General features: G+C 37.5%; 1 protein-coding gene across 1 annotated transcript; it reads left to right on the forward strand.

The window, feature by feature from the left end:
* Positions 1–23,096: 23,096 nt before the first annotated feature.
* atp12a.S (ATPase, H+/K+ transporting, nongastric, alpha polypeptide S homeolog) lies at positions 23,097–50,212 on the forward strand. Its single transcript, NM_001087349.2, is given in 23 exon segments — positions 23,097–23,313; positions 24,182–24,346; positions 25,437–25,496; positions 25,778–25,981; positions 27,367–27,480; positions 28,533–28,667; positions 31,807–31,924; positions 33,221–33,489; positions 33,791–33,989; positions 35,040–35,149; positions 35,241–35,375; positions 35,473–35,665; positions 36,524–36,699; positions 37,702–37,838; positions 41,389–41,539; positions 43,457–43,625; positions 44,608–44,762; positions 45,662–45,785; positions 45,867–46,012; positions 46,189–46,322; positions 46,926–47,027; positions 47,910–48,001; positions 50,085–50,212. Coding segments are annotated over 23 exon segments (3,129 nt in total). The 5' UTR covers positions 23,097–23,301; the 3' UTR covers positions 50,114–50,212.
* Positions 50,213–72,089: the final 21,877 nt, after the last annotated feature.

The raw sequence follows: 72,089 nt of genomic DNA on the forward strand, positions 1-72,089 counted from the left end.
ATAGCTCCTCTAGAGTAGCATGAAAATTTTTTTGGTGGGATTGCATTCCTGCCAAAGATCCCGAAACCCTGAGGTTTGTGCCCAGTCTCTCAAGCCACCTGTGTCAGCCCTACCTAAGTTAGATAGGGATAAACGGTCCTATTCCCCATTCATCACTGCATTAAAATCCCCCAGTATCAGAGTCGGGCCAGGGGGCAGGTCTGCAATGTGTTGGAGCAGCTCATATAGGAGCGTGTCTTGGAAGGGGGGAGGGATATACAGTATATACTAACTATAATGTATGGTATACCAGCTAAGGAGACTTGTATTAGGGTAAATCTTCCCTCCGGGTCATTTTTAAGATGTAGAAGTTGGAAGGGACTTATTTATCAGTATGGAGGTCCCTCTAGAATAGTTAGAATATACCGCATTGTGGGCTTGTGCGATCCAGGGTTTTCTAAGCAAGTTAGGGTTAGTGGCTTTAGATATGTGAGTCTCCTGGAGACATATAATATGAGGGTTGCGTTTACGTAGAAAGCTGAATACCAAGGATCGTTTTAATGGAGAGCTTACCCCCCTAACATTCCAAGATAAAGCAGTTATCTCCGTCATTGTGATAACATAAAGCAATATACCATTTCCCCCCCAAAGAGAGATATAGATTATGAGAGAGATAATAGGGAGAAAGGAAGGTGAAAAAAAGGTATAGTGAAAAGGGACAGCAAAGACATGATATAACCATTAGGGATGGGCGAATTTGACCTGTTTCGTTTCGCCAAAAAATTGGGCGTAATGTAGCCGACGCCCATTAAAGTCTAGGGGCGTCAAGAAAATTTTGTCATGCTGCGAAATTTTTTTGATGCGCATCTTTTTTTTTTGGCGCCCGACGGCATACAAGTCTATGGGCGTCATTTTTGCGGAGAAAAAATTCGCCCATCCCTAACAACCAACATTAACCACGCTACTTCTCCTGCAAGTGGAGAAGTTTTGTACCCTTAACATATTGTAAGCAATGAGAAACAAGTTTGATCAACCAGCAAATCAACAGCAAATTGTATAAGTATGCAACAATGCTATTTAACTTTTTGAAACAGTGAAAGTTGTGCTATGGCACTATGGACTTAACAAGGCTTTTAATCCCTTGTAACTCTGTGGACCCATTTAAGCCAGAAGTTTTTGAGTGGCAAACTATGTGGGTATTTCCATAAGATTTGTGTAGTAAATGGAGCAGATACGTTACCAAACCAAAACTTTGTGCAGGGCTGCTATATTGATCGACCATGAGGGCTTTAAGGCTGTCTGCGAGGCTGTGGTTTTTGATCTAGCCATTTGGATACCTCAGTGGGGGTAGTGAAGAAGTGGCTGCGTCCATCTGCTGAAATCCTGAGTTTGGCTGGGTACAACATGGCGTACTGTAGGCCTGATTCTCTTATGCGCCTTTTAACAGCTGGGAATTATTGTCATTGCTTGCATAGGTCGTTAGAGAAATTAGGGTATAGAGAGATGATTGCATTCTCAAACCTTATTTCCCCTTTGCGACGGGCGGCTGCAAGTGCAACATCTATGTCTCTGAAATTCAGGAACCGTGCAATGATAGGCCGTGGAGGGGCCCCAGGAGGTGGTGGTTTACCTGGGATGCGATGTGCCCGTTCAATGATAAAGGTATTGGAGAAGGCTTCCGATCCAAACTCCTCCTTGAGCCATGTTTCCAGAAACATAGTAGCCTTCAGCTCTTTCCACAGACCCCACTATCCTGATATTGTTTCTCCGGAGTCGATTCTCCAGATCATCAGATTTGGCTTCCGCAACGTCGAGTCTGTGATGCAGTTGTTCAATGCGGTCTGGCACAGGGTTGCAGAGATCCTCCAGTTCGCTTACCATTCTCTCAGTTTCGGTGATGCGCTCTCTCACTTTTTGTAAGTCTTGCCGAAGTATCGCAAAGTCCACCCTCAGTTCCTCAACCTTTGCCATTGTGGCCATATGGCAGGCCTGTATAGTAGATTTGAGGACTGTTACTACCTCCGCCAGAGTAAGATCATCAGGTTGAGGTTGTTCTGTTGCACTCAGGGGGTCTGCTACTTGTGACAAATTAAGGTTCGAGGATGATGTAGCCCCCGACTCTGTGTCATCAGTAGTCGAGTGTCCAGGGGCGTAACTATAGAGGAAGCAGACCCTGCGCCTGCAGGGGGGCCCAGGAGGTATAGGGCCCCACGAGGACCTAATTCATATACAGTTTCAATAAATATTGGTAAAACAAGTCAACTGCTAAAAATTTTGGGGGCCTGAAAAATAATTTGCTGTGGGGCCCGGTAATATCTAGTTACGCCACTGCGAGTGTCCCCTTGAAGCACCATCGGGTGGCTGTAAGGAAGCAGAGTGTTGTTCCCTCAGGGCAGCAGCGCTGCATAGTTCCGCCATCTTGGCGGGCCTCGCAGAGGTGCGGAGATGTGTTCTGATATCTGAAGATTCAGTGGCTACTTGCCCATCTGCTGAATTCCGTAGTGTTAGTTGAGTCGAACAGTGGGTTTCATGCCACACAAGTCAGGATATCTTGCCGGATTTAGTGGGCTGTCAGCGGAGCTAAGTTAGAAGACGTCTGCTCACATTGCTAGCTAACCATGACCCCAGTGAATATAAACTTGATTATTTCAGAAACAATGCAGAATTTTTAATTGATTGTATTTAGAAAGTATCTTACTTTAGTATGAGGAAGCTTATATTAAATTTCCATTTTCGCGATAGTTCCCCTTTAAGTATATTATAGTTTGGCCAATTCTCAGTAACTTTTCCATTGATCTCCTTTATTTTTTTTTTTTTTTTCTTAATTATTCAACCTTATTCTTCTCCTAGCTCTTTCCAGCTTTCAAATGGGGTCACTGACCCCATCTTAAAAACAAATACTCCAGTCTTTTATTCAACTCAATGCATGGTTGCTTGAGTACATTTTGACCCTAGCAACCAGATTGCTGAAACTGCAAACTGCAGAGTAAAATGAAAAGCTAAATAACTCAAAAACCACAGATGATAAAAAAAATCAAAACCAATTACAAATTGTCTCAGAAAATCCTCTCTCTACATCATCCTAAAAGTTAACTCAAAGGTGAACAAGTCGTTTAACATGAAATAAGTTTCTAAGGAAAAAAAAATATATAAACAAAAGTTTCTGGTCAGAAAAACTCAAATATCTATTCATAGTTGTTTAAAATTGAAGTCAACTTAAATATAGTTTTTTTTAATAATGAAACAAAATTTTAAAGCAATATACATAAAAAATGTCCAGCAGTTTTAAAGTGATTTGCATTGCAATTGTAAGCAGTACTTTTTTTTATCCATTTTTGTTTTCTGCACTCATTCCTTGTTTTGCAAACAACCAGGCAATTATTGCTTTCAGTAGAAATTACTTTTAAAACTAACTTTAAAACCACTGACAATGTTTTATCAATGAAAATTGTACAAAAATATGTGTGTATGTCATAGCATTTTGATTCGCTTTAGTAATCCAGATATTATTCTGGGTGTTTTCATTTCTGCACAATTCACAGAGACTACAGTCTTGAAGGAAGTGAAACAACATTTCCATGTAATTGGTTTACCTTTAAGGTACCATCCTAAATCAGTTGTTTCTAGCCACACCTGTTACCAAAGCAGCTTTGTTCACTGTCTTTATGACTCTGGTTTAAACCTGCTATATTTGTGTTCCATCCCTATTCATTATGACTAATTATCATTTCTATCATACCATTTGTAGACTTCATTGAATAATATTTAAATGAAAACAATATAAAAAGTCCTTTCAACCATAAAATTCACAGTTATATTTCACCCAGTTTTGTTACCCACATATCTATGGTGCATCCTAAGGAAAATTACTTTAGACTCAAACAGATTCATATGTTCTTTACATTCAGTCTTCTAAGCTTAGATCACTAAGCAGAATGTATTTGTAGAAGTTATCATCTGTGTTGACATCATGAACAAGTTAGATGTTAATGCATGTGCACGTAATTGTGAGAATAACAGTTGAACTCTTTGTAGAGTGGGCTTTGTATAATGTATGAGATGACACTTAAGCCCTCAATTTTAAATTCTTCATCACCTTTTAGGGCTCTTACTGACGAGCAGTTGAAGCTGCGCTCCCCTGCGTTCCGTTTTTCTGCGTTCAGCCGCAGGGGACCGCAGGAATAGATGCATTTAGCTTTTTTCAATGGGGCTGTACTCATACAGGCACGTGTAGGCGCTGAACGCAGGTTGAGACGCAACATGCTGCATTTTTCCAGCCCCATTGAAAAAAGCTAAATGCATCTATTCCTGCGCTCCCCTGCGTTTGAATGCAGAAAAATGGAACGCAGGGGAACGCAGCTTCAACCGCTCGTCAGTAAGAGCCCTAAGGGCTCTTACAGACAAGCGTTTATACCTGCGCTCCCCTGCGTTCCGTTTCTCTGCGTTCAGCCGCAGGGGAGCGCAGGGGTAGACGCATTACATTTTTTCCAATGGGGCTGTACTCACACAGGCGCGTGTAGGCGCCGAACGCAGGTTGAGACGCAACATGCTGCATTTTTCCTGCGTTCGGTGAGAGCTTGAGAAAGAAGGTTGGCTTGATTAGTCTGAAGGGTTGTAAAGGTGCAATTAGATAGAACTCTCACTACTTGTGGAGGTGCAGGTTTGACTTGTAAGTACTAAAACTCTTTGACTTTACTAAGAATGGCATTTGTGTATTAGTTGAAAATCTCTACATAGCTGAACATGTATTTTTATTAAAAATGCTTTTGTTGAAAGCTTGATGACTTCCCCTGAAATACCTGTGTGTCATTTAGCCAGATCTGATGCTGTGGGATGCACAGTACAGGTGTGAGCTGCATTTTCTACTTACAACAATGTACAGGGACTTTGGTAATCAGGGTGCTATGAAAATAAAGTATTTTGAAAAAGAAGCAATTTACATTTTTTCTGTATACATTGATAGCCAGCGAGAAGAGTTTAATTTGACACTACATCATTTGAAATTCACAAATTCATTGTACATATTCATTAAGAAACAGAAAGCTAATTTGTAGTGATGGGCGAATTTATTCGCCAGGTGCGAATTGCGGCGAATTTGCATGATTCGCCGCCAGCGAATAAATTCGCTAAACGCACATGAAAATTCGCCCGAAAAAATTTGCCGGCGTCAAAAACGAGCCAAACTTCGATCTCCTAAACTCCCCCAATTGCCTCCATACAGGTTCTTGGAGGTCCCCCATAGGCTAAAACAGCACTTCGGAAGCTTTTAGGTGGCGAATGGTCAAAGTTTTAAAGAGACAGTACTTTTTTTCAAATTCTAATCAAAGTTGGACTATTCTCTAGTCGAAGTACCCAAAAATTATTTCACAGTTCAAAGTTTTTTACTTCGAAAATAGAGTAGAGTAGTAGAGAGTAGTGGTGTAACAGAGACTCACCCTGGTGGTCTAGTGGTGCGGCGGGGACGCCCGGCGCGCCGCTCCTCTTCCCTGGTGCCGGCTCCTTCCTAGTGTGCGCCGCGTGTGCACTTCCGGGTTTTGTACGCGCATGCGCGCTGGCGTGGCACAAATTTAAAGGTATAAAGGGACATTTTTACTATACATCATTGCCCGTGATAGGATCGTGTTTCTTGGTGCTCCTGAGCCTTGTGCTATTTGTTTGCTATATCCTGAGACTATTCTGACTTCTGGATCCTGACCCTTGCCTGATTACCGACTACCTCTTCTAATTAACCCTCTGATTGACTTCCTGGTTTGACCCTTGCCTGCCTGACTACGTTTATTCTCTGCCTGCCTCGACCCGGCCTGATTTGACTACTCTATTGCCTAACGCCTTGTACTACGATCTTCTGCCCAAAGACTTTGCTTTACAGTCGTGCCCCTCTGTCTATCCAGAACTCTCATCTTGCACCTCTCTTTTAAGTCCAGGTGGCATCCAAGTAAGCCGAGGGCTCCTCCCAAGGCCCAAAGGCAGTCACACTACTGGTGAAGCACAAGCTGAGACCGGGGTGCCTGGTGTTTGTTCTGGTGTTGGGTGCCGACTGTGACATTATCACGGGCCCAAAATGGACGAAGAAGGTCACTCCACTGCTGCCGTAGCAGCACTAGAATCTGACCTTTCCTCCTTTTTGTCCCCTGTACAATCATCTGCTCCGGTAGATACTCCCTCTGGGAGGTTGTTCGTTCCACAGGAGTTAAGGGAACAAGTGTTGACGATTCTAAGATGGCGGGGCATCCGGGCATTACTAAAACGGTGTCTCTGTTATCCCGCTATGTCTGGTGGTCTTCTTTCAAACAGGATGCAAAGGCCTTTGTTAACTCCTGTCCAATCTGCCAAATCATCTCATAACTCTTCCCAGGGTCTGTTAATTCCTTTACCAATTCCAGAGAAACCTTGATCCCATCTTTCGATGGACTTCATTGTGGATTTGCCCCCTATAATGTTTGCAAAATCTCTATATTATGATTTTTATATATGATTTTGCAAACGTTATGTAACTAACAACAAACATTGTATATTAAATATATATATATATAGTAGTAATTTGTAACATTCCACAACTATGTAAAAAAAACTCTTTTGAATGTTTAAATGGGTTTGTACAATGCACAATGCGATTGGTACTAATCTATCATTGTATAAATCCTGATCGGGGTTAATGTTTTTATGGGTGTGGTTTGTGAGGTTTTTGTGGTGCTATATTAACTGGTGTGGGGGTTGGCATACCTTATGCTTCTGAGGAATTGGTGAGACGTCACGAAACGCGTCAAGCGTAGGGGTACATGTCACTGCTATGATATTTATGTTTTTAACCATTTCCAATAAATGAAGATTTTATGATTCAGCTGCCGATATGCTCCGCAACTTCTGTTCTGTTTCTATGTGATATTGGCCTGGACCAGGGGGCATGCTGCGTGCAAGCACACAGGTTTACTGAATCACACGTGCAGGTGAGAGAGGGGGTCGATCTGCCAAAGGTCAAAATCATCTCATAACTCTTCCCAGGGTCTGTTAATTCCTTTACCAATTCCAGAGAAACCTTGGTCTCATCTTTCGATGGACTTCATTGTGGATTTGCCCCCTTCCCCTTCCACACCTCCCTTCTGCTAAAACCTTGGCTGATCTATTCATTACTCACATTTTTAAGTTACATGGTTTTCCTGAAAATATTGTTTCTGACATGGGGGTTCAGATTGTCTTGAAGTTTTGGCGTGCTTTCTGTTCTTTAGTAGGGATTGAGTTATCCTTTTCCACTGCGTCTCACCCCCAAACCAACGGTCAAACTGAAAGGGTGAACCAATCTCTTGAGCAGTATCTCAGGTGTTATGTGTCTGATAATCAGTCTTCCTGGTCTGAACTGTTACCCTGGACAGAATTTGCATACAATAATGCTACCCATTCTTCCTCTGGGGAGTCCCCTTTCTTTATTGTCAATGGGTTACATCCTAAAGCTTTTTCTTTTTCCGGTTCTGGTTCCTCTGTACCTACTGCTAACTCTTCTGTAGAATGATTTTCTAAGGTTTGGTCTCAGGTGCATGACTGGCTTGCTGCAGCTACTTCTGCTCAAAAGAAAGCTGCTGATAAATCCCACCTCGCACGAGGTAAGCTTCAATATCTCACTAAGTGGAAGGGCTTTTGGTCCTAAGGAGAACTCTTGGGTCTCAGTGGAAGACATCAAAGCTGACCGCCTCAGGAAGCAATTTCACACCAAATTTCCTGTTAAGCCTGGGGGTCCAGTGGCCCCCCTATAGAGGGGGGTAATGTAACAGAGACTCACCCTGGTGGTCCCCTTCCCTGGTGCCGGCTCCTTCCTAGAGCACGCCCCACGCACTTCCTGGTTTTGTACGCGCATGCGCATTGGCGTGATGACATCAGCGCGCAATGGCGCAAAATTTACAGGTATAAAGGGACATTTTTACTATACATCATTGCCCGTGATAGGATCGTGTTTCCTGGTGCTCCTGAGCCTTGTGCTATTTGTTTGCTATATCCTGGACCTGTTTGATTCCTGTTGTGACCCCCTGCCTGGCTATTTTGACTATTCTGACTTATGGATTCTGACCCCTGCCTGATTACCGACTACCTCTTCTGATTAACCCTCTGATTGACCTGGTTTGACCCTTGCCTGCCTGACTACGTTTATTCTCTGCCTGCCTCGACCCGGCCTGATCTGACTACTCTATTGCCTAACGCCTTGTACTACGACCTTCTGCCCAAAGACTTTGCTTTTTCAGTCGTGCCCCTCTGCCTATCCAGAACGCTCATCTTGCACCTCTCGTTTAAGCTGAGGGCTCCTCCCAAGGCCCAAAGGCAGTCACACTACTGGTGAAATGCATAGACAAGGGATGTTGCATAATTTATTATAAATTGTTCACTGCTGTTATTTTTGAAAAAAATTGCATTTTAAAGGTTAATGTCAGTATAAATAAGCTCACATTGTCAATCTCCTCCTTTAGCCATTTCATGTGAAATGTATAGACAAGGGATCCTGCATAATTTTATTAAATTGTTGACCTCCTAGATAATATTATAAATGGCACAGGTTAATAGGCTTGTGAATTGTAACTGGCTACTTAGAAGTAAGAATACTTACTTAGAGCAAATAGAATAGATTTAAATTTCTTCTATTTGGCAAGTAACATTGCCTATATGGTGTAACTCAATTCACCTCCTGTTAAACTAGTCAGACAAAAGCTGTTTATGTGGCAATGTCTTAAAGGGATAGTAGTATGTACCAGGGTTTAAAATGTTATTAAAACATCACTAATCTTTTTGTTCTGTAAGTGCCTCCCTACCCCAAGCTTCTAGCTATTAACTTGTGTGGATCCCATGACAGGGCAAATTCCTGGGTGAACTTTTGCTTGAATCTGGAAACTGGAGGACAAATATTAACAGTGCCCTAGCCAATCAGAAGATAGGCCTTTAAGAACGACTGTCACTCAGAAAGTTGCTCTCCTTTATGATGTGCAGAAGTAATTTAACAAGGCGCTGAGGAAGGCAAGAGGAATACCAATACAATGGTTTATATACTGTATGCATAGTGACACATTCCTGTCAAAAATGGAACATACCACTATTAGTGGTAAGCGAATCTGTGACATTTGCTCTGTGTAAATGTTCACAAAAACACAGACAATTTTACAAACCAGCAAAATGTTTATGAAATGAATTGGACTCAATAGAAGAAAACATTTTTTTTTCACATTTGCTCAGGGCAGAAATTCCCAATGCCTCTTATTTTGAAGGTGGCGCAGGCCTTCAAGCATCATCATCTGCCAGGTTGGCAATGTAGTCCTGTTGTTCACTTGAGCCTCTTGGGCTAGCAAGTACATAATTTAAGTCAGCATACATATAGCATTTGCTTACAACAAATTATACAGGTGTAGCGCTATAGTAAATTGTGTGTGCTGTATACCACTATTGAGCTCCACTCTCAATAAATGTGCTCCAGATGAGACCTATAATCTTAGGGAGTAAGCCCTTGCAACGGTGTGGAGGCAGGGTGTAGTGCAACTGTAACTGTATACAGGGTATAATAATTGGGCGCCAGTGCTTCTTATAACTTAACCATGAACTTATTTATTGAACATACTCAATCCTCAGTGGAGTACACAATAGAGCAGACAGGATTTTGGCATCACATTGAATAGGCAATACTCACAGCACCATTTGGTCAGTATTAGTCCCCACAGGCAAGAGGACGTGCTCAGCAGCAATAAAGGTACACCCAGCTTTCAGCCTTTTCCCTAAGTGGAACCTGAGGGCAATCTATCTACCCTGTTCCTATACAGTCCCTACTTCTGGGCTATTAGTGCCCAGGATCTTAATCCCTCTGACTCTCCTCGTCGGAGCCTTGAGCTGCTTAGCTAAATAACATGTCTATCTATCACTCCTAGAGTGACCTATAAGGGTCAGTAGCCTATTCTGACTAGACCTGACCTGTCTAGGTTCCACAGAGCGCTACCTTCCTGTTCAGGTCAGAGCCAGCACAAAATGGACACTGAAAGCATGGCTTCAGAGCCTTTTAAATCCTAGCACAGTGCCATCTGCTGGTCACTGTGAGAAACAGCAAGGGGCATAGCTTAGAGCAGGAAGAGCAAACAGCATCCCTCCCAACTGTATTTCAGGACCCAGTTAGGTGTCTATAACACTTAGGGACTGCCTGACAATGATACTAGGGGTGGCTATTTTACACATTCCTACACAGGTATGTTATGTAATATCTGGAAAATCATCATCTATAAGGATGTGAAGTGTGGGAAGGACAACTTGAAAAAAATAAGTACTATTTATATTGATATTGATAGCTGATTTCCTTGTTCTCTGCATTAAAAGGAGCAAGAAAGAGCAACATGAATAGGGCTTATGTTGAAAATGCATTCTGTTAGCTAAATATGGTTGGGGATCATATATTTCTACTAATGCAATGGCCAAGATGCTTGCATCCCTGTTGTACTGCATTATTATTGCATTAAAATTTAGGCCAAACCACATTTGCAGTAAAGGCATTTTCTTATTTCTTGTGTATGCATATGTAAGTTTATTTTACTGTTCTGTGTATATTTGTACACTGCCCTTTGCGCTGAAGGATGTCTGTTTTTCTGTATATATTTATATATTTGAAATCACAATAAACACACTTCATACAGCATCATAAATGGCACCCACACCCAGCAAACTGGCCTCGCTATTAAGACACTCGAGTGGACATCCCCTACCACTGATGTTCTGAGGCGTACCACATCTTCCTCCTCAGACTGTAATGTCACTATGCCCATCTAAACCTCAAAAAGCCTTGGTGTCTGAATTCAGGTCCACCTTGTGCTCCAGAACTAGGAAAGTTTGCTCTGACTCTTGTTCAAAAAGTGACAGGGACTCCGAGGAGTCCTCCAACACTGAGGTGGCAGTAGGGACAGCAAAGGCAGAGGTGGCATTGGTGACCCATCCACTAACTTGTTTACTGAAGCAGAGAAGGTTGCCTGGGTCAACCAGTCCTTTGCTGTTACTGTTACACCCGTGTGTTGATACAAAATACTGTTCCCACATGACAAATTTACTATTAGCGGGGAATATGTGCGACTTGTCAACAGCCAAAAGAGAACATGATAAAAACCAGACAGAAACAAGCAGGTGGCTATTGAGCATTGCTGACAATGAGCACATGATGTGGACTGGACAGTTCAAGATGAAAAAGAAATGGGATTCAGAAAAAGGTGAGCAGTCTTTGTATTAGAAAGTGAAAGGGGCATAGGTAGGGTAAATGAACTTGACCAGCACAAATTAGATCCTAAAATAATAAATTAAAAATAAAATTAAGCAGAACAAAATCAGTTAGTAGTCTACAGTCACAAGGAATGTTCACACACAGACACCACAAAAATTCCTCCACTATACTCACAATGACTGTCCGGACAACTCCAAATAGGGAGTTGGAGATTTCCAACCCCACTTGCTGACGTGGAAGGCAAAGGACGAATAATATTTTTTTACAGCTCAACAAACTATGTTGTTGTTTTTTTTTGTAAAATGGACCACATGTGAAATTCCAGTACTGATTCCTTAACATTTTTAATGAAAATTGATTAGGCCAATTAACCACAGAATGCAGAGTTATATTTTCAAATTTTTCTATATAATTGTGTACTATGCAGCTGAATTAGTCAACAATCAACCATGCAGTGTATAGGTGTATCGTTTAAAGGTGCCAAGCTGGCTTTGGTCCTTTTAAAACACAACACTTTTAAAACCCAGTTGCAAAATGGTTAGTAATTTATTTCTGCTTGCAAACCAGTGTAGTCTGTTTCAGACTGGATTAGAAATCACGTAGGGTTAACAGCCACCTCATTGGTTTAAAATGGGACACATATACATAAAAATAAATATTGCATGGTTGCACTCTACAGTCTGCAGTATGCATCATAAATAATTGCTAATTAGTCATTTAGCACATGGAAGTTATAGAAGTCCTGTATCTAATGGGGTGACATAACAGATATGTGTGGGTTTTAAAATAGTTTCAAAACTGTTTGTACATCTATTAGATGCAGACACAGAAAATGAATTCTCCAACCAATGGCTAAAACATTTTTTTCTGTACTTATTTTTTTCAAAACTGTATTTGACACATACAGTATTCCATAACCTCTGCTTCCGCTCATATTTAGAGGTTGATGACCTCTAAAAGTAGCTTAGCTACTGCACTTTTTTTCATATAATGGTGTTTATCATTCTAAGAAAATACAGTATATCTTGCTAACATTTTTTACATGCTCCCCACTGTTTCACAGTAATTAGTGTTAGAGAAATTAACAATGAGCATAACTACCATACAGCAAACCCTTCCAGTGGATGGGTTTTAAGAGCATACAAGGTACACCACTTGTGTTTTGCTGAGTCAGTTCTCAGCCTCAGGCTGGGTTCTGGGCTGAAAAAGGGTTGTTTAGGGCAGGTGCAGGGAAATTTTCAGCCTGTGCATTACTACATTTAAGTTTCAAAAAAGGGAAAGTTGTGCTCATGACTTCATTTTAAACCCCCTGCTATTAAAAATCGCTACCCCATACCCTACATAGCTCACCCCTCCCTGCCCCCCCCCCCAGCCAAGGTGTTTACTCCTGTAATTGACCCAATTATTTACTAAACTCTCCTTATAGAGTCAGCGCAGCAGAGCTCACAGGCTCCATCATGCGATCTTCGGTCTTCTTCTTGAAGTGAGCAGTGTATCGGTGCATGCACAGTTGGGGCAGTCTTCCGGTTCGTGACAACTGTGCATATGACGAAAGCTATGTTTAGAAGCTCAGCTTCTAAACAGCTGCTCAGAGCCCACTGATGTGAGTGTTGCAGACACTTTCCAAGATGGTGAACCCTTGTGACAAATTTGAAGTTCTGGATCATTGCTGCTACTGAGAAGTTGAAACTGAAGGCTGGTGCAATAGGTTCAGTATATAAACTATGATATTTTCAGTCATATTATTTTTTAGGGTTTAGTTCTCCTTAAATATATTAATAATCGATTGAATGCAGAGGACTTCTTGTCTTTGGCTGTATAGGGTTAAGTTTTATATGTGAAAAAAATGAATGAATTATAATATAAACTACCATATAAATACATAAATAAAGACAACCTGCAAAGTTGATTATCTCATTTCAAATTATAAAGTATTAAAGGGATTCAAAGCTATTTTTTCAGTTCAGTTGTTTTCAGATTTTATTTTTTAAGATTTTTACATAATTAAAGTTTAAAGATTAATATTCATTTTTCTGGTGTTTGAGTCTGGCAGCTCAGTGATCCGGTTCAGATTCTGAACTGTTACAATTTGCTACATTAGTTGATACATTTGTCAGCAGAATTTTTTAGACTACTGTGTATCAACTATTGAATAAAATATAACAGCTGCGTTTAATGAAAATCAGGAAAACTGCTCAGTAAGGCTAAAGATAAGAAATGTATCAACTAATATATCAGTTTAGAACTGTCAGAGACACCGGCTTCTTCAGAAAGACATACCGTAAGTCGATGAAAATAGAGAATAATTATAAAAAATACTTTATTTCTAGTGAACTAAATTGAAAAAAAGTGTTGAAAGGTGAACAACTCCTTTAATAACTTAGTGAGAAGAAAATCAGCTATTTCTCTGATTCAATAAGGAAAAGTGTCTCAGTTTGTTTAGAATGTAAGGCTCAACAAAATGTCTGGCATAAGGTAAATGTGAAATGTACAGCAATTATGCTAACTTTACAGTATTGGGGCAATGTCCCTTAGTACTTTGTTGTCTGTGCTTACAGGAGAACGGAACCCTACATAAAAAAAACCCTCAACTGCCCTCCCTCAACTCTTCCTCTTCACATAAAAATGCAGAGAAGTGCAGCCAGTGGAGGAACTACCGGGGGAGCTGGGGGTACGAGTGGGCCAGGGCCCGCAACCCCTCAGGACCCCCGGCAGCCCATGCTCCACTGAAATGCGGGCCGTACAGAGGGGGGCGTGGGACCGGCTGCGCGTCACACACCAGGGCCTGTCCCCCTCTAGTTACGTTACTGAGTGCAGCAGAGTTTACAAGCGCCATCTTCTGTCCATAATGATCTTCTTCATGTCTAACGCAGACCTTATTGGAACATGCGCAGTTCAAGCTAATCTCGGATTAGCTCCAGCTGTGCAAGTGTGCATGCTCTGGCAGGCTCTGTGTCAGCAAAGGTGACATGAAGAGGCTAGTAAAGATAGATGATGGCACCTGTGAACTCTGCTGCTCTACTCAGCATTTTTATCTCAGGTTTTTAAATAGAAGCACTTTTCAATGTTATAGACTTTGTAGTGAAGGAGCTGTGAGGGGGCCTATGGAGGACAGTTGAGGGGGTATTTTATACATAGGGGGTTTAGATCTCCTCTAGCAGGATACAAAAGATAAGATGGCAGAAACAACGGCATCAACCATCTGGTAGAGCAGGAGCTGAACTGGCAGCGGCTTTGCCAGGTTCCTATTGACGTGGGGCAGAGGTCTTAGGAGATGAGGAGATGGGAGATGAGAACTTAGGAGAGGGAAGGCGATAAAGGGGCTGCAGAAGAGGCAAATCAAAGCCACCTCCAACTGTGAGACTCTAAAACGCTCTTCCCTTTCTCCAACATTTTCCTTCTTTTTCTGTAACCTGTTAGAACTTATACAGCTCTATCCTTAAATTGCCTTAAATAACAAGTAACTATGATTAACAGTATAACCTCTAGATACTGATAGCTAAGGGTAAATAATTAAAGGAGAACAAAACCCTCCACGGTAATAAGCCCCACTTGCCACCTTCGCTGGCCCCCTCCCTGCTTCCCACATCTTCGGTAATCTTAATGTCTTCTTCCTCCCCTTCTGCAGTTTCCATCTCTTTTGGCACATGCGCAGTTGTTGCGAATTAGAAGATTGCATGCGCCAATACGCCGCTCACTTCATGAACATTACCAAAGAGAAGAAGATGGCTTCTGTGAGCTCCACTGCACTCATTCTTCATGTGCGGTCGCTATTTCTACAGTGGACACATTTCAGGGGTAATACTGTGCAGGGGGAGACAGGGAGGGGGGCCAGCAGAGGGGGACTAGTGGGGACTTATCACCATGGGGGTTTAGTTCTCCTTTAAATATAACACTGTGTCAAACATCCTCGAAAAATCATGAAGGCAAAAAACATCTTCCAATTTTTAAAGGGACATCTGTCATTGACTTTTACATGACTTTGACAGGTTTTACCTGGAGTATTTTTGGATTCAGATTTTTAACAGCTTCAGTGCATAATAAATCTAAAAAATTGAGGCTATTAAATAAGCCTCTAAATGTCTGTTTAGTTGTAGTATTCTGTTTTATATGTATAATTCTATGTTAGATATGGTTGTTAATGTCATTTTATATAAAACACAGGATTTGAGTATTTTAAGTTCAATACACTTGTTATAGAAATTTCACATGAGAAATAAATGGTAGTTTCTAATGAAGTACAATAATCTGTAGTAGACTGGAAAAACAAACCACAATCAATTGGTTGACTGGATCTTTAAAGGGATACTGTCATGGGAAAAAAACATTTTTCAAAATGAATCAGTTAATAGTGCTGCTCCAGCAGAATTCTGCACTGAAATTCATTTCTCAAAAGAGCAAACAGATTTTTTTAAAATCAATTTTGAAATCTGACATGGGGCTAGACATATTGTCAATTTCCCAGCGGCCCCAAGTCATGTGACTTGTGCTCTGATAAACTTCAATCACTCTTTACTCCTCTACTGCTAATTGGAGTGATATCACCCCCTCCCTTCCCCCCCCCCAGCAGCCAAACAAAAGAACAATGGGAAGGTAACCAGATAACAGCTCCCTAACACAAGATAACAGCTGCCTGGTAGATCTAAGAACAGCACTCAATAGTAAAAACCCATGTCCCACTGAGACACATTCAGTTACATTGAGAAGGAAAAACAGCAGCCTGCCAGAAAGCATTTCTATCCTAAAGTGCAGGCACAAGTCACATGATCTGGGGCAGCTGGGAAATTTACAAAATGTCTAGCCCCATGTCAGATTTTAAAATTGAATATAAAAAAATCTGTTTGCTCTTTTGAGAAATGGATTTCAGAGCAGAATTCTGCTGGAGTAGCACTATTAACTGATCCGTTTTGAAAAAAACATGTTTTCCGATGACAGGATCCCTTTAAAGGAGAAGGAAAGGCTAAAATTAAGTAAGCTTTATCAGAAAGGTCTATATAAATACACCAGTTAACCCTCAAAGTAATGCTGCTCTGAGCCCTCTGTCAAAAGAAACACCACATTTCTTTCCTTCTATTGTGTACACATGGGCTTCTGTATCAGACTTCCTGTTTTCAGTTTAAAACTCCAGGGCAAGGCTTGAGCATGCTCAGTTTGTGCCTCTCCCCCTCCCTCCTCCCCTCCCTGCTGTTATTTGAGCCCAGAGCTATGATTAAGCAGGGAAACTCAGGCAGGAAGTGATGTCACACCAAGTGAATATGGCAGCTGCTATCCTAAACAAACAGAGAGAGTGTCTAGAGCCGTTTACTCAGGAATGGTAAAGCATTCCACAGAATAACTAGTGTTATAGCTTGCACTATTGTGGCTAATCTATTTAACAATAAACTGCTTTGGTACGTTTCCTTCTCCTTTAAGGATAAAGTGGATTCACTATGCTGCTTCTAATGGATAAGATACGGTAGGCCTTCTTTTTCACTGTCCCTGGTGCAAGTGAAAAGTCAATGAGGGGTCCAAAACTGCACCCCTAAGAGGCCCATACACATTCCAGCTGTGTCTGGTGCAGTGACTTCTGCAGTCTGCAGATTAAAAATCTGGAGCAAGGTGCACAGTGAGTGGTTCAGTGATATTTGGAAATATGTTGAAGGGTTGGACTTGAGAAGTTGTACTTTTCCAACATAAATTAACTTTGTGACTATAAATAAAAATAAATTGATTATACTGGATATATTAAGAAAAAAGTAAGTACCTTAAGCATGTCAGGGTGAAGAGATGCCACAAACCACCCTCTAAGTATAATCTCCATTAATTAAATAAAGTGAGTCATTTACAGTGCTACTTTTCCTGCCTTTATGAATCTACTCCTTAGGCTAGGCACAAGGTAACCCTTCACCCACATACTTCTTAATAATATAATTATAGTAATATTCCACCTGCCTTTTTTGCATATGACTCAACAAGATTGCAAGATAATCCCTTAAAGGGATTAAGGTTCTGGTGTCAATGATTTATTAATTGACTTTACTTGATGTGCAGATGTTTTGGAGTATCTTTGCTATTCTTTTCAGTGTGTGACTTTTCGGGGCAGATTTATCAAGGGTTGAATTTCGAAGTGAAAAAAACTTCGAAATTCGACCATTGAATAGGGCAGCCCGACATTCGAATCATACGATCGTACGATTTTACAAAAAAATCTTTTGACTTCTCACTGGCTATAGGTTCTAGGAGGTCCCCATAGGCTAACATAGCAATTTGTCAGGTTTAAGATGGTGAAGTGTCGACGTTTTTTAAAGAGACAGTACTTCGATTTTCGAGTGGTCGAATTTGTGAAGTATTTTCAATTTGAAACAAAGTCGAAGTCGAATTTGGCCTATTCGATGGTCGAAGTACCCAAAAATTACTTCAAAATTAAAAGTTTTTTAATTTGAAAATTCACTACGACCCTTAGTAAATGGGCCCCTTCATGGTTAAACAGTTACACATGTATTATATCCTTCTAAATAGTCTGCTTTGGCCACATATAAATTTTATCTGCAACCAATGACTCATTAAGATGGGAGTGGTGATTTTCCTTCTTTTTTGCTTCTAGTTAAACACATTGAACTGCTTGTAAATTGTTTTGCTAAATGATTGAATGAAAATTGCTGACCTTTTTATGTTTTGACTTTGGACTCAGAAGATCATTTTCAGAACTTAGACCTTTGTTGGACTCAAAAGTAGCCTGTAAATTACTATTTTTATATACAAACTCTAATGTAGTTACTAAAGTAGAAACATTATTTGAAGTTAAGTTAATTGAAAGCTAAAAAAACAAGATAAAACCATTTTATTGTTATTTTGTTGTGGGAGATTATGATATAGAATGAATTCTATCAATGCAACCCACCTGGTGATAAAACGTACTTTAGTGTCTTCCTTCCCAAGAACCTATGTGAAACAGAAGCAGGGCACTAATGACACTTGGCTGTGTATTATAACCTATTTATTATATACCATATATATAATGTATTTATTTTCCTGTCACCTAGTAATATAGATATTGTTTGACTTCTAAACAGATGCATTATTTTGAAATCCCCCATACCTTAAAACATATTTTTGTATGGAAAAAAAATGGTGGGACATGTTCACATTTCAGTGAATGAAATACCTTTCTGGGAACTGATCCTGCCATGAACTAAAAGAACATGTCAGGTTCCTGCCCTTTCTATGAATTCTGAATGAGTTTGATTATTCAAAGAGCTAATTGAATGACTGAACACTTGACACTTGTGTGAAGATGATTCTTCCCTGGTATGTTAATTGTTTTCTTGCCCATCATAAGTGTTGTTGAGCAAGTGTATGGGCATACAAATGCATTTTTGTTTTAATAGAGTTTTTTAAATATATTATCTTTTAGCATGCCAATGGAGCTTGAAGAAACGCATATCAGTTATTATTTTTTATTTATTATAAGCACACATAATAGTTCCCATTTCAATGCAGCAATGGTCTTACACCACCTCTGAAAGGTTAACAAATAATAACAGTTATGTATTTTATCTAATCTGATCTGTAAATGTGTCATACCCTTGGGTCAGTAAGTTCATTGGCTTTTATGCATAGGACATTTTTTTATTTTTTAATGCAGAGAATATGAAAAATACAGTGACTCAATAGGACTCAATATTTGCAGTTCTGGGAAAATAAATCACAAAAAAAGTACCCTAATGTGTTCAGTACTCTGTACCGACTGGGACCCACTTACCATGTAAGACTTTATATCAAGCATATATAAATAGGAATGTGCTCAAATCAAATGAACTTATCTTTAGTTCACTATTAATGACAAAATAAGGTACAGTAACTCACTCTACATTATAGAGTTACAATTTAACTCTTATAACAAATAATATACTGTAAATGTTATTGCTATACTATTATCTTTACCCTTATGCCACAAAAATCATAAAAATCATAAAAAGTTTTTTCTAACATTTAATTTTTTTAAAGATAAATCGTACTGTATTCCTGCAAAAAAAACTTGCTTCTGAACATTCCAAAAATATTTTGCTGTTTGAACTCTGAGACACAAAAGCCCTACAGCCGTACACTGAGGCAGAATGGCAAGGTATTCTAATGACCCGCAGTCAGGTTTTTAGCATTCTGTTTAGAATATAGTTCATCAAAAGTGAACAAGACAAAGCTATGATATGGGAAAAAAAGCTGTGGAGAGTTCTCATTTCAGATCAGAAATATGGCATTGGCAACTTTTTGCTAATGCAAATATGAAAAGAATGAATGCCCTGCGCACAATGTGAACATCTGCCCTAAAATGTTACTGTCTATTTAAGGTAAATTAAAGTGCAGCTTATCCTAATATCTATATACAGTAGCTTAAATATTATGACTCCATTTACATGTCAACTTCAGGATATGAATTTAGTACACTTTCTCAGAAATGTTGTATTGAATATTATGTAGGAAAATTCAATTCTACAATTGGAAAGACTCTATTGCCTTAGCTCCCTGTGTTATACATTAAGCAATCTAATTGCACAAATGCAGAAAGACTTGTTCTGCCTGTTAAACTGGTGGATGCATCTCAACAAAGTTGCAGTAGATTCTTGTTTATATGCTGTGAAGAAGGATCTGATTGCACAGTAAATGTTAAACTTTAACAGATTTTGCTGCTAGCACTTTTCCAAAATGTGTTGTCAGTTGACAGAAAGCTTCCTTAATTGATCTAGTTTTACATTGTATGTTACAGTACAAATTGTCTGCAATTTAATTTTGGCAGGTAGCTTCAGGCAGAAATGATTTAAAGTGCAGCCACTGAATCTGATTAAAAAAATCCAGCTTTACATAGAATCAAACTTCTTATTTAATGTTCCACATTTTGTTTCATACAGTATAAAAACGTATATCGGTTAATATGCCAGATATCTTCCATGTTACCTAGGCTTTGCACCTTTTAAAGGTAATAAGACCATAAGATATTTTGCTTTAAATCTTTAGGTTAATATCTCTATATTGCTTCTTTTGGTTGTGAAGGGAAAGCTTTATTAAAGGGAACCTATTGTGAAAATGAAAATCAATTAACAAGTGTGTACTTCTTATGAAATAATCAATTTACTTTTTGGTATCTCACTCTCAGCAACCTTTCTCTCTCAGTGCTATTTTGACCAGGGTCAGGTTTTGATTGAGGGGTAGGTCTAATACTTGTTTTAGGAGGGAAGATTTATTAGCGTTAATTCAAATAACCAACTCCAGCTCAAACAAAATCTCAAAAAATAACCGACTCTGGCAAACACACGGCATGCTGCAAAACAGGATTTCAGTCAGTTATCTTTAGAATGAGATCTAATACATCTTCCAGTCAAAGGGTGCATCCCCCCCCTCAAAGGAGGTATTAGACCTAACTGTCAATAAAAAAAAAACTCACTTACTCAGGGCCGCTCCTGCCATGAGGTAAACTTTCCTCAGGCAGCAGCAAGCAGTCAGTTACAAGGGATGGCAAAAAACAGCCTTTCAGACAACTTTCCCAATTTTAACCTGGAAATTCGGATTCACTAGTGCAGAGACCACTATTGTGCCTTTGACTCGCCTTAGGCGGCAGAAGCCCCAGGATCAACCTTCCTGCACCTAATGCATGAAGAAAAAAGAAAAAGAGACAGGTTACTAAGTGTGAGACAGTGAAGAGTAACTTGGTTATTTCATAAATGGTACAGCGTTTAATCGACTATATTTAGAAAGTTTCTTATTTTAATGAGATGAAGCTAATATTACATTTTTATTTTTGTGTTAGTTCCTCTTTAAGGAGGACTCACTCCTATTGTATATGCCTGGCCATACACATAAAGATAAGCTTGTTTGTTAATCTTGCCAGATGAGAAAATTTTTGCCTGAACCCAAGATCAGATCATAAGGCAGGCCTAAGGAGAACCATCAGAAGAGGAATGCATAAATTAACCAATGTCTTTCTCACCCAATGGAATTTCCAAACCTGCCTTTTATATATTTGACCAATTTTCAGCTAGGTTTAAATTGGGCAGTCAATTAGTTGATGACTTAGTCTAAAAGGGACAAGTAGGCAGGTTATATTGGCTTGTCCATGACCATCTTTACTCTGGGTGACCATTAATCTTCTTTTCTAATCCTCTAATACTCAGAGAAATCCTAGTCTATGATTAAAGGAAGAAGTCAGAGAAGTCAATATCCCCTTAAGCCTAAGGGAAACAATTGATACACTGCATTTTAGTCTGGGACAGAATTAATAAATATGTTAGCACTTGGTTAATTATAATTTTAATAATAAATGAAACATATTTATGTAGATAAGTTAGTGAAAACTATACAAATATGAAAAACGTAAAATGGGAAAACAAGCCTCTTGAATTTCCAATTTAAACTACTATTTACATCTGATCATAGAGCTCCCCTCTCAGGTGGTAGAGACCTGGAACTGCATTTGTATATATACATTCATACAGACTGTGCTAAGCCTGAAGAAAGATCAAATCAAAGCGAGAAATAGGATTCTAGCAAAAGTGGTCACTGGGAGGACTCAGCATGGTTCTAGCTTGAAGTGGTTTTCTATCATTTTCATTGATTTTTGACTGAACCCTAATCAGACCTATAAGGGAAGCTGTCATTCTGGCTTCATTTAAAGGGCAGTGAGCTGGTAAACTGTTCAGCAGTGTCATGCAACATGCAGACTGACTTTATATGAGGTACAACCATACTGTGTAAGCACGCATGCTTTTTGGTAACTGGTAGCAACAGGATAGACTACTGCAAATTCAGTTAAAAAAGCTGAGGAGAAAATAAGAAATCACTGTTGGTAAATACTGCAAGCAGTTATCATCAAACTGCAAATTGTAAATTGTAAAATGTAAATTTTGCCCTATTTTCCCTACTATCTTGCCTTTGTTTATTAGTTGTAGTAGAGCTTTTTAGTTTCTTGCAGTAACAAACTCTTAGCCTTTTGTAAGTCTTAAGCCTTAAGTATGATCTTGTTATTTTTATTGCAATAAGGCATAACATCTTGTCAGGTTAAATGATAAAGTACGCAATTCAGAAAACAGTTTGTGTGGAACACCCTACAACCAAAAATATCAGTCATTACCAATGAAATTTGGGTTGTATTACAGAACTGTTTTTGTGTATCATGGCTTGTGTTACCTATCTTTGCTAAACAGCGATATGTTTGGTGAGTATATTAGAAAGAAAATACAAACAAACATACTGAAAAAAGTTTTCCTATGCCTGTTGCTTACAATTCTCTACTAGCACCCAGGCATTTGATTCCTATAGGTGTGCTCCCCTTTGTCCTTTGTTTTTGTTTATCTTTTAAATTAAATGGCAAAGGGAGCAGAAACATTTGTGAGAGTGATGGGTAGAAGTTACTGTGTCATGCCCAACAATTTGCAAATCTAAGGCATCAAAAAGCAATAAAAGATTCTAACTCCAAAGAAAGCTGTTAAAATGTCTTGCTTTTGGTACAATTATTTTCCACTAGTTTGCACTAGTTCTGTTAAAAACATGTGAGAGACTAGATAATAATAGTGTTAATTGCTGTTGGCTAACTGAAAATATAGGTGAAATGCAACTCAAGGGTCTTTAGGGTGTCAGCATAAGAAATTTGGTGTGTTTAAAACCAAATCAGATATATTTTTAAGTATATGTTATTAATGTAAACAATGTCAGTATCCGATAAATGACAGGTGCAAAGAAAGGTACAACTATAATACAAGTTAAGAAGACATTTCACTTAATGAATTCATTCTGTTGTGGTACTTTTCCACTGGGCTGTCTTACATGGGGAGGATTGGTACTTGAGATGGGAGGAGTTGCTAAGGAAAGATAAAAAGTGTGCACATTGAGCATTCTGCACAGGATTTTGGAAAGCTTTCCTGTCCTGACTGAAGATGCCAAGGTGCGGGGAGGATTGCAGCTAACATTGGCTCCTTGTTGGGACAGCCACAACCTCTACAAGCTCTTGCATTTGAAAAATCTAGTGTGGACATTCATCTTCTGGTTTGGTTTTTGACTCTCTATTTGATCCTCACAAAATTCTGTTAGAGCAAGGCAACAGATACCTGTTCTTAATAAAAACAAAAGATAAAATGGGTTCTGAGGTAAGACACTATAATTTAGAGTTAAAGCAGAATCATATCCTTTGAGCTAAAGGTATAGCTTGTTGTGGCTGAATTTTATTGTATCCCAAAATTGTTAGTGCTGCCATATTCACAATTATTAAATGTAATCATTTAAAAAAAATAACACATTTTTTGTTTTCTTATAATGTGCAGAGTCATATATTTTTACTTATTACTTGCAGCTTCTATCACATGAGTTTGTAAAAACTCTTGTTTATTTAACTCTTTTTGTGGGGTGGACTGAATGCAGTGCAAAGTTGTGAAACCTGTAGCTGGTTGTTCTACCTGAATGTTTTTGCTTAATTGTAAATGGGGTGCTTCTCAATTGCACAGCAAAACTATCAACACAATTTCATCATTTAGCAAAACATCAGCTTCATATGTTTCATTGCATACCTTAGAATTAGTATTAACAGTTAAATTTACAAGTCATTTGAAGACTGTAAAAAAGCTATACATCTTGTTAATGTACAGTATATCAGGTCAAGCAGATGGTTTTGGTGTCTTTGGCTCCAACTGCGTAGTGTAAATCCAAGGGCTTGGAAGGCAATCACTGTGATATATAATAAACGTGCACAGCAATAAAAGTGAACATTCTAGATATAATGGGGCTTATTTATCAGCACTGGGCAAATTTATTACTTGGCATTATCTGATTACTACCCAGATTCAGATTTGCCTAGTGTTGATAAATTAGCCCCAATACATTTGTTTTATGTAGTTTGTAGCAGTTTATGAAGGTAGACACCTTTGAACAGAACACACAACATTATACAATGTTCTGCATACAAGGGTCTGTCTGTAACATAAAGAAATCTTAATTGTATTGTAACTGCTATTTGTTAAGGCCAAACCTGATATTTACTCTGTGGAGATCAGTGGAACAAATGATGTAGAAAATCCAGACCTGGAAAATGTAGAAGAAACATACAAGGATCTTCATAAGAAAAAAACTAAGAAGACAAAGACAAAAGGCAAGCAAGTAGATGATCTTAAGCAAGAACTTGAGCTGGTGAGTAATGGTCAAAGCAACGACTAGTTACAGGTGCAGTATACTATGTTGTTTAACATGAGTGCAATAAATAGCATGTGTGCTGAACATAAATGTTTGTAAAGCTACCACATGGTTCTTGTAAGGTAGGTAATTGGACTTCTAATGCACAGATGCATCCAGAAAGCTCTGAATTACAGGAAGGCCATCTCCCATAGACTCAATTTTAAGCAAATAATTAAAATTTTTACAAATGGTTTCCTTTTGCAGTTCATAAAATGGCCCTTGCATCTGTATATCCTATGAGCCAGATCTATATATCACAGTGGCAGTTGCTGTTGTGTAGCTACTCTAACTCATAAGTAACTCATAAGTTAATAAGTGGATTTTTCAGAACCTTTTACATTCATTTTAATGGAGGTAACAAGGCACAGAAGCTCTTTCTATTTCAACAATGACCTCAAAGCACATACGAATAATAAATGATAAAAGCAACGAAGCCCATCAGAAAAGTGGTAAAAAAACAACATAGAAAATTTGTATTTAGTTACCAGATAATTTAATGTCCCAAGTATAGCTCACAAACAAACCTTAAAGCAGATTTGAGTGAAACAAATGTGTTATGTTATGTCTCTCATATTTAATTAGAAGCAAATATTTGCCTCTAAAGACTTTTTGCTAGCACTACACATTAGAAATAAATGTAGTTTCTGGCAATGTCACACTTGTGATCAACCAGTCCACTGTGCCTAGACAGTGCAAAATCTGAAATCGTCAGAGGAGTAGAAACACTGCCCTTTAGCCTTCTTTATCTTGTGGAACATACTTTACCTTAGATAAAATGTAATTTTAAGAAATGTCTGGCATGTCCTTTCAATGACTATCAAGTAACGTCTAAGTGTGTATTTTTTACTGTAGACTGGGACTAGTGTATTTAAAGAACACTTAAGCAAACAGATTGATCCATAGTTTCATTTTTTTTTATTCTTAAAGGGGTAATACTTTTTAACTAATTATATTTCTGTCATAGAATCAACATGTACAGTGAAGGGTAATTTTTCTACACAAAAAAAAAATCAGTCTTAATTTAAATGATGTTCTCTTTTATTAGGAAGATCATAAACTTGATGCTGAAGATCTGGAAGCAAAATATGAAACAAATCTTCTGAAAGTAAGGATTATTATACTTTAAAAAAAAAAAAAAAAAAAAAAACAGACTGATTCACAATCCTCATTCAATCAATTTAATTCAGTACTTTTCAATAAATGAATGTAATGAACAAACAAAGAAACACTAAGTTTGTTCATTACATGCCCCACACTGATAAGCTTTAAGCCCAGAGCTATTTAAACCAAAGGACAACGATTGATAAATCTAATCCGTGCCCTCAATTTAGCACCCTCTAAGAGGATCTGGAGTCATAACAATGTTTATTGTTTCTATGGTTCTAGGGTCTCACCAGTGCAAGAGCTGCAGAGGTTCTGGCTCGCGATGGTCCCAACGCACTTACACCCCCAAAGGGTACTCCTGAAATTGTCAAATTCTGCAAGCAGATGATAGGAGGTTTCTCCCTGCTTTTGTGGGCTGGTGCAATCCTCTGCTGGGTTGCTTATGGAATCCAGTATTCCCAAGACAATACAACATCTAGAGATAATGTAAGTTTTACACAAATTGAAAACAGCCTAAGGCATAACTCTGTGTTCATGTATTTATTGTATTATGGCATGTGCAATGTAATGTTTGCCGTATGAAAAGAGTATAAGATGGACTTTTCTGCTTCAGTACAGTAAAGAATTATTTTAAGAAGTTACCAAGATGTTACCTCTTAATCACACATATTTAAGAGTATGCTATTTCAGTTAATTATGTAAGTGTACTAGCTTCCACAGTTTGCTGTATTTCAACTATTGCTGTAGCCAGGGAATACTGCAGTGATTTTTTTGCTCATTAATAAGGACTTTTCGAAAGTGTAAATTTAACATATTGCAACATATTTTGCAGAAGTTTAGCTTATGAACATGGTTCATAAACTAGGCATACTACACAGTACTACAGGTTTTACAGTTCCGCCTTCAGTTAATTCAATACATCATTTAATATCCATGTTTGCCTTTTTGGCTACCGGTAGATTTCTAAATAAGGTTATGTTAAAGACTGAGAGGTGCCATCAATGGGGGGAAATTTACTAAAGGGCGAAGTGGCGAAAATTCGCCAGCGTGACGTCACTTTGGCACTTCGCCGATTTACTAACGGTAGCTGGCGTAAATTCGCTGGCGTAATTTTGCCAAGGAGATAGACTCTGGCACAACTTCGCACTCTTACACCAGGCGAATTTTCGGTCTGGTGAAATAGCGTTACTACGCAAATTCACAAGTTTTTGATTTTACTGACCATTACCTCTATCATCAGACTTGCCTTCACCACCTCAGACCAGGTGAAGTGCAATAGAGTAGATAGGAGTTCCTTAAAAAAAAGTTGAAAATTTTTCTAAGTCCCAGAAAACGCTGGCGTTTTTCCTATTTTTTTTGGGGGTACCCTCCTTCCCCCCTACATTTGCTAACATATGGCACCTAAACTATACCGTGGACACATGTGTAGGGCATTATAACAACTTTATATAATTTTATTAAGGTTCCCTGGCCTTGTGTAGTGTAATGTATTTGCTGCAGCATATAAAGCCATTGTACTTTAACTGCACGCCTTATGCTAATTAGCCAACGCTAGCGTAACTTCGAACTACTGAGTGTAATTTTGCTGGCGTAATTTTCGCCAGAATTCGGTAATCTGTGCGCAATTTCCGATCTTCGTGAATTAGCGTTGTCCAGGTGAATTTTCGCCTGGCGAAGTGTTGCGATGTGTGCGAAGCCAGCGCTGGCGAATTTTCGTTGGTTACTGAATTTTCCCCAATGACTTGATCTCAAATATTTTGGCACACAACTGACTGTTCACACATGTTCTGCTTGAACGTTACACAGAAAGCTTTGGAACTTTATCTAGATCATTTTGCTCTGCTAACAATATTTTTTCATTCATGGCACAGCTGTACCTAGGTGTTGTCCTTGCAGCAGTTGTCATGCTCACTGGCTGCTTTGCCTATTTCCAGGAGGCTAAAAGTACTAATATCATGGCCAGCTTCAATAAAATGATTCCACAGGTGAGAGAAGACTTGCAAAGGTGTTTATACCAGTAGATAAATGCTATTTCATAATTGTGGGAACATAGTTTATTTTCAATGTATATATATATATATATATATATATATATATATATATATATATATATATATATATATATATATAGTCTCTGAAGTAGCCCACTCAAAGGACTTAGGGGGCAGATTCACTAAGGGTCGAATTTCGAAGTTAAAAATACTTCGAAATTCGACCCTCGAATTGAAATCCTTCGACTTCGAATATCGAAGTCGAAGGATTTAGCGCTAATCCTTCGTTCGATCGATCGAAGGATTTTTCGTTCGATCGAACGATTAAATCCTTCGAATCGAACGATTCGAAGGATTTGAATCCAACGATCGAACGAAAATCCTTCGATCAAAAAAAGGTTAGCAAGCCTATGGGGACCTTCCCCATAGGCTAACATTGACTTCGGTAGGTTTTACCTGCCGAAGTAGGGGGTCGAAGTTTTTTTTAAAGGGCAAGTACTTCGACTATCGAATGGTCGAATAGTCGAACGATTTTTCGTTCGATTCGTTCGATTTCATTCGAATTCGAACGAATTTAACCAATTCGATGGTCGAAGTACCAAAAAAATACTTCGAAATTCGAAGTATTTTTCATTCGAATCCTTCACTCGAGCTTAGTGAATCTGCCCCTTAAAGTGTGAAAAGACTTTTCTATTGCAGGTGAAAAACTGACGTTTTGGTGTATCAAAGTTCAACGTTTTTCTTTGAAAAAGGCTGGTGTTCCAGCCAAAACGTCAGTTACGCATGTGATCATAAAAGATATGAGAGTTACTTTTGAGAAATGTTTAATTTGTAAGTGATTGACCAACAGCATTTAAAGTAAAGTAAATAAAAATTTTCAAATTCATAGTATTCCTGGACCCATAAAGAGATGTTACACTAATATATACCAACCAGATTGCTTGAACTATTTAATTGAAATCACTTATTATAGAATAAATATATATGAGATGGAAATATGGTTTCTTGATATTTACATTTTAACTGGAACATTTATTTTGCTCTAGCAAGCTATTGTTATACGCGATGGAGAGAAACTTGAGATTCCAGCCACTGAATTAGTAGTAGGAGACCTTGTAGACATTAAGGGTGGAGATCGAATCCCAGCTGATCTCAGACTGACCTTTGCTCAAGGTTGTAAGGTAAATGTATTTAGTTTATTTGTCGTTATCAGAATTGGAAAAATTATGCTATTCATTAAAGGAAAGCTATACCCCCCAAAATTAATATTTAAATGAAAACTATACCCCCAACACAATGTAAGTCTCTAAATGTATGTATGCATGTATATTTTTATTTGTAAAGCACTCCTTGAGGGCAAAGCACTGTACAGCAAAACAATAAATTAGTAGTAACAAACAAGGGGCCATTGAAATAAAAATAACAATAAGTGCATTATTAGAAATACAATTCACATTAATATAAAATATAATTACAATACAGATTAAGTGCTCATTGTCAATTAAACAAAAGGCTAGAGGACCCTACCCCGTAGGGCTTACAGTCTAAATGGGAGGGTAACATACAGACTCAATTCAGAGGGGTATTAAGGTGCTGTAGGTTACAGTTTGTTACACTGTTATATAAGTGCCAGTTCCCAGTTCAGGTGTTATCCAGGTGCTCCCAGAGGTAGTCTTTGAGTTTCGTTTTAAAAAAACTGAAGGAGGATTCTCTCCTGAGAGATTCAGGAATGGCATTCCAAATATAAGGAGTCGCAAGAGAGAAGGGTTTGATACAGGAAACAGCAGTTGTAGTGGGGGGTAAAACCAATCGGTTGCCCTGAGAGGAGCGTAGGTTTCGGCCAGGAACATATAGAGAAATAAGAGATCAGATATAGTTAGGTGCAGAGGAATGAAGGGCTTTGAAGGTTATGAGGAGGAGTGCATGATCGTCTTGGCCGTAGCAGGTGAAAGGAAGGGACGGATTTTGGCAATATTGCGTAAAACAAAGTAACAGGTTTTGACAGTGGTGTTAATATGTTCAGAGAAGGAGAGAGAGGAGTCAAAGATTACCCCCAGACAGCGTGCTGAGTTGACAGGATTAATGAGCATGCCATCAATAGAGATAAATAAGTAAATAAGGGAGTAGGACCAGGCTTAGGTGGAAAGATGATAAGTTCTGTTTTTGTTAGGTTGAGTTTGAGGTGGCGCTGGTTCATCCAATTTGAGATAGCTATGAGGCAGTTAGAGATTTGAGCCTCTGTTTCAGCTGTTAATGAAGGGTGGCTAAATATATTTGGGTATCATCAGCATACAGATGATAATTAAAGCCAAATGAATGGATGAGATCTCCCAAAGACAGAGTGTACAGGGAGAACAACAGCGGACCAAGTACAGAGCCTTGCGGCACCCCCAAATTAAGTGGAACTGGAGATGAGGTTTTGTTATCATAGGAGACAGTGAATGATCAGTTATAAAGGCAAGAAGAGAGCCAAGATGCAGTCTGGTTACTGATGCCAAGCAAATACAGAATTTGCATCAGGAGAGAGTGGTCAACTGTATCAAATGCAGATGATAGGTCAAGGAGGAGAAGGATGGAAAAGTGACCTTTGACTTTGGCAACCTGAAGATCGTTTGTAACTCTGCACAAAGCAGTCTCAGTAGAGTGACCAGGCCGGAAACCAGATTGCAGAGGGTCCAACAGATCATGGCTGTGTAGAAAGTTAGTAATACGGGAGAACACAATACGCTCTAGGAGTTTAAAGGAAAGTGGTAGAAGGGAGACAGGACGGTAATTTGATAGACAGGATGGGTCAAGCGTGGCCTTTTTAAGAATAGGCTTTACACAGGCCTGTTTGGAAGGTTCCAGAAGCTAGAGAATAATTGAAGATGTGAGTAAGTAGTGTAGTAAGCTCTGCAACACAGTGTTTGAGCAGAGAAGGCATAGGGTCAAGGGGGCAAGTTGTGAGTGGGATGAGAAGCTTGGAGAATTCAGACATTGTTACCGGAGGGAAGGATTAAGACATGCAAAAGGGGGCTTAGGAAGGAGGAGCTGGTTCACATTAGTAGAGGTAGGGATCTGATGTAAAAGGGCAGTTTTTACTTAAATATATATTCCAGTTTGGTAAGATTCTTTCATATGCCACTTAATTTGATATAAACTATCTGTTGCTTAATCATTAATTTTGGGGTATAGTTTTCCTTTAAAGGAGAAGGAAAGCTACGGAGGCATTTTGTTGCCAATAGATTAGCTGCAATAGTGCAAGCTAGAATGCTATATTTATTCTGTTAGAATGTTTTACCATACCTCAGTAAAAAGCTCTAGAAACTCTCTGTTTGTTTAGAATAGGAGCTGCAGTATTAATGTGGTGTGATATCACTTCCTGCCTGAGTCTCTCCCTGCTCTGGGCTCAGATTACAGTAGAGAAGAGAGGGGTGGGGGGAGAGGAGCAAACTGAGCATGCTCTTGCCCAGGGCAATGAGGTTTAATTTGAAAGCAGGAAGTCTGATCCAGAAGCCCATGTGTACACAATAGAAGGAAAGAAATGCAGTATTTCTTTTGACAGGGGACTCAGAGCAATATTACTTTGGGGGTTTACTGGTATATTTAGATGGACCTTTCTGATAAGGCTTACTTAGTTTTAACCTTTCCTTCTCCTTTAAGCAACAGATAGTTTATATTAAATTAAGTGGCATATTAAAGAACTCTGTCTATTTGGCTCAGGTGACCTAACATGTTTGGTTTTTTGTGTGCAAATACCGCGGGGGGGGGTATAGTTTTCCTTTAATGCATGATCCCCCATAAAAAGCTATACAAGCTGACATGTATGAGACAGGAATTGTTAAAATGCTGCAGGCTTACTGAAAAGATAAAAACATTTAAAAAAAAACTACTATGTGTTAAAATGAATATGATTCATCTTAGTATGATTTGAATATGATAAGAAACTAAAATTACATTTCAGACTCTCACAATTTGCAAAGCATTAATATGTGGAGAACTAAATAGTGCATATACTATATTTTTATTTAGTATTTTATGTTAATTTCTTTTTGGGACATTTAGAGGCAGATTTATCAGAGGTCGAAGTAAAATCTTACATTCTAGGATATAATTCCTAAAGTAGCATTTAGAATATATTGCTTTTACTAGAATAATTTTGAGTCAGAACCCTGCCTTTTAGGCACAAAGACTGGTCAGTTTCATTGTTTCATTTCATTGTTCATGATAATTGATCAAGTCAGGATTCTGAAAAATGTTTATGTTTTTATTTTAAAAACCTTGATAGAAACAATTTCCTCTCACCTTTTCTCTCTCTCTCTCTTCCTTTTCTCTGATTAGGTAGACAATTCATCTCTGACTGGAGAATCAGAGGCACAAACACGTTCAAGTGAATTCACACATGAAAATCCCCTTGAAACAAAGAATATTGCATTCTACTCTACCACCTGCCTTGAAGGTAAAACAATATAACAAATTCAAACTTTGCTTGAAAGAGTTAATGGCACAGGATAAAAATAACACACATAATCCAATTCATTCTAAACAGAACTATGTGTTCATCACAAACTATAAATCTATCTATCTATCTATCTATCTATCTATCTATCTATCTATCTATCTATCTATCTATCTGCTAAGGACCAACACTCCCTTATATTCAAAAAATAAAAGACTTGTTATTTCAGTCACATACCACTTGTGTCCAATGTTCCAGTCCACATTATAAATCTTATCAATTTTATTTATATTTTATAAATTATTTATATACAATGACCAGCAACACCAAGATATTTCGTGAATAATTGAAAGTGTATTGTAAAAAATCACATGTAAAGCAGTGACCAAAGGTGGGACCGAAACGTCGGATTAAGATGTAAAATCACTTGAATAAATACTATTTTCTTCATCTACAACGATGTGAGTGCTGATCCTCTCTATACTATTAATGCAAATTTGATCGTGCACCACCTGCTATATATTGATCTGAGTGCTGGTGCTGTGTTTCTCACCTTGAGAAAGGTCCCAATGGGGACCAAAACGTAACGTCGGTTACACATGCAATAACACTTTTTTTTACTTGCAAAAATCCTGGTGTTGCTGGTCTTTTTTTATTTATATGTTGATCTTACCGTGCACCCGGGTAAAGGATTTGTAACGGAGTGCTGTCCACTACAATAAGAGATATATATATATATTTTATTTGTTGTTTGTACATGCAAGTTTTCAGGGGAATCAGCTATGCTAGACAGAGGCACCACATCATCAGCAAAACACAGGTTTATTTTGGGCAAACTCTTCCTAACATAAAAGTCACAGGAACACAGTTCATCAGCATGCATTCAAGACTCCCTCCAACACAATGAGGTGTCAAGAGATCTCTGGTGTGTAATCCCACACCTCTTTTATTTACTGCTCATCAGAGAGTGTAGAATTAACCTTGGCCTGCTGCCCCAGCCTTTTTCCAAGGCAATAATAGATTGGCTTTGTAATTAAGTCACATGATACTGACACAGGAAACCCAGGTTTTTATTTCTGGTGATAGTTACTATAAAATATTTTATGGCCTTGGGAAACTCAATTGATCAAGGTCAAAATAAGATCTGCAGGGCAAGTGCCCATTGTATCTTAATAATTTGGCATTATTTATTTATTTATTTATTTATTTATTTATTTATGTATTTATATATTTACTTATTTAGTAATTCTGTAAAATGATAATGATAAAATATTTTGTTTTCACTTTCAAATTTAGGTACAGCGAGAGGTTTTGTAATTAATACCGGTGATCGTACAATCATAGGTCGGATTGCATCTTTGGCTTCTGGAGTTGGAAATGAGAAGACACCCATTGCAGTGGAAATTGAGCACTTTGTGCATATTGTAGCTGGGGTAGCTGTGTCTATTGGTGTCCTATTTTTCATAATTGCCATGAGCATGGGTTACTCAGCTCTCAACTCTATAATCTTTCTCATTGGAATTATAGTGGCTAATGTGCCTGAAGGATTACTGGCTACTGTAACTGTAAGTAAATATATTATTCTAAAATATCAAAAATAAAATGTGTAATGCACTAAGCACAAAAAGGCACACGGCCTTCAAAAAGAATCACTGTTAACCATGGCAAGATCATTTTTTTTAACTTTATCACTAGTTTTGCAATATCCCTGCTGGGAAAATATTAATGGTTATACTAACAATATAGATGGAAAAAAAAAGGTATTATGCTTTAGCTTTAAAAAAAAAAAACAATTTAGGGATTATTATTATATTTAAGGTCCTGTTTTTACCTGTTAATTTATCTGCTGCTAATTTTGTTCGACAGGTTACACTCTCTCTCACAGCAAAGAGAATGGCAAAGAAAAATTGCCTTGTGAAAAATCTAGAAGCCGTTGAGACCCTTGGCTCTACTTCTGTTATTTGCTCTGACAAAACCGGAACCCTTACTCAAAACAGAATGACCGTAGCACATCTCTGGTTTGATAACCACATCCATTCAGCTGACACAAGTGAAGAACAAACACGTATGTAAACCACCATTGTATTGTATTGTAAATACCATAATTAATGTGGAGAATAAGGGGGTTATTTATTAAATGTTTTCTGCTCTGAGTTTTAAAGGGCAAAATGTTTTAGTGGAAAAAAGCTGATTTATTATTCCCAAGGCTGCTTAAGGTCAGAATAAAAAAAATACTTAATCTCAAACCTGCCAAGGTCATGTAGAAGTCAATAGCAGATGTCCCTTTTACAATTGTGCTGGGTTTCGTACAATACTCTTTCAGGCATCAAATCTGAAAAACTGTCCTTTCCTGCACCACATTTTTTAAATTATTTTATTGATAAATATGGTAAAATTGTGGATGGGAGTTTTGTCAAATCTGTTTCACTAAAATAGTTTTTGGATTTAGGATTACACAACAGTGCACTCCTGTTTTTCCTTTGTAGTGAACGATGTTTAAGAATGAAAATGGTGTGACACTTATTGATATCCTAAATTATTTTTGGGGCAGGACAGAAGCCTATTCTAAATACTTTTCTTCAGTCAAATGCTAATGACGTGATACCATTGTTTTTAGTTTTTCTAATGACCTTGCATCTGTGTAGCCTGTATATTTTGAGGTCTATAACTGGATGTGGATAAAAGAAAACCATTGTAACGATTTATTATGCAAAACAAGTAACAATACAAATGTTAATACACAGTTTCTTAAATTGCCTCATATATAACTAAAATGTGATCAATCAGTGATTGATCAAAATCCGTTAGTAATGCATATAGTTATGTAATGCTTCATACTGTAATATCCTCCTTTAATACCACTCAATTACTGAAGTTACATCAGTTGGTATAAGTTTATTTAGTATAAGAAAACCAGACATGAGTGACATTAAGGTGTTTTTTCTGTCCAATGATAAAATAAATAAACCAGAATGAGATAACAATTAAAGGGTTTTCCACATTTGTAGGCAGCTGGCATATATTTGTGTCCACACTGATTTATAACTTGTGTATACAATTGAATGGGTCTAAATTTTGAATATAAGTTCAATTTAAAATCTCAACTCCCTCACAGATCATTCTTTTGAACAAACATCTGGAACATGGACTGCGTTAATTAAAATTGTATCCCTGTGTAATCGCGCTGAATTTAAAGCTGGGCAGAATGATGTTCCAATTATGAAGGTATGCATATAAAACAATTTGCCTAAAGATGTTACAGTTACTTAATTAAATAATGATGAAATAACAATACTTTTTAATTTTCCTTCTTTAGAAAGTTGTTGTGGGAGATGCATCTGAAACTGCACTATTAAAATTTTCTGAAGTCATCACAGGAAATGTCATGGAAATCAGAAATCACAGCAAAAAAGTGACTGAAATTCCTTTTAATTCAACAAATAAATTTCAGGTAAAGATAAAAGCTGTTTTCCTATTATGTTTTTGTGGCTTAAGTTTTTCTACTGTTTTTCACAATTATTACAACAAATATCAATTCCCAATTGCAGTTATCTATACACAAGACAGATGATCCCCAGGATAAACAATTCTTATTGGTTATGAAAGGTGCTCCAGAAAGAATACTAGAAAGATGCTCCACTATTATGATTGGGGGTAAAGAACAACCTTTAGATGGCAATATGAAAGAAGCATTTCAAACAGCTTATATGGAACTTGGTGGACTTGGAGAAAGAGTTCTTGGTGAGAAATAATTTTCTACATATTACCAAAAAACAATTATTGATAAGAAACAATAAAATAGAAAACACAGTGAGAAAAAGGTTTATCATTTGAAAAATCATGGATGCGATTCAGTTCAAGGAGAAATAGTTTTTCTCCTAATTTAGTTCCAGTTTTTTTAGCATAGACTTTAACAGAGTTTTCATGTGATAAAACCTGAGAAGTTTTTCTGAGTTACATCTCTGAGTTCTGTGTTTTCACATGATAAACCTTTTTCAATGAATTGAATCTGGGCCAATATTTGGTAATTATTATAATTAGCAATGGGCGAATTGGTGCCGCTTCGGCAGGCACGTACTTGCGGCAAACTTCAGCGTTTTATCGCCAGCAAATAAATTTGAGAAACAGCAGCAAAAATTTGCCACTGCATCAAAGAAAATATTGCCACGCATCAGAATAGCCGCATGCATAAAATAGTCGCGCGCCAAAATTATTCGGACATCCGTTGACTTTTATAGCATTTGGACAAAATAGTCGCACGTCAGAATAGTCACTAGTGTCAAAATTCTTTTGACACTAGTTAATGACTCTACAATGCGTTTTGCTAATTTAAATTTTAGTAAATTCGCTAATTTTCTGACAAAGCGGCACCAATTAATTAATTCGCCCATCACTAATTATAATGCTATTTTACGTAAGCAAGTTACAAAGGTGTATACACATGAAATAACAGTATTAATTGATGCTAAATAATTCAATGATAATTTACCAATGTGCTTACAACTATTTTGTTGGTTTTGACATTCTAAATGTATTTAAAAATTAGATTAACAGCATATTTACATTCTCATGTATGTGTATATTGACCTATTCTTCCAGGTTTTTGTCACTTGTACCTCCCAGAAGATGAATATCCAGACTCATATCCATTTGACACAGAGTCAATGAACTTTCCCACATCAAACCTTTGCTTTGTTGGACTTATGTCAATGATTGATCCACCTCGTTCGACTGTGCCTGATGCTGTTTCAAAGTGTCGAAGTGCAGGAATAAAGGTACAGTTAAACAAGGAAACCAACTGTATAGATATATCACCAAAATATTATTTGATCTGTAGTTATTTTGTAGCATATGCCAGGAGTAAAAATAACACTTATGTTAAAACTTATGTTAAAACTTTTCGCCAATAAAAGGCACAACTTTTGCTTTTAAACAGCTGACCAGTAAATTCTACCTGCTAAGTGTTTCATATAGATACACCTTTTATTACATAACCAATATAAAATCTTGCAAAGATGCCCATGTCGAATAACACATAGCAATCAATCACAGGGTCATGTTATAAAAGGAGCAAGGCATGCTAGAGGTCTAATCGGACTTATAGCAACCAATCAGCAGGTATCATTTATTGGTCACCTGAAAAAAAGCAAACTCGTAGGGACAATTTACTAATACTCAACATCTTCAAAATTTGACCTAACTCCCAAACCCCCTCAATTTGCCAATATCTTTTCTCAAAAAACCGTTGCCACGAAATCGAGCGGTAATTCAAATTGCTTGACTTTTTCTATTTGACGCTTGAATTTTTCGAGTTGACAACCGAAAACTCAAATTATTCGGAAAACAGTGCTGAAAGCCCAAAACGTTTGAGAACCATGAAGGAATGGTTCCAAAAAACATATTCCAATTGTGAAAGGGACCATCTACCAGTGAATTTTACATGATTTGATAGGTTTTAGCAGGAGTATTTTTGGGTTCTATTTTTTAGCCGCTTTGGCGCATAATAATCTAAAAAAAAGTTTTGTTTCATAATAATCTAAAAAAACGTTTTGTATATGCTTTTAAATATACTGTATTACCTATATATTTCTTGACTAAACTTTTGCTTATTTGTCAATGACTATTATCAATGTTATACAATTACGTTTTATATATTTTTTTATACATTTGGCTTTACCATACAGTACCTATGTTCGTAATGTGTATGATGGGATATTTTCTTGGCTATTTCCTTCTGTTTACACAGTTCACAGTATTTTTTTTACTTCTTGCTACAGGTTATAATGGTTACTGGTGACCACCCTATCACGGCAAAAGCTATTGCCAAAAGCGTTGGTATCATTTCAGCTGGTAGTGAAACTGTAGAGGACATTGCTAAGCGTCTTAACATTCCAATAGAGCAAGTTAACAAACGGTGAGAATAACTGAAACTTTAACCTCTTGCTTTTTTTCTCTCTTTATAATATTGCACATAGTTTTGGCAGAATCACATGATACCAAACTCGATCTTTTACACTTTGATATTTTACCTCACTTACAATTGGTTCACTGTAAAATTTCAACTTAAATCCATTTAATTATGGTTTTTTGTTAAAGGTACAGAATGCCTAAACATGAACATGACCAAGACTCACACTACAAATTAATCTGTAGTCATATTAATATTTTTTCTTTAACAGAGCAGTGGCCGAATTTGCCAGTATGTTGTTTTAAAATTCAATTTTTTTATACTACGCTTCTGCCTCCTCCATCTTATCCATCTTGACTGGCCAATCACCACATCATCACCCCATCCCATAATGTCATTGCTCCATCCCTATTTAAACCTACATCATCACCACACCCCCACACGGATGAGAAAAGATGGCAACGCTCCTGTTAGCAAGAAGAATGGACATCTTTTGTCAAATGTTTTGTTGATACTGGTAAAGAAGCAAAAAAAAAAAAAAATACATAAATAATGACATTATCTTCTCCTTTATAACATAGTAACATACAGATGAAGCCACTTGGATTTGTGAGTTAAATGCGTCATGACTCAAGGTTAATTAAAGAAACTGTGTTATCTAAAGTCATCTTAACTCATTTAATGCATTTAACCTTTTCATTAGCATACCAAAGCACCATTGTTCACAATGGGGAATGCTTTAATTAGATGGGATGCTGTGACACAATTGTCTGTGTTAAATGGGATAAGTGGGATATCTGTGTTTAGTTATTCTGTGTCAAACAGGCAAACCAAAGTGGCTGCATCTGTAGTAAGTAAAGTTGAAAAAAGACACACGACCATCAAGTTCAACCTTTTAGTTTTTTTTTTTAAATCTGCCTAACTGCTAGTTGACTTATACATAGTTATCATATCTCCCCTTAAGCACCTCTTCTCCAGCATGAACATCCCCAATTTGGCCAGTCTTTCCTCATAGCTAAGATTTTACATACCTTTTGCCAGATTACTTGCTCTTCTCTGTACCCTCTCTAATACAATAATTTCCTGTTTGAGTGATGAAGACCAAAACTGTATGGCATATTCTAGATGGGGCCTTACAAGTGCTCTATACAGTGGAAGAATGACCCACTCTATGCCCCTTTTAATACAGCGCAAGACATTATTTGCCCTTGATGCTGCTGACTGGCATTGCTTGCTACAGCCAAGTTTATCATCTACAAGGACTCCATTAAGGGTACCAGTGGCTTGGATATTCTTATATCCCGGGTGCATGACTTTACATTTATCAACATTGAATCTCATTTCCCACTTAGCTGCCCAGATTGCCAGTTTGTCAAGATTGTGTTGCAAGGATGCCACATCCTGGATGGAATTAATTGGGCTGGATAGTTTTGTCATCTGCAAACACTGATACGTTACTTACAATACCCTCCCCTAAGTCATTAATGAACAAATTAAATAAAAGTGGACCCAATACCGAGCCATGAAGAACCTTACTCCAAGTAGAGAATGTACCATTAACAACCACCCTCTGCACCCGATCCTGTAGCCAAATAGATCACATGTACTGCCACCACTGTCCAGCATCTTACTTACCTCATCATAAAAAGCAATCAAATTTGTCTGACATGACCTATCTGTCAAATTTACTGGCCTATAATTGCCAAGTTGAGATTGTAATCCCTATTTAAATATTGGAATAACATCATCTTTTCTCCAATCTAAAGGCACCATAACAGATGAAAGTGAATCTGAGAAAATCGGGGGCTGGTCTAAAACTGAACTAAGCTCTCTTAGAACCCGGGGTGTATGCCATCAGGCCCTGGAGCCTTGTTTACATTAATTTTTATTAAAGCTTTATGAATCATATCCTGAATCAGCCACTGACTAGATTGAGCTGAGTCATTAATGCAGCTATAAAGTGAGCCTGGGAACTCAGACTGTATACACTGAAAAAAAGAACTGATTTTGCACATTTGCCTTTTCTGTATCTGTTACAACCATACTGGTACTGATATTTAATGGAGCAACACTCTCAACCTGCATCTTTTTACTATTAATATATTTAAAAAACTTTTTAGGGTTAGTTTTCACCTCCACCGCAATTAACTCATTTCCTTTCTTTGCCTTCCGGATTGCCGATTTACAACATTTATTACATTGTTTATATTCATTAAATGCAGCTTCTGTCCCAACAGATTTGTAGTTTTTAAATGCCTTTCTCTTCTTTCCTATTAACTTCTTTACTTCTGTATTAAGCCACATAGGATGATTCTTAGCGCTTCTACATTTACTCCTTAATGGAATAAATTGAGAACAGTAAGGATTTAATATCATTTTAAATGACAACCATTTCTGTTATGTGTTTTTAGCTGAAAACGTAATGCCCTAATCAATGTTCTGTAGAGCAGCCCTCAAGGCACTAAAATTAGCTTTTCCAAAATTCATGGTTTTTGTTGCCCCAGTAAATATTTATTTTTTGCACCAGACATTTAATGATATAACATTATGGTCACTATTACCCAGGGGTTCAATGACTTGCACATTTGCTATAAGTTCTGGGTCATTTGAGATCACTAGATCCAGAATAAATTTTTTTCTGGTAGGCTCCTCAACAACTTGTGCCATAAAAATGTCATGCAACAAGTTTATAAACTTACAGCTCCTCCTTTTCTATTGCATCTGTTTTATAAATGCTAAAATATACTGTTTCTGTTCCTTGTTTAAAAAGAATATATATATATATATATATATATATATATATATATATATATATATATATATATAATTCAGGTATCAGCTCTTTATATCTTTTACTTAATAAATCATAAATTAATGATTTGTACTGGAGCTTATAAGTGCCTGTACTAGGGCATAGTTACATTCTAGAACACTAAGGGGGTAATTTATTAACAATCAAATTATTTCCACAAATGTCGAAAAAATTGTGGTTCTCAATTTTTTAGAAAGCTCTAAAAATTCGAGATTTATCAAGAGAAAATACCACAAAAGCCTTTTCTGCTAACCTTTGCCAAATTAAAGTCGTCACCATGCTATAGAAGTCAGTGGGAGGAGCATTGATTCTATTGGACTATTTTTAAACCAATCTGTTTTTTTTAGATACAAATTGTCCGAAAGACTAGACTTTTTAAAGTTTAGTTTTAGAGTTTGTGAGATTAATCGTGATTTAAAAATACACTAAAATCCTACCTTTAATGAATAAGCCTCTAAGTTTTGAGTGTTTTAAAATGATAAGATCCTGGTAAAGGAAAATAACTGCCTCACACAAATGTGTTCACAATGAATTTCTATTCCTCCCACAAATTTCTATGCATGTTTACTTTTTTTGCATTACTTCTTCTTTGGTGTCAACACTTTTTTTCATCAAAAGCTACAGGCTAAGCTTTATTGTAAGATATATTTCTTCCATATACAGTTGTTTTGTGCAATGTAGACTATGTATGTTTTTTTAAATTCTTATTTGGTTAAAGCAGTGTTTCTTATTGAATTTATACAGTGAAGCCAAAGCAGCAGTGGTGAATGGAGGAGAGCTAAAAGACATATGTCCTGAAGAACTGGATGACATTTTAACCCATCACTCAGAGATTGTCTTTGCCAGAACATCCCCCCAACAAAAACTAATTATAGTTGAAGGTTGTCAGAGGCAGGTGAGCATATTTTCATTCCTAAGTTTATTGCATACAAATGTAGGATTTTTTGTTATGTGGTCCCACAACTTTTTGAAGTTTAACTTGACATCTGCATTCCTAGACTATGCTTTGTAAATCTTGTTCAGTGGAACTTATTATATTCAATTATAATTAGTTTCTGTTGATGTCTACAGAACATTAGCAGTGTACAAAGTAGTTTATAACTGTGATCTTTAAATATCATTTTCAGTAGCTGAAATTTGTATTTATGTTCCATCAATGATCCATGTAGGCAGCCTCCAAAACTTTCATAGTTTGTTTATAAAAACAGTTCATAATTAAAAAAGGAATCATTGATAATTTTGTTTGATTTGTCTGAAATATTTGTATCTCGAATGGATATTAAAGAAAGTATGAGTGACATTACAACCCACAAAACTGAGGGGCACATTTACTAAGGGTCAAGGTGAATTTTTGAATTCAAAAACTTCGAATTTCGAAGTAATTTTTTGGGTACTTCGACCATTGAATATGCCAAATTCCACTTCGATTCGAATTGAAAATACTTTGAATATTCGACCATTTGAAAATTGAAGTACTGTCTCTTTAAAAAACTTTGACTTCGACACTTCACCCCCTTAAACCTGCCAAATTGCTATGTTAGCCTATGGGGACCTCCTAGAACCTATAGCCAACATTTGGCTAAGTTTTTAGAAGTCTAGAAGTTTTTTACATCATTCGTATCGTTCGATCGATCAATTAAATCGTTTGAATTGTTCGATTCGAACGATTTCTATGAACGATCAAACGATTTTACTTCGACTGAATATGGACATATTTGATCAAAAAAACCTTCGACTTTGAATATTGAAGTAATGCAATTCGATGGTCGAATTTTGAAGATTTTTTTCGTTTCGAAATTCAACCCTTAGTAAATGTGCCCCCAAGTGTACTTTACCAACACTTTAAAAAAATCCAGGAAATAAACACTAAATATAAAAAAAACTTTTGACATTTAGGTAAAAGAGCAAATACTAGGAATTCATATTTCCAGAACCATTGATCACGATTTTGTCCTAAAAGTGTTAAAATAGTTTTTAGAAAAGTATGTTTACTTGGAACTGAATGTAAGTTATTTCAACTTTTGACTACCAGTCAGGAAACTGTTAATTGAATTGAAACATTTATCAAAGATGTTATATGTGTCCTTTTCAAAAGAATGTCTTTGCTTCTTTAAATAACACTAAGGGGCACATTTACTTAGGGTTGAATATCGAGGGTTAATTAACCCTCGATATTCGATTTTCAAAGTTAAATCCTTCGACTTCGAATATCGAAGTCGAAGGATTTACCGCAATTCGTTCGATCGAACGATCGAAGGAAAAATCGTTCAATCGACCGATTCGAAGGATTCCTATGGGGACCTTCCCCATAGGCTAACATTGCACCTCGGTAGGTTTTACTTGGCGAAGTAGGGGGTCGAAGTTTTTTTAAAGAGACAATATTTCGACTATCGAATGGTCGAATGGTCCAACGATTTTTAGTTCGAATCATTCGATTCGAAGTCGTAGTCGAAAGTCGAAGTAGCCAATTCGATAGTCGAAGTAGTCCAAAAAACGTTCGAAATTCGAAGTATTTTTTCTTCTATTCCTTCACTCGAGCTAAGTAAATGTGCCTCTCAGCTCTAACATCATTCTGAATTATTAATTCCTAAAGAAAATTGCAAGGTGGGGGGGGTGATGAAGTGTTGTACCTTTTTGTTTTGAAGAGAGTACATGATTACACTCTCATACATATGCATACATGTGTACTTTATAATCGATGTGCATATGGAAATCATCCATATTATTGCATTGCATATTATTTAGCAGATATTTCAAACAGATGTTTGGTTTACAATTTTGCTGCTACACTATCCTATCATTTATTTTTCAGAATGCTGTCGTAGCTGTGACTGGTGATGGTGTTAATGACTCACCTGCTCTGAAAAAGGCAGATATTGGAATTGCTATGGGGATAGCAGGATCTGATGCAGCTAAAAATGCAGCGGATATGATTTTACTAGATGATAATTTTGCCTCAATTGTTACTGGAGTTGAAGAAGGTAACAACAGTGAAAATATTTAATTATATGATTTTATATTGATTAATAATAACAGTGCTCACCAAAATAGTGAGATTTTGTTGCCTTTATATCCTACCTTTTAGGGGGGATTGCCAAAACATTCTTATACATTTACTAGCTGCAAACTGCTGCAAGGGTAAAAATATATAAATATATAAATATATAAATATAGCTTAACAAAAATGCCACAACCTTTTAAACAGTTGTAAAGGTTTTAATAGAGGGATAACTTGAAAACATCTTATGATAGCTATATCAATCCCTTAAGCAAATACACTTAGGGGGTTATTTACTAAGCCCCGAATGCAAAAATCAAGAAAAATTGGTGATTTTTTCTTATAAAATCGTGCTTTTAAAAAATCATTTTTCGGAATTTATTAAATTCCGAGGCTGGAAAACTCAGAATCTGAAATGCCGGCATCTCAGACCTGTCGAGGTTGCAGATAAGTCAATGGGAGAAGTCCCTATGATTTTATTGATGTGAGCTGGGTCTCGTGCTAAACCCCGAAGTTTTCAGAGGTTTCGGGCAAAAATCTGAGGTTTCGGGTAAAAACTCAGGAAAAAACGTTAAAATCGAGTGAAACCTCAGAAAAAATCGTGAAAGTCAGGGTTTTTACCACAAAGCAAATTTTCGGGAACATGTAATAATAAGCGTTAAAAACCCGAGCGGTTTAGATCGGAGTTTGTAGCAGACAATACTGAGATAAGTTCGGACCTTGATAAATAACCCCCTTATTGTACATATATGTAGAAGACATGAAACGTGGCTTCCAGATTATTTTATTCAGTTGTAAATATATTTTCTATCTTCCACACAAAACTGCTAACCTTTTTGCCCTGGTAATTGCCTATAGGGCAGGTTCTTCAGTTTAGCAAAATGCTTGGGAAAAACTGAAGCATTTGTAGCAAAAAACTAAGCATAAGGTACTATCACTTTCTTAATGGCTCTTCCTTTTTCTAGGACGCCTTATTTTTGACAATATCAAAAAATCTATTGGGTACACCTTAACCAAGAACATTGCTGAGTTGTGTCCTTTTTTGATCTACATCATTGCCAGTATTCCTTTGCCGATTGGCACTATTACAATCCTCTTCATTGACTTGGGCACAGATATTGTAAGTACAAGCCATTTTGTTCTACAATATTTTTACTCAAGTTTAACATATTCATTCATAACACTGGATAAATAGGAACATATTAGTGATACATTTTATAATTTATATAATTAACCTTTATTTTATAAAATCTAACCTTCATTTTCTGCATGGGTATACACATGTATCATATTGCAAGCCTTGAAATGGAGGGCTATTTAAGGGAGAACTAAAGCTTAACTAAGGAAGTAGGTTCAGCCCAAGTCGACCACAGCACAGCAAGGAAGAATATAAATGTCATAATATAAGGCTGATTAGTTATTAATAAGATAATTAATACAGATAATTACTACATGGCAGCACAGAAACCAGTGCAACTAGCATCAGAATTTAATAAACAACCCTCTAGCATCAGCTTATATTTCAGGGCAACTTAATTTTCTGCTTGATAATTTACAATGACCCCTAAGCTTAGCTTCTCAACAGCTGCTCAGAGCCCACTGAGCATGTGAGTGTCACAGACACTTTCCAAGATGGTCACCGTCTGTGACACGTTTGAAGTCCTGGGTCATTGCTGCTATTGAGAAGCTGAAAATTTCAGCTGGTGCAATAAATTCAGTATATAAAATATAGCATTTTTAGCTATATACATTTTTTGGTTTAGTTCTTCTTTAAGGCTACACTTGTTCATTTTGAACACCAGTTAAAAACAGTTCTGTTTTGCTTTTTTTTCATTAAATATTTTTAAATACTAAGGAAAGCAGGACAACTAAAAAAATGAAATCTTACACAATTAAATTCTTAGTTACTTTACTGGGTGTTTATCAGGCTAAAACACATCTTCCTTGTTTGTGATTATTTAATTAATGATTTGTATCTAATGTGGAACACCATTTTTTTGTATTTATTTTTTCTTGCAGATTCCTTCTGTTTCTTTTGCATATGAAAAAGCAGAAAGGGATATAATGAACCGAAAACCCCGCAGGAAGAACATTGACAGATTGGTTAATCAGCAGCTAGCATTATATGCTTACCTTCAAATTGGTGTGTATTTTATTTTCCTACATATTAATCTGTTTTCTCACAGACACAGAAACATCTTGATTATTTTTTTGTTTTTTGAAGGTATGATTCAGTCAGTTGGGGCTTTCTTAAATTACTTTACTGTTATGGCTGAGCAAGGATTTCTGCCTCATACCCTACTTGGATTACGTGTTCCTTGGGAAAACATATATGACCAGGAGCTAGAAGACAGCTATGGACAGCAATGGGTAAGAACAAGGCCAGCTGTAAAGCAAATACATAACTGTGCAGTATTAGTGAATATTTGTGCATATACACAATACTACGTTCAATTATTACAGGGCATTTTATTAGCAACATATTCTAGTTATGCTGTTATTATTTATTGTATACTGAGTGACTTATGATGGTATACGTTTTCCAGACTTTTCATCAACGCCAGTTTTTGGAATGGACTGGATACACTGCCTTTTTCGTAAGCATTGTTACTGAGCAACTGGTTGACTTGCTTATCAGGAAAACAAGAAGGAATTCTCTATTTCAGCAGGGAATTTTCAAGTAAGTTTATATTACTTTTTGTATCCTCCACTGCATTATCTTATAGACGATATTTTATGAGACACACAGCTATGTCTAATTTTACAGATACAAATATAAAACATTCAATACAGCAATTTCTGTATCTGACTGTATTTCATTTACTAAAACAGCAGCAGTTACTAAGGAATGACCAATATTGATAAGGTGAATTAAAGCAAACAAACAGATTATAAATATAGATTATTTTTAAAGTGATCCTCCATAATAAAGAAATCAATTAATTTAGTTTTTTTTAGGAGTACTTCACCTAATCTGTTTTGTGGTTGCCTTATAACAAGCAAACCTACCTTTAATGACTTATGTACTGTAGGATGGGTCTTTTATATAACCACTAATATACTAATTTTAAACCATGAATCAGCAAAAATAAAATACATGGCTGCAAAATAATAAGTTGTTCTAAACATGCGCAAATGCACAACCCTAACATCATATGAATGTATCACTGTAACTTGTCTTTTTGCAAAAAACTGTGCTATTTGTAGTTGCCATCTTGGTAATGCAGCCTATTTTGTTTTGTTACATTGCACTTATTGACTGTTTCTTATTGTATCTTTATAGGAACAAGTTCCTCCTGTTTGGGTTAGCTTCCCAGATTATCATTGCTGCATTTTTTTCATATTGTCCAGATATGCCTTATGCCCTAAAATTCACTCCACTAAGGTAATATACAATGAGTTTTTTAAATAGCACAATCCATTCTTAAGTATTCCACTTTTACATTGTTTCTAATTTAGCTCAGAGCTTCATGCTAGTACACAAGGGAGGTGTGCCAATGAGATAAGTTGAAAAACTTGCCTCCAACAGCAGTGCCCCTCAGGTTACCAGCCACTCCTGGTAACTTTAAGAGCCCAATTACAGGTTTTTAAACTGGAAATTTGGCTCTTCATGTAACTAAGTTGCATTAAATCTATATTAGTTTATATACTGTGTAAATGATTATTAGAAGACTTTTGGGTATGATCCAAATTACAGAAACATCCCATATCCAGAAGTCCCCAGATCCCAAGCATTCCAGACAAAAGATCCTATATCTTACTGGATTTTCCACAATAGCACAAGTCCTCTTCATACTATTATTCTCAAATTTCAATTTATCTTTGCCATGCATGCTTTCCACAGTGTTTAGGAAAGTGTAATCATTTGACTTTATTACTAAAAACAGTGTTTACTTTTTATACATAGGTGGACTAGTCCTTGATAGTGATGTTACTATTTCGTTTTCCTTTCTGGCAATATACAGTATATTTATATAATTTATAACAAGGAACAGAACCACTGTCCCACAAGTCAAAACATTTATCTGACAGTTTCTTTTACACAAACTATACTGCTGCTTAGAGATTGCTGTGGCCTACTATAACAAGGAGAAAGAAAGAGACAAGAAAGTTTAGCTGAGTAAACTGAAGCATTCAAAGCAATCTTAAGTTCAAATATGGTTAAATATAACCATCAATTTAAAAAGACAAAAAAAATTTTACAATAAAGTATGTGAAATGCGCACATATTTCTGCATCTCATATTGCAATTTCTTTGTTTTTTTAGGATTCAGTACTGGTTTGTTTCAATAGCTTTTGTCTTGTTAATCTTTGTGTATGACGAAATTCGCAAGCTTTTCATCAGACTGTATCCTGGCAGTAAGTATAAATATATATTTTTTTTCTACTACACAAAAATGTTGTTACTGTTTTACACTGCAGCATGGTGTGATTTGTTTTGTACAATATTAAAATGCTTTTATTAACTTGCTGAAGATCAAGATATTTGAGGAATGTACAATCATTTACTTATTAATGTGCTGCAAAAATGACTTAAACACAGAATTGACATGAAAGGAAACTTATAGTTTCTCTCTAGCTCATTTGCTATGTCATCATATTGCCATGTAACACAATGGAATTGCCATGGAACTTTTGCTGCTAGATGTCTGGAGTTAAAAGATATATGTTTAATTCCTTCAATGATTGCATGAACAGGAGGAATAGGCAAGGTTCTCATTGTGCCCATAGCAAAAACTTTTTTGGACAGTGGTTTATTACAAATCCATTCCCCAACAATATGTTGGAACAAGCTGAGTTAGCCACCAACTCATAAACTCTATATTATATATAGATTCAGACTAGCTTTTTATCTCTTGTTAAAATAATGAATATTTCTTCAAATTATATAGTTACATAGTTCAATTGGGTTGAAAAAAGACAAAGTCCATCAAGTTCAACCCCTCCAAATGAAAACCCAGCATCCATACACACACCCCTCCCTACTTTTAATTCAAATCTATATACCCATACCTATACTAACTATAGAGTTTAGTATCACAATAGCCTTTGCTATTATGTCTGTCCAAAAAATCATCCAAGCCATTCTTAAAGGCATTAACTGAATCAGCCATCACAACATCACCCGGCAGTGCATTCCATAACCTCACTGTCCTGACTGTGAAGAACCCCCTACGTTGCTTCAAATGAAAGTTCTTTTCTAGTCTAAAGGGGTGGCCTCTGGTACGGTGATCCACTTTATGGGTAAAAAGGTCCCCTGCCATTTGTCTATAATGTCCTCTAATGTACTTGTAAAGTGTAATCATGTCCCCTCGCAAGCGCCTTTTTTCCAGAGAAAACAACCCCAACCTTGACAGTCTACCCTCATAATTTAAGTCTTCCATCCCCCTAACCAATTAAGTTACACGTCTCTGCACTCTCTCCAGCTCATTTATATCCCTCTTAAGGACTGGAGTCCAAAACAGCACTGCATACTCTAGATGAGGCCTTACCAGGGACCTATAAAGAGGCATAATTATGTTTTCATCCCTTGAGTTAATGCCCTTTTTTATGCAAGACAGAACTTTATTTGCTTTAGTAGCCACAGAATGACACTGCCCAGAATTAGACAATTTGTTATCTACAAAAACCCCTAGATCCTTCTCATTTAAGGAAACTCCCAACACACTGCCATTTAGTGTATAACTTGCATTTATATTATTTTTGCCAAAGTGCATAACCTTGCATTTATCAATATTGAACCTAATTTTCCAGTTTGCTGACCAGTTTTCCAACTTAGACAGATCACTCTGCAAAGTGGCAGCATCCTGCATGGAACCTATAGTTCTGCACAATGTAGTAGCATCTGCAAAAATAGGTCATTAATAAACAAGTTGAAAAGCAGGGGACCTAGTACAGAGCCCTGCTGTACTCCACTAACAACACTGGTCCAATTAGAAAATGTTCCATTTACCACCACTCTTTGTAGTCTATCTTTTAGCCAGTTCTCTATCCAGATACAAATACTATGTTGCAGGCCAACATTCCTTAATTTAACCAGTAACCTTTTGTGTGGCACTGTATCAAATGCTTTAGCAAAGTCTAAGTAAATCACATCCACTGCAATCCCAGAATTGAGGTCTTTACTTACCTTCTCATAAAAAGAAATTAAGTTAGTCTGGCAAGATCTATTACGAATAAAACCATGCTGGCACAAACTCATAATATTATGATTTGTTATGATGTCCAGTATCTTATCCTTTATTAACCCTTCGAAAAGCTTTCCTACCACTGACGTCAGACTAACTGGCCTATAGTTTTGAGTCTGAGAATGGGATCCTTTAGTAACAAGCTAGTTAATATGGTGCCTGGATACACTTTATCAAACTGATATAAATGCCTACAACAATAAACTGGGGGTGCCTTTTTCAGTCCTTTAATTTGCTTTTCCATTTTTTTGCAGGTTGGTGGGATAAGAACATGTATTATTAAGGTTCTTTTGGAATTACTTGGTGATGTAGACTCATTTCGTGGCTGATTAAATGTATGATTTTGTAAAATATTGCCGGGAAATGTTTATAAAGTATTATATAAACTATCTCCTATTTGTTGAACAAGTAAGGATGAAGAGTTGTGTAAATGTTATGTAAAATAATAAAATGATTATTTTTAAAAAATGTGATTTTTTTTTTAACACATATGTAATGCATGTGCTTTATTTTGACTACTGCCAAAATCAGAAAATCAGTTTTATCTAATACAATTAAAATTATGGGATTTTCTTACAATTATAGACTTTGCTACCATTCTCCTGTCTGTGTCCATGTATGCTGACAGTTTGACCTTTTCTACATCTGGATTTCAAACATCTCAGCCACTTTGAAAGACATGGTGGTAAATTTTTCCCAGTTGGGACGGGTCCCAAGTTTTTTAGAAAAATGCTTTTTTGCTAAATTATTTGCTAAAAATGTTGTTTTGTCACTTTTTTGTATTATCAATGTAGACAAAATGATTATTACAATTCCTATATATATATGTATCCCTCCTACGCTTGGGTTACTCTGACACAGCATGGCTTCTTTAACCTAAGGCCACAGCATGTCAGCTGTGTTGAGGAATTTAAGCAATTTGAACCACGTTGTGTTGGGACACTCTTCAGTTTCAATTGCTCTTTTGAAAAGTGTACAGCAGATTTATTTAAATGGTGTCCACATTTCTTAAGAATTTGTCAGAAATGCCTCAGCACTTAAGACTTTCATGACTGAATTTGTACAGTATACTAGTTAGAAAAAAAATTATAGCACACAGCAATAGGAAGCACTAGGTACACTCTATGGATAGTAAGTGCTGCTTGATGATATGGGTTACTAGACAAGTAGCAATCTCACTTTTATAACTAATAAATATTTCAGAATAGTTCTGCAAACACTTCCACTGTCTATAGATTCCAAGGATAAATTCATTAAACCATGAAACAAATATAACATGGTACTATTGCAAGTGGTAATGACAGGGTACAAGGGAGATTTTATATCAATTCAAGGAAAGAGTTTATCAGTGACCATGCTATCATGATAAACCACAGAAATGACTTTTCTGTGAGTGGGCCTGACAATTGCTTGATTTAGAAGGAATAACCATGCCCCCGCATTAGTGAAAAAAAAATGTAAAAAAAAATTAGTGAAAAGAAAAAAATTTACCATTGTTGAAGTTTTACTACAAATCCATCTATGGCAAATTTAAATGCAACATTTTATTTGTTGCTATTGGTTAATGCACCTGGGAAGAAAATATAATATATCACTATAATATACAGGTAATATATACACAGAAAGGAGCAAACCCCTTCATTAATGGGTTTTACTGTCCCAAGTGCATGTATAGCACGACCTTGAGTGCACTTTCGCTGTGTGAATTATAGTGTGTGACAAGGTCTGCTTGTATTGTGTCACTGACCCATGTGTACCTGAGCAACTCCCTGCAATACCGGTAGCTTGTGTAGCTCCGTGTAGCAAAGGATCCAGTCACAGAAATGTCTTTATAACGAATAGTTACCCTGGTGGTCCACTCGTTGGCATGCGGTGGCGAACACAGTGCCTTTGGCGGAGACGCCTGCCGCATTCGTCTGATCCCCTCCAGCGCTGGTTCCCCTATGGTGCGCACGGCCTCGCTCTCCCGGCTTTATACGCCGACGTGATGACGTCATTGAGCAGCGGCTCCAAATTCAAAAGTATTGAAAGGGGCTTTTGAAAATAACACATTGCCCGTTGTTAGGTTCAATTAGTTTGTTCTTGGCGCTATTCTTTAATGATTCCTATTGATCTTCCAGTTATTGCTCCTTGTCTTGCCTGACTATTCTGAACTCTGTATCCTGACCTTGCCTGCCTGTTTATTTTGACCTCTCCAAGCTGATCCTTGCCTGTCTGACTATTCTACGCTCTTCAATCTTGATTCCGGCCTGTCTGACTATTCTACATTCTCCAATCCTGATTCTGGCCTGCCTGACTATTCTACCTCCGATTGTGCTGGCCTGGCCTGCCTGTTCCATGCTGTGTTGTCTGGCCTGCCTTCCTAGTGGTGTTCTTCCATCCAGTATCTGTAGCTTTGCTCCTCTCCAGTGCCGTAACTAGATATTACTGGGCCCCACAGCAAATAATTTTTCAGGCCCCCAAAATTTTTAGCAGTTGACTTGTTTTACCAATATTTATTGAAACTGTATTATGAATTAGGGCATCGTGGGGCCCCTATACCTCCTGGGCCCCCCTGCAGGCACAGGGTCTGCTTCCTCTATAGTTACGCCCCTGCTCCTCTCTTAACAAGACCTGGCTGCATCCAATTAGCCGAGGGCTCCTCCCAAGGTGAAAGGCGGCTGTTAAAGGCAGAAGCAAGAGCCAAGACCAAGGAGTCTAGCACTGGTTTTGGATTTAGGGTGCCGATTGTGACTTGTGTCTTGCAGCAAAATAACTGGTTTATTAACAGTGAACAGTTCAAATGAAGGAATTTACAGGCACGTTGATGTAATGCAATGTAATAATAGCAAAATCCCTGCCAGGGGTGAAATAAGCAAGATATAGGTTAGCACACTCCTGGGGCAATTCCTCTCATCGAGTAGAGCTTTGTGCATAGGGATACTCAACCCGGGGTCTTGTATCTTGTCACCCTAACTGGTCCTCAACTCACCCACTGAAGTCTAACTTTGGAGTTAAGTTGTGCTGATGATTACAATGAAAACCCAGGTAGTAGTCCACTAACAAGACTTCTTTGAACAAAACCACATGAAACTATTCGGAAAGAATCAAAATAACACCTAATTATAAATCACATGTCTGTGGTCGGGGGATTAAAAAAGCAACAAAAAGTAGAAATGTTATCTAAAAACATGTACCGGAAATTACTATCAGTTATAAAAACAATTAATATACTATGGAGCTTAGGGTGCTGTAAATATTGCAAATTCAGCTACTTAAACCATGTGTGAGTTACTAAACTCTCACTTGTTTTTTTCATTCTAATACCTGCTCGTTCTTATCCCCACTGACAAAATTTTCAGCAGTTTATGTGTGGTTTAAGCAGCTGATTGGTAAATAAGCCCCTTAATCTTTGTATCCATATTTTTAAAAAACATTTTAATGATTGTTTCCCATGTATATACAGTACAGCTATAATGTTGTAAGCAGTGCCATATACTGTAAAGACAGAAATGCATATAAGCCATACACTGCTTCTAAATGCTGTATCTGGCCCCCTTATCGCAAAAGTGTAAATTACTGCTACAGTACAGTATTGAAACCCTTTCATGTCAACTATATAAGGGAGTAAAGATTTTTTCTAATCTATGCCATTTTCTTTACATCTTTACATGATATATATATATATATATATATATATATATATATATATATATATATATATATATATATATATACCGTATATATACTGTATCAAGACTCACTTGAATTAAGAAAAGTAACAGAAATGTTATTACGGAGACTAGCATTTTATCTAAACACATTTTCTTTAAAACCATATTTTTATTGGTTTTTAATCACATTGAAAAACAAAAAAAAAAATATCAAGGTAATAACAGTCAAATAAATGAAAAGATACAAATTATAATTTAATAATTACAAAATAAAATAAAAAGCGAACCAAAATATTACTGTATATCATCAAAGATACTTTGTACATCTGCTATGAGTTGACACATCCATATAAGGGACACTCTACATTTCAAACTATTTTAAGAATAAATAGATATTGGTAAGGTTTGCAAGATTTATGTCTATGGCTTCATGTTCCCAATGTTGGGTATGCGCAGTGGATCGGCCCTGAGATTTTTAACTAAGAAGGTATAACCTTGTACCCATTGTTATAGTCCCTCTTTCACCATTATCCCATATGAAGTTGTAATTGGTCCTGATACGAGTCCCAGAGGTACCAGTCTTCCATAAATGGCATAGAGGTATCAAGTAAGAGGGCAGTTAGATATTCCATTCTCCTTATTTGCTGTATTTTGTTCACCAGTTCTGACGTTGTTGGGGCCGTAGGAGCTTTCCAGAGAGCTGCAATCAAGCACCTTGTGCCCATTAATATGCTTTGAGCAACTTTTTGGGTGCGCTTACCAACGTTTTCAAGTGATAGGCCCAACAAGTGGGTTAACGGATCCTTCTCAATTGTAAGGCAAGTGATCCTTGATAGTATGTCCATTGTTGTATCTCAGAGCAGTGTTATGATTGAACATGTCCAGTAAATATGGATCATTGGCGCTGGACTTTGATGGCACCGCCAGCAGGCAGCTGAAGTCTCTGGGAACAATTTATGCAGCAATGCGGGGGTATGGTACCATTCAAAAAGAATCTTATATATATTCTCCTTCAAGGTGCTACATATAGATGTTTTCGTTGCATTTTTCCATATTTTCCCCCAAAGTTCCATAGAAATTGGAGTACCTATCTCAGTTTCCCTGTGGGACATGTATGGATGTGGTGTCTCATTAAGGAGATTGTATAGAGTGGAAATCAACCCTTTTGAGTTACCAAATGCATACAAAGATTTTCAAAGTACATTGGGTCCTTTTTTTAAGTTTGGGTACAAGGAGTTTACAAAATGCCAGTAATACCTATAATCTTGCATACCTTGTAGTTGATACGTCTGATTTATCCATGAATTTGTTTGTCTTAACTTCAAAACAGTTTATAGATTTTAAATGCATTAGTGTTTTTCCACATTCCAATAAAGTGCCCTTCCATTCCTATGCTAAAAGCCAGATTGAATAAGAATGGTGTTTGTGGGGAAGCGGATTCTTTTCGTTTAAGCTTGTTAGTTTTCTGGTTCCATAGCTTATAAAGGAATTGTATAGTTTTGGTACTCATGTCCCATTTCGTGTCCTTCCCCCAGAATAATGTGCTTGGATGTATTGGAGTGGAGGCCAACATTTCAATTTCTGCCCATTGTGTGTATGCTTCTTTTTGTGTTAAATGAATGATTTGGCGCATATGAGTTGCCAAATAATACTTATGGAAATCTGGAATTCCTAAACCTCCCTGTGAGCAGCTAGTTTGTAACAATTCTCCTTTCACTCTATGGCATTTCTTTCCCCAAATAAACCATAGGCATTCATTCTGAAATTGTCTAATTGCTTGTCGGGGAACATGGATGGGTAGAGTTTCAAAACAGTATAATAGTTTAGGTAATATTATTTTTATTGAAAATAAACCAAACCATGAGTTTTTATGTTTCTTCCAGTTATTTAAGTCTGTTTGTATCCGTTTCCACAGTGGAGTAAAATTAGCATTGTACAAAGTTTCATATTTCATAAGTGTATGCCTAGATATTTTATGTTGTCTTTACGCCAGTTATAGTTAAATTTGAGTTTCAATAGTTTTAACCGGAAATCTGATACACGTAATGGTAGGGCCTCTGTTTTTGTTTGGTTAATTTTATACCCGGAAAGTTGTCCAAATTTGGTTATTATTTGATGTAAATTAGGGAGGGACGTTAAAGGTTTTGTAATTGTCAAAAGAACATCATCTGCGTATAAACATATTTTGTATTCCTTTTGTTTAATTGTAATTCCTTGTATATTTGGGTTATTAGGTATAGTGATGGGCGAATAAATTTGCCTGGCATGAATTTGTGGCGAATTTCCGCATTTCGCCGCCATCTAATAAATTTGTGAATCTCCCGGGAAAATTTGCCGGTGAAAATTCGCTGGTGTCAATTAAATATTTTCACTAATTTTTTGTGATTATGTCCAATTTTCACGACGTTTTAGTGAAAACCTTATGATTTCACGATTTTTGAGTGAAATCCTTCAAATTTCAAGATTTTTGAGTGAAATCCTTCAAATTTCAAGATTTTGGAGTAAAATCCTTCAAATTTCACGATTTTTTGTGAAAACCTTACAATTTCAAAATTTTTGAGTGAAACGTCTGGTTTTCAAGATTTTTTTTGTGAAAATCTTCACATTTCACGATTTTTGAGTGAAAACCTTCAAATTTCACGATTTTTTTTGAAAACGTCTGATTTTCACGTTTTTTTCGTAAAAATGTTCAAATTTCACGATTTTTTCTGGAACTTTCCAATTTCATGATTTTTTGCGAATTTTGCGGGATTTTTCAGTGAAGCGAAACGGGAGAAATTCGCCCATCACTAATTACGTATTTGGGCAGCTTATGTCTGGTCCCATTGTTAATATTAAAGGAATAGTTCAGTGGGAAAATAAAAACTGGGTAAATAGATAGGCTGTGCAAAATAAAAAATGTTTCTAATATAGTTAGTTAGCCAAAAATGTAATGTATAAAGGCTGGAGTGACTGGATGTCTAATAAAACAGCCGGAATCCAACTTCCTGCTTTTCAGCTCTATAACTCTGAGCTAGTCAGCGACTTGAAGGGGAGCCACATGGTACATTTCTGTTCAGTGAGTTTGTAATTGATCCTCAGCATTCAGCTCAGATTCAAAAGCAACAGATATGACCCATGTGGCCCCCCCTCAAGTCTCTGATTGGTTACTGCCTGGTAGCCAGGGTAACCAGTCAGTGTAAACCAAGAGAGCTGAAAAGCAGGAAGTAGAGTTGTGACTGACTTGTTATACATCAAATCACTCCAGCCTTTATACATTACATTTTTGGCTAACTAACTATATTAGAAACATTTTTTATTTTGCACAGCCTATCTATTTACCCAGTTTTTATTTTTATACTGAACAATTCCTTTAATGGTTGTGATACTAGCCCTGCAGTCTTAACTAGTGCTGTTGGTTGAACATATAATAATTTTATTGCCTCATAAAGGAACCTTGGAAGCCCATATTTTCTAATGTGGCAAATAGAAAGCTCCAGTCCAGACAGTCAAATGCCTTCTCAGCATATAAGCTTAGTAGAATGGCCTCCCCTGATGTTCTGTTTAAGTCCTCAATTAGGTCTATAACTAGCCTTGTGTTATCTCCGGATTGTCTATTTTTAATAAATCCTACTTGATGCTTGTGAATCAAGCGTGGGAGGATCTGATTCAGCCTGTTCGCTAAGATTTTGGTAAATATTTTCAAATCTGAATTCAGGAGAGATATAGGCCTATTATTCGCAGAATAAGTGTGAGGCTTCTCTTCTTTTGGTATCACTGTAATGCAGTGATCCCCAACCAGTAGCTCGTGAGCAACATGTTGCTCTCCAACCCCTTGGATGTTGCTCTCGGTGTCCTCAAAGCAGGTCCTTATTTTTTAATTTTAAGCTTGAAAGCTAATTTTAATTGCATAAAAACTAAGTATAGTGCCAGGGAAAGCCTCTTGTAGGCTGCCAGTCCACATAGGGGCTACCAAATAGCCAATCACAGCACTTATTTGGCACCCCAGGGGACTTTTTCATGCTTGTGATGCTCCCCAACTCGTTTTACATTTGAATGTGGCTCACAGGTTAAAAAGGTTGGGGACCCCTGCTGTAATGTAAGACTTCAGTGTCTATTTATGTATCGGTGGTCCCTGTAAATATTCATTAAAAATGTATTGCACGCTTGGCAGGAGGTCATTCTGGAATATCTTATAATATTTGTATGTCAGACCATCTGGACCTGGAGCTTTTTTAGTGGGGAAGCTTTTTATGGCCTCTATTATTTCTTCCTCATTGAGGAGTGCTTTTTCAAGTAGGTAAATGGCATTCCTTCATGAACTGTTCTGTCGTATTTGTAGGGGGGGTGTTTGGGCCTAGGTAGATTGTATAACCCTTGGTAGTATTGCTGAAAGCATTCTACAATCCCTTCTGTGTTGGACTCTAGCGTTCCCTTCGATTGTATTACTATGGGAGTGTTCAATGCCCTTTCTCGTCTTAATTTATTAGCCAGCATGGTATGTGCTTTATTGGCAAACTCGTAATATCTCTGCTGTGTCCATCTCAAGGATTTTTCCACTGTATGAATTGTTTTATCCCTTATGGCATTTCTCAATCATTGTATTTTACTTAAATGGTGATTTGTTGGTCGGTGAGTGTATTTAAGTTCTAACTGGTGGAGGGAGCACTTCATCAAATTAACTTAGTTAGTTCTTTCTTTTTTGACTGTGCTTGCATAAGACAACAGTTCCCCTCTGATAACAGCTTTACGGGCCTCCCATATTATAGTCGGGTCTTGGCTAGATCCTTTGTTTAACTTAAAATATTCTTTTAGCTTTTCGGCAAACATTGTTTGGGTCTCGGTAGAATTTAACATGGATTCATTCAGCCTCCAAGTATTGGGTGGGCTCGATTCTGCCAATTGTGGTATAGTTAACAGTATAAGGGCGTGATCTGACCATGTGATTTGGTCAATATATGTTGTAATATTTGTAGTACTCAGTTTAGGTGATATAAAAAAATTGTCTATACGACTAAAAGTTTTATGCAGATGTGAATAGAACATGTAACTTTTTTGTGTGGGATGTTTAATTCAGATGTCTACTTATAGGGCTTTCCTAAGTATTCTTCTGAAGTTTTGAGATCTAAGATCTGTTTCCTTTTTTGGTATATTCTCAGTAGGTCTTAATACATCTTTTATTTGGGAGACTGCTAAATTAAAATCCCCTCAAACTATTAACTTTTGAGATAGACCTGAGTTTAACTTATTTAGCACTTTTTGGACAAAATGTATCTGTCTAACATTAGGCCAGGTCGGGACTGAGAATAAAAATAGGCCCTGGCATTTCAGGTACACAGAGGCCCAATCAGCCCACACAGAGGCCCAAACAGCCTCCACCAGCCCACTAAATACTGACTTTCTATGGCACCTTATAGCAGCCCCTCTGTCATTTGGCAGAACCCACAGATTGCCAGTCCGGGCCTGCATTAGGCACATATAAATTTGCAATAACAATTTGTGTACCCTCTAGTAAACCCTCCAAAATTAAATAAAGTCCATTTTGATCTGCTATTTTCCACGTGAGTTGAAAGGGTACATGCTTACGAATTAATATTGCTACTCCTGCTTTTTTTTCTGATTTTCAGCATGATAACATTGTTTTATATATATATATATTTATATATATATTATATATATATATATATATATATATATATATATATATATATAGAAAATACTGCTGTTGCACGCACTCCTGCAGAAATCACTATTTATTAATCATATAATATTAAAATACATCAACGTTTCGGTCCATGGTCTGGGACCTTTCTCAAGATGTAAACCCATATAAAAACATAGTTACAAGAATGCAAAATTTAAAACCATTGTTGCTCCTCCCCTGGAATGACCTCATTTCCCCACCTGTCGAGGTAATGCACCTCAGCAAGATTCAAGGGAAAATGAAGCAACCTAAGAATATCAAAAAATGCTAGCACAAGTTAAATATAAACATCTAGGTATTCACATTACACACATTATGAAATATCCTGTGGTCAGCGTCTCTCAAGGAAACAATTGAACGAACAATATTCGTTCAAGCCCCCTGGTGTCACTGTCCCCAATTTTTTATCCAAAAAGTTTCCCGCTGTAATAATAAGCGAGATCGATCGCCACCTCGTTTGGGCATAGGAATGTGGTCGATTGCAATATATTTAAAGGTGGGCAACCTGTGCCCCATCTCCAAAAAATGCTTCGCCACCGGTTTGGTGGTTTTCTGGTCACGGAAAGCAGTATTGATGGCCGATCTATGGCTATCCATCCGTAATCTAAGTGTTAAGTCTGTCTTGCCGACATATGAAAGCCCACAAGGGCACGTAATTAAATAGACAACATGTGTTGTAGTACAAGTGATATGTTGTCTTATGTTGAACCTGTGTCCTGTATGTGGATGGACAAATGTTGTGCCCGGTGTCATATGGCGGCAAGACAGACATGAGGGACACTTAAAGCATCCGGCTTTATTAGCCGGCAACCACATCGGGGACAAATTAATTGGAGTATAGCTTTTCACTGGATCACTCTTAACTAGAAAATCTCTAAGATTTTGGCCCCTTCTATATCCAATAATTGGCGGCTCTGGACACAATTTACCAATAGTTTGAAAAATTTGACAAAGGCTGAATCACAAGCCATTATAACCTTGCAAAATGATACTTCATTAGTAATTCGTCCGGCAGACAAGGGAGGTGGTATTGTTCTTATGAACTACAGTGATTATCGTTCTGAAATTCTTTCTCAGTTAGCAGATACTACTGTGTATAAAATTCTAGATCAGGATCCGGTTTGGTCATTCAAATCCAAGGTTGATTCTTTATTACAATTGGCATTATCAAATAACTGGATTACACAATCGCTTTTTGAATTTCTTTGTCAGAACCACCCTCGCTGCCCAATATTGTATACATTACCTAAGGTGCATAAAAGCTTAATAGCGCCACCTGGTAGACCTATTGTGTCAGCGAGGGACAGCTTACTACACCCTGTGGGTATATATATTGATAAGCTACTACAACCAGTAGTTACTTCAACTAAATCGTATATACGTGACTCTCCTGATTTTTTATCTAGTATTAAAAGCCTCAAATTACCCATCGATGAACCGTTAATATTAGCTACTGTTGATGTTGCCAGTTTGTACACAAGCATTCCCCATTTTGAGGGTTTACAAGCAGTAGAAAGGTCATTGTTGGAAAAAACTGATTTCATTGGTCCACCTATAAAATTCATCATTGAACTTTTAAACTTATGTTTGAGTTTGAATTACTTTCATTTTGAAAACAATTTCAAGTATCAGGGACGTCGATGGGGGCCCCAATGGCGCCCTCTTATGCCAACCTTTTTATGCACCAATTTGAATCAACTTATATTTTACCTAAATATGGCAGCAACATTTTGCTTTACAGACGCTCATCATTATTTGGAGAGGTGACAGGCATAGTTTTCTGTCTATGGTGGAAGCACTTAATACGTGTCATGAGACCATTAAATTCACTGCCAAATGTGGCACTGAATTGGAGTTCTTAGATATTCATCTAAAGTTGAATGTACCGACCATTAACTTTTCATTATATCGTAAGTCCACAGACAGAAACACACTATTACATGCTAGAAGTTGTCACGCACCTGCTTTAAAACGATCTTTGCCTTTTTCACAATTTTTACGAGTATTACGGAATAATTCAGAATCAACTATATGTGAGACTCAGTTGTTGCAAATGAAAGATAGGTTTATACAACGTGGATACTCTAGCAATGACCTTGATAAGGCCCTCTTAAAGGCTAGAAATAAAATTGATGCAGGGCTTATTGCTCAAAAAAATAATAACCCTCTAATTCTCTCAACTTGTTACAACACGTTGGCTCCCTCCATTAGCCAAGCTATTCGCAATAACTGGCGTATTATTAAAGCAGATGAAACTATTGGTAAATTGTGTCCAGAGCCGCCAATTATTGGATATAGAAGGGGCCAAAATCTTAGAGATTTGCTAGTTAAGAGCAATCCAGTGAAAAGCTATACTCCAATTAATTTGTCCCCGATGTGGTTGCCGGCTAATAAAGCCGGATGCTTTAAGTGTCCCTCATGTCTGTCTTGCCGCCATATGACACCGGGCACAACATTTGTCCATCCACATACAGGACACAGGTTCAACATAAGACAACATATCACTTGTACTACAACACATGTTGTCTATTTAATTACGTGCCCTTGTGGGCTTTCATATGTCGGCAAGACAGACTTAACACTTAGATTACGGATGGATGGCCATAGATCGGCCATCAATACTGCTTTCCGTGACCAGAAAACCACCAAACCGGTGGCGAAGCATTTTTGGAGATGGGGCACAGGTTGCCCACCTTTAAATATATTGCAATCGACCACATTCCTATGCCCAAACGAGGTGGCGATCGATCTTGCTTATTATTACAGCGTGAAACTTTTTGGATAAAAAAATTGGGGACAGTGACACCAGGGGGCTTGAACGAATATTGTTCATTCAATTGTTTCCTTGAGAGACGCTGACCACAGGATATTTCATAATGTGTGTAATGTGAATACCTAGATGTTTATACTTAACTTGTGCTAGCATTTTTTGATATTCTTAGGTTGCTTCATTTTCCCTTGAATCTTGCTGAGGTGCATTACCTCGACAGGTGGGGAAATGAGGTCATTCCAGGGGAGGAGCAACAATGGTTTTAAATTTTGCATTCTTGTAACTATGTTTTTATATGGGTTTACATCTTGAGAAAGGTCCCAGACCATGGACCGAAACGTTTATGTATTTTAATATTATATGATTAATAAATAGTGATTTCTGCAGGAGTGCGTGCAACAGCAGTATTTTCTACATTTCCCAATTGAGCACAGCACCCGCTACAACTGATGTCTAATTAAACAAAGGAGAGCGTGTGCGGACCTCATTGTATATTTATATATATATATATATATATATATATATATATATAGGGTATAGATATATATATATAGGGTGTAATTCTGGCCACATTGGATGTGGCCAGTCTTTACACGTCTATACCACATAGTGATGGGTTAGAAGCAAGTCAGTGGATACTGAGGGAAGGAGCGCAGTACTCTGTACATCAGATTGATTTTTTCCTACAGGCTTTGGAGATCATATTATGTTGTAATTATTTCACTTTTCGGGAACAGTACTACCTTCAACTACGTGGAACCGCGATGGGATCCAACGTCGTCCCGTCATATGCCAATGCCTTCATGGCAAGACTTGAACAGCTACACATTTACCTTGATGTAGACTTCTCCAGACATTGTTTGGCCTGGTGGAGATACATCGATGATGTCTTTGTGTTATGGCGGGGTGACGTTGACTCCCTTCAGCGGTTCCATGGTAGGATTAATGGGGTACATCCCTCAATCTCATTTACTCTGGTCTATGATGTCCAAAAAATCCACTTTCTTGATGTTCTAGTATACAAAGATTTAGAAGGTTCTATATGTACTTCTTTATTCACAAAGCCTACTGATAGGAATCAAATTCTTCATTTTACCAGTCAGCACCCCCCACATACGAAGAAATCAATCCCCATTAGCCAACTCTCAAGGGTACAGAGGTTAGTGAGTGAAGGGTAGGAAAAAGAGAAGCAGGAACAAATTATGTGCCACAAGTTTAGAGAGAGGGGATACCCAGAAAAGGTGATTCAACAAGCCCAGCAAAGGGTCAGACATCCCAAGGGGAAAACTAAACAGACGCAACGTGTGCCATTTGTCACCCAGTTTCATAACAATAGCGAAGCTATTGGTAAATTACTACGCAAGCATTGGTATATTTTACAAAATGCCTATCCTACCATACCAGAATTTAGAGCACCTCCTCTTATCTCCTATAGGAGAGGCAAAACTATTGGGGCACATGTCACTTCCACTTTAGTGAAAACTAAACCTAAGGAGGCTCATACATTTTGGGGAGGTAGATCTAAGGGTATGTATCCTTGCCTAAGCTGCGTACAATGTCCTTTCGCATTGAAAGGTAGAGAGTTTATTCACCCCCAGACTGGCCAACGGATACAGTTAAGAGGACACTTTACGTGCATTTCAAAATTTGCGATTTACGTGTTGACATGTCCGTGTGGTCTCATCTATGTCGGTGAGACCACCCAGATGGTCAAATCACGTATATCACAACATCGGTCTAGTATTAATTTGGGCAATACCACATTACCTGTTTCAAAGCATTTCGTTGATTTGGGACACACGGCGGATCAGCTTAAATTTATGGTTCTGGAAGTAGTACCGCCCATGAAAAGAGGGGGGGATAGAGAATTGAAACTTAAAAGAAGAGAGGTATGGTGGATTAATATGCTCAAATCTTTATATCCTCAGGGTTTAAATCGTGATTATGACCTGTTTTTGTTTCTATAGATACATGTATATGATAATGCTCTGTACCTGTGTATATGCAAATTTTGAGGTCATTTCCTGTTTGTTGCCTATATAATGTGATACCTGTGATAAGCTGAGAGAACTTTTTTTGGGCTTGACAAAGGGCACATATGCTGTCCGAAACGTTGAGTGATGCTCTGATCTTTTAATACACTTTTTTGCAATTGACGAGTGCTGCTTCTTCTTTACATACTCTATTTGATGTGGGGATGTGACGGCGTCTCCTATTGGAGCGAGCACCGACTAACACAGCAAGTATACTTCTAAGAGTGCTGGGGCACCCATTGTATAATTTTCTATATATATATATATATATATATATATATATATATATATATATATATATATATATATATATATATATATATATATATATATATATATATATATATATATATATATATATATATAATATTCATATACTGTAATCTACAGTCTGGTCATTTCCCTATAGGACCAGACTGTAAATTATATCCTTATAAATGGCGTATTGTGACGCCAGAATGCGCCGTTTATAATTTAACGTGTCAGCAGTAGTCACTGCCGCATTCGCCCTACAGCTTTTCCTCCTGCCTGTGTGCCTCACTTCCGCCTTCACCCTGCGAGTCTGCGCACTCTCTCACGCCTCCTATTAAGGTCTTGCTGTCTTTCCTTACCTCTAGCTTCTCCTTTTGTCTCCCACCCTCTGCTGCTTGCTCCCTCAGTGTTCCCCCTCCACGTATAGTCTCGCTGCGTCTGTTTCTCTGTTCCGCTCCCCCTCCTCTTTCCGTCACAGCCACTCTGCCCCTCCCACACCCTGTCACTCTTTGCTCCTGATCCTTCTGTGCTCCGTCTCACTCGCTGTTCCACTCCACCTCCTTCTCCAATCACGCTATCATGCTGTAGAAGCACACAGATTATAAAATAATCTGCATTTTTTTACACCTTGGTTTGGTATTATCACCAAAAAACAGATGTGTGTTGGCCTTTTGTATTAGTTGGTTGTAGAGGAAATAATCGATTTAACAAAATGCAGATGTTAGCAAAGGTGTAAAACTAAACCAGGTTAGAAATGTTTTCTTGTCCATCAGAAGTAAACCAAGAAGAGTCATGGAAACTGCAGTATTTACTTGTTAACTAGTCATTATAATAGACGTAGTTAATTTACTGTCAAAATAAACATGTCATTGGTGAGCACAGACAAATCTTTGTTTTTCCCTTCCACACCCTATAACTCTTACTTCTTGTTCTGCTTCTGCTCCGAACCTTCCAGGTATCATCAGTTTTCCCTCCCACCCAGGTTCCTCTCCAGTCTTGTGTTTCATCAATCTCCTCTCTCTCCCTCTCCCACTCTCTGTTCATCTCTGTTGTTGGCCTCCCCCCTGCATCTTCAACCCTTCATGCCTTTACCCTTCTGTCACTTATTAAAGGGGTGTTTACCCTTAAAATTAACGTTTAGTATTTTACAGAATTACTAATTCTAAGCAAGTTTTCAATTGGTCTTCATTATTGATTCTTTAAAGTATTTATATTATTTTCCTTTTTCCTCTGACTCCTTCTAGATTTCAAATGGGGGGTCACTGACCCCATCTAAAAAGCAAATTCTCTGTAAATGCTATAGATTTATTGTTATTGTTACTTACTACTCATCTTTGTATTCAGGCCTCTCCTATTCCATATTCCAGTCTCTTATTCAAATCAATGCCTGGTTGCTAGGGTAATTTGGACCCTAGCAACCAGATTTCTAAAACTGCACACTAACGAGTTGCTGATTAAAAAGCTAAATAACAAAAACCAAAAATAATAAAAAATGAAAACCAATTGCAAATTGTCTCAGAATATCACTCTCTACATCATACTAACAGTTAATTTAAAGATGAACAACTCCTTTAATCTACAGCAATATGAGTGTGACATGGCATGGTCAGAAACTTAGATCACAGGAGAAGAATCACGCAAAAATACCTCAGAGGTTACATATGGGCTACAGGGAGACACAATATTAAAATGAAAAACCACAAGGGAAACAAAGTGTGGCATTGGGTAGACCAATATAGAGCAGAGGCAGAGAACTCCTTGAAACGCTGCACATAGAAACACTATAGATTATAATGAATAATGCACCCCCTACCGAAAGTTATAAAGATATTGGAAGTCATCTCGGAGTTACGTGACCTGCGGCCTCGTGCTTTTATATGGTCATGTAACTCCTCGGTGACTTCTAATATCTTTATAAATTACAGTAGGGGGTGCATTATCCACTATATTATACCCTTGTGGATGTTATATCCGAGGATAGGTACTCCTATCTCAAGTCGGTGGAGATTTGAATATTTATCCCTTCAGGGCACCTTCCCAGGGAATTTAGTGGAAAAAAAAACAGTCCACAATGTTCTGTGATTGGGGGGTCACAGCAAGTATTGGTTGGTGAGTAAGAATTATCAAGCCTGAGCAATGTCCGGTCCTGCTGACAAAAAAGAGTAGAAAGAGGGTTGTAACTTGCCTCATTTAGTGGTTGTTGGGTATTTAGTAAATACGGAGAGTCTCAGTTCATTGTAATGATGTGAGAGAGGTTATTCTCCATTTCTCTATCTTGTTGTCCTTTCCTTGGTTTTTTTTCCCATATTGGTTGTAATTTGTTCCTAATCGCGATGTTGTGGGTGTTGTGATTGGATTCTCTGTTATTCGCATCACTGTTAAAAACCTTTCCTGTTGTTATAGCTCCGTCAGAGTATAGTGTCTGCCATCTTTAGTCACAATAAGCTTAAAGGGGTATCCCCATCAGTAAGGCAACTTATTGTCTCTGAGTATCTGCGTGATTGGCCTTAGAGCTCGTCTTTTAGCCAACATGATAGATGATATATCATTATACAGTTGAAGTTGGGTACCTTGATGCTCTATGTTTTGTCGTATAGTCTTTCAATTGTAGGAAGAAAAACAGTGCTATAAGCTCAGGGATAGACAAAAAAAGTAATATTTAGTGTAGTCATTTTTAGATAGAGTTACACCTCTTTGTGCAATTACTAGGGGGTGTGTTCTTTTTCTTCCACCAAAGGGTTTGGTTGCCCTTTAACTGTTTGTGTTTTTTTAGAAATATATGTGATCACCTCCTATGTGTAAGTAATGGATACTCACAAACGTTTAAATGCATCACTAGCATAAAAGTACAGTTGCTCCTCCAATGTAAGGCATCACTTGATTTCTAAAAATGGATGTGCTAAAATTGTGTAAAAACTTCTTTAATAAATACTTGGATAAAATACAAATTGCACTCACATATGTGTGCTTAAAATAAGCATGTAATCAGTCCGTCTGTGGGTTTCCCAAATCCACGCTGTCCAATAGATGTTAGTTGCCTGGCGTTGTTGTATGGCATGCGATGTTGGTCTCACGTCACAAGTAGCTGTGCGTTTCATCTATGCGACTTCCTCAAGGCTTCAGAACTCTTACTGCGCAAGTGCGCCTTTTGTGGTCAAGCGGTAGCCATGGTAGCGCGTGCTTACCACTTCCTACTTCTAGCTCGCACGCGTCTCCATGGTAACCCGCCTAGTGTACTTTATACAATCTACAAATTCGATATATATATATATAAAAACTGAGCTTTTCCACTGCTTTTGAAAACACATACTATAGTTTCCTTCCGATGTAAAACAGACTAGACTGTTGTAGATCTTTCATAGTAAAGTGCTTACCACTTCCTACTTCTAGGTCGCACGTGTCTCCATGGTAACCTGCCTGGTGTACTTATATATATATATATATATATATATATATGAATGAAGAAGCTCGCACTCTCAGGACTTATCACATCAAAAAAAGTGTTTATTCAAAAACAAAACGACTAACGTTTCGGCTCGCACTCAAGCCTTTCTCGAGCTGAAACGTTAGTCGTTTTGTTTTTGAATAAACACTTTTTTTGATGTGATAAGTCCTGAGAGTGCGAGCTTCTTCATTCATCTATTTAATTTTTGGGCCTTTGCACCCAGGCAATTTTGACCGCTTGACGTGTTGTGCCGGCTATTGGACTACTTTATATATATATATATATATATATATATATATATATATATATTATATATATATATATATATATATATATATATATATATATATATATATATATATATATATATATATATATATATAATATGTACACATACATAAACTGAGCTTTCTTTAACGTCCAATTGCAGCACACTAATGGGTAATTGGATCCCCTCCCTATTGGTAGGACAGTAGGAACAAAAAAAGTTACACCCCATAAAGGCACCACCCCTTCCTCCTCCCCTCATGTTTTTTCTGTCCTACCTTGGTAGGGTAGTAGGAGCTACGTTTTTTTCTTTTTTTCATTGCAGCTCTTAGTGAGCTGGGGACATGCTGGGAGCCAGCTCGTCTGGTGGTCCTAGCAGGGGAAGTAACACGGAGTTGCGAGGCCCCTTAGTGAGTTTGCGGCATTCTTTGCCTTCTGGTCCGGCACTTCCGCGTTCCAGCAGCCGGGTGACGTTGCGTCTGACATCATCACGCTTGTTGGCGCAATAAAGCCAGCGCGAAATTTTAAAAGAGTGTACAATCCAGTACTTTTTTGCATGCCTGCGGTCACCAAAGGAGCTGTGCTGGTTCTAAAGGCTGGTTACCTGGAAAGCCTAAGGTAAAACTCAGGTCCCTCTCTTTCTCTCTCTCTTCAGTTCATTTTTTGTACTGATGCCACAGTGTTCTCTGCATATGGTTTTGTTTCAGATGTCTAGTCAGGAAACTCATTCTGGGAAGAGGAAATCCAAGTCCAGACATTTGGTTTGCCGTGAATGTGAGGTTCCCTTACCGGATAATTATGAAAGAGGACGCTGTGAAGACTGTTTGGCTAAAGCGGTTAGCGCACCTCAACAGGCTGAAAGTTCTATGGTCTGGCTTAAAGATTTTCTGCAGCAATCATTTTCTGAGATGAAACAGTCTATTATACAGAGAGAGACAGGAGATGTGGAGAGGTCTCCGGAATCTTTAGAAGGAGAATACACAGTTATTGATGAAGTATTTTCTTCTTCGGAAGAGGAAGAAACTGAGATGGAAGTATTCCAAGCAGATGCAGTGTCAAAATTAATTAAGGCTGTCAGAATGGCTATAGAGGATCAAGAGGGGAAATCCTTAGCTGTAGATACAGAAAAAGGATCTCAGAAGAAACAGAAAGTTTTTCCAGTTCATCCTGTAATCAAGGATCTCATTGAATTTGAGTGGAAGAAATGTGATAAGGCTCCTGTAATTAGTAAGAGATTTAAAACATTGTTTCCGATCAGTGAAGAAGCTAAGGTTTGGGAAGTACCCCCTAAGGTGGATGTGGCGGTAGGACGTCTATCCAAAAGAACCACCATTCCAGTGGAAGATGGTTCTGGTCTGAAGGACGCTATGGACCGCAAGGCGGGATGTTCTCTTAGACGCATTTATTCCACAGCATCCAATCAATGCAAGCCTCTTATTGCAGCATCAGAGGTGTCAAGGGCTCTCAGAAACTGGGTTGTCCAGTTAGAAGATGATCTGCAGAAGAAAATTCCTAGAGAACAGTTATTAAAAGAAGTTAAGATGATCAAGGTGGCTTCTGAATTCTTATGTGATTCTTCTATTGAAGCTTTGAAACTTGCATCTAGAAATATGGCGTTGGCTACTGCTGCTAGAAGGGCCATATGGCTCAAACCCTGGAGAGCCGATTCTACCTCGAAGTTAAACCTATGTAACATGGATTTTGAAGCAGGTCATTTGTTCGGATCAAAGTTAGATTCTCTAATGGAGAAGCTCTCTGACGATAAAGGAAAATCTCTTCCTCAGGATAGAGCTAGAAGAGGCAGGAGTTTCTTTTTTCGGAAACAAAGAAGATCTCCACCCAGAGCTCGACAGTCAAGATTTCCAGACAGGGAAAAGGAGAAAGATAGACCTCAATCATTTAGAGGTCAAGGAATGGCAAGATATACAAGAGGAAGACCTAGAGGCGGTTCAGGAGGTTAGCGTTTCACCTCATGACGCCAGAGGTTTAGAGGTGGGAGGCAGGCTAACTTTTTTCTTTCACCGGTGGAAGTCTTTGATAGCCGATCCTTGGGTTCTAAATCTGGTAGAAGTGGGTTACAAGATAGAGTTTGTAAGAAGACCCCCTCAACTATTTTGCAGTTCTATGCATTATGTCTTCTGTGGTTATTAATTGAAAAGAACATGAGGGGAGGAGGAAGGGGTGGTGCCTTTATGGGGTGTAACTTTTTTTGTTCCTACTGTCCTACCAATAGGGAGGGGATCCAATTACCCATTAGTGTGCTGACAATTAGACTGAAAAAGAAAGAGAAATTACGGTTAGTGATGGGCGAATTTGCGCCGTTTCGCTTCGCCGAAAAATTCGCGAATTTCGCGAAACAGCGAAAAATTCGCGAAACTGAGTTTTTTCGACGCCGGCGCCCGTTTTTGCCGCGAATTTTTGCCGCGAATTTTCGCTGGAGTTTTGCGAATTTATTCGCTGGCGGCGAATCGCGCAAATTCGCCGCGAATTCGCGCCTGGCGAATAAATTCGCCCATCACTAATTACGGTAAGTAAAATTTCAACTTTTCTACTGTTTTTTTTTTTAAAAAAAAAACATCCTATAGTTTCCTTCTAAAACAGACTAAACTATTGTGGATCTTTCATCTTATTTCCAACCATATGACACTTCTCATAATTCTCTACATGTTTGGAATTGATATTGAGCTATAGAGGAATATAATTATTTTGTATGTAAATTTTTCTCTCTCTCTCTCTCTCTCTCTCTCTGGGGGGGGGGTTTGCATGATTATTTTACGTAAATATTTGGTAGTGTTGTATCCCCAAACCCAATGTCAATAAAGGATTACTTTTACAAAAATGCTCTTAGATTTATATCTACATTGAGACCATTAGGTGTAGATGTTTCTAACAAATGTATCCATTTGCTTTCACATTGCAGAGTTTTTTTCACTAGATTTCCTCCTCTCCATTTATTTTTAACTTTTTCTATACCCCAATATGTTAAACCTGTGGGATTCATTTTATGCTGTTCTTTAAAATGTTTAGAAACACTATGATTTTACTTTAATTTTTTAATGTTCGTTCGATTCAAATCATCATCATCCATCAATCAAATGATTTTTCTTCGACCTAAAATTGTTACAAAGCCTATGGGGACCTTCCATTTGGTGTAACTCTGTGCGTATGGTTTTTCTCCGTATGGCCTGGTTTTCCTCCATGAGGTCGTTATGGCTCTGCACTATGTCATCTACTGTAGTTTCAATCTTTTCTGTTCTGCCCCCCAGCTCTGTCAGCTCTGCTAGATAGTGCCTGCATCACTGTGTCTGTAATGGTGCTAGTTAGCGTGTCTTTCAAAGTGGCCAGATGCTGCGCCAATACTGTCTCTGTAACCGGGGTTGAAAGTAAAGTGTCCATACCCGTTACCTCGAAGGAATCACAAGAGACGGTAAGGCTCAATTTTCTTGCAGCTTTATTTGGCACATCTAGTGAACTTCTGGGAACCTACGCGTTTCATGCCTTCTCTCCCGGTACTTCGTCAGGACCCTCACTTATTATGTAACTGCCTCAGTCCATTCCGCGCATGCGCCCCCCAGCTAAACACATTTTACCTAGACATTTTAGCTAGACACAAGACACAGCATAACAGTGGGAAGACACTTTCTAAAGTGCTACACCCAAAATGTTATAGCCATAGTAACAAAGAAAAAACAAAAAAACTATAGGCCAGTTAGTCTGACGTCAGTGGTAGGAAAGCTTTTTGAACGGTTAATAAAGGATAAGATAAGATACTGGACTTCATAGCAAATAACAATACTATGAGTTTGTGCCAGCATGGTTTTATGCATAATAGATCTTACCAGACTAACTTTATTTCTTTTTATGAGAAGGTTAGCAGGGACCTCGATTCTGGGATGGAAGTGGATGTTATGTTAGACTTGCTAAAGCATTTGATACAGTGCCACACAAAAGGTTATTGGTTAAATTAAGGAATGTTTGCCTGGAACATAATATGTGTACCTGGATATAGAACTGTCTAAAATATAGATTACAGTGGTGGTGAGTGGAACATTTTCTAATTGGACCAATGTTGTTAGTGCAGCACCGCAGGGCTCTGTACTAAGTCCCTTGCTTTTCAACTTGTTTATTAATGACCTGGAGGTGGACATTGAAAGTA

This window comes from Xenopus laevis, chromosome 7S, assembly GCF_017654675.1.
Source record: "Xenopus laevis strain J_2021 chromosome 7S, Xenopus_laevis_v10.1, whole genome shotgun sequence".
In the NCBI taxonomy this organism is placed as follows: Eukaryota; Metazoa; Chordata; class Amphibia; order Anura; family Pipidae; genus Xenopus; species Xenopus laevis.